Source organism: Lepidochelys olivacea, assembly GCF_965140295.1.
Source record: "Lepidochelys olivacea isolate rLepOli2 genome assembly, chromosome: 9".
Lineage (NCBI taxonomy): Eukaryota > Metazoa > Chordata > Testudines > Cheloniidae > Lepidochelys > Lepidochelys olivacea.
Genome location: NC_140419.1, coordinates 62,592,828 through 62,664,592, shown reverse-complemented (window position 1 = coordinate 62,664,592; position 71,765 = coordinate 62,592,828). Strand labels below are relative to the sequence as shown.

The window sequence follows — 71,765 nt, the reverse complement described above, 5'->3', positions numbered from 1 at the left end:
CCTGCAGGCTTTGGTCCTAGGTCCAGTTCTGTTCTACATAATTTCTGTAGATATTGATAATGGCCAGGGCCGGCTCCAGGCACCTGCGTTCCCAACAGGTGCTTGGGGCGGCACTGTGAAAGGGGCGGCACTCGTCTTTCCACGGCAGCGGCAATTCGGCGGCAGATTAACTCTGCAGGCTGCCACGGTGGCAATTTGGCGGCAGTTTTACTCTTCTGGCTGCCATGGTGGCAGTTCGGCAGCAGCTTCTGTCTTCAGACATCCTGCTGGGGCGGCAAAAACAGTAGAGCCGGCCCTGATAATGGCATAGAGAGTACACTTATAAAGTTAGCAGATGACGCCAAACTGGGAAGGGTTGCAAGTGCTTTGGAGGAGAGAATTAAATTTCAAAATGATCTGAACAAACTGGAGAAATGGTCTGAAGTAAATAGAATGAAATTCAATAAGGACAAATTCAAAGTCCTCCACTTAGGAAGGAACAGTCAGTTGCACACATACACAATGGGAAATGACTGCCTAGGAAGGAGTACTGTGGAAAGGGATCTGGGGGTTCTAGCAGATCACAAGCTAAATATGAGTCAATAGTGTAACTCTGTTGCAAACAAAGCAAACATCATTCTGGGATGTATTAGCAGGAGTGTTGTAAGCAAGACATGAGAAGTAATTCTTCCACTCTACTCTGCACGGATTGGGCTTCAGCTGAAGTATTATGTCCAGTTTTAGGCACCACATGTCAGGAAAGATGTGGACAAATTGGAGATAGTCCAGAGAAGAGCAACAACAATGTTTAAAGGTCAAGACAGCGTGACCTATGAGGAAGATTGAAAAAAATCGGGTTTGTTTAGTCTGGAGAAGAGAAGACTGAGTGTGGACATAACCGTTTTCAAGTGCATAAAAGACTGTTACAAGGAGGAGGGTGAAATATTGTTCTCGTTAACCAATGAGGTTAGGACAAGAAGCAATGGGCTTAAATTGCAGCAATGGAGGTTTAGGTTGGACATTAGGAAAAATTTCCCAACTGTCAGGGGGGTTAAGCACTGAAATAAGTTGCCTAGGGAGGCTGTGGAATCTTCGTCATTGGAGGTTTTTAAGAACAGTTTAGACAAACGCCTATCAGGGAAGATCTAGTTATTACGTAGGCCTTCCCTGAGTGCAGGGGACTAGACTAAATGACCTCTCGAGGTCCCGTCCAGTCCTACACTTCTATGATTCCCTGCCTGGATTCTGTTCTGGGCTCTTCCACCAATTCACTGTGTAACCTTGGGCAACCTCTCTTGCCTCAGTTTCCTCAAATGTGCATAATATTATAGACTAGTAGATTGTGAGGCTCAGTTCATTAATATCGACACAACTGCTTTGAGATCCTTGGATGGCAGGTATAGATGGGCCAAGAAAGAGCTGGATCTGGGTTGGGTTTAGTCTGAGGTTTGGCCCAATGTTTGGGTTTCACAGAGCTTAAACTTCAGTAGCAGTTCCTGTGAGATTTCCAGTTTTGGACTGTATCAAAACCAGGATCTGGAAAATTAGAGCCCTTTTGGGTTTGGATCCCAAACTATGTGGGGGTCTGCCTCTGGGAGCGGGGGTCAGATCAAAGCACTCTAACTTTTGTGTTTCCAGCCCATTCCAAATTATATTTTATAACCATTTTTTCATGCTTATTTTTAGAAGTTTCTTTATGTTCAGGTCTCAGATGGGAAAAGCCACTAATGCGCTCAGCCTATGGCTCTGTGTGTGTGTGTGTGTGTGTGTGTAAGAACAGCCATACTGGGTCAGACCAATGGTCCATCTAGCTCAGTATCCTGTCTTCCAACAGTGGCCAATGCCAGGTGCTTCAGAGGGAATGAACAGAACAGGCAGTCATTGAGTGATCTATCCCCTGTCATCCATGCCCAGCTTCTGGCAAACAGAGGCTAGGGATGCTCAGAGCATGGGGTTGCATGCCTGACCATCCTGGCTAATAGCCATTGATGGACCTATCCTCCATGAATTTATCTAGTTCTTTTTTGAACCCTGTTATAGTCTTGGCCTTCACAACATCTCATGGCAACAAGTTCTACAGGTTGACTGTGCATTGTGTGAAGAAATACTTCCTTTGTTTTGTTTTAAACCTGCTGCCTATTCATTTTATTGGGTGACACCTACTTCTTGTGTTATGTGATGGAGTAAATGACATTTCCTTATTCACTGTCTCCACACCAGTCAAGATTTTATAGACCACGATCATATTCCTCTCTTAGTCATCCATTTTACAATTTTAAAAGTCCCAGTCTTTTTAATCTCTCCTCATACGGAAGCTGTTCCAGACCTGTAATAATTTCTGTTGTCCTCCTCTGTTCCTTTTCCAATTGTAATGTATCTTTTTTGACATTGGGCAACCAGATTTGCATGTAGAATTGAAGAGGTGGGCGTACCATGGATTTATATAGAGTCATTATGATATTTTCTGTAGTATTATCTATCCCTTTTTTTATGATTTCCTAACATTCTGTTTGCTTTTTTGGCTGTTGCTGCACATTGAGTGGATGTTTTCAGAGAACTACCCACAATGACTCCAAGATCTTTCTTGAGTAGTAACAGCAAATTTAGACCCCATCATTTTATTTGTATAGTTGTGATAGTGTTTTCCAATGTACATTATTTTACATTTATCAACATTGAATTTCATCTGCCATTCTATTCTGTTGCTCAGTCACACAGTTTTGTGAATTCCCTTTGTAACTCTTTGCAGTCTGCTTTGGATTTAACTATCTGGAGTGGTTTTGTATCTTCTGCAAATTTTGCCACCTCACTGTTTACCCCTTCTACCAGATCATTTATGAATATGTTGAATAGAACTGGTCCCAATACAGACCCCTGGAGGATACTACTATTTCCCTCTCTCCATTCTGAAAACTGACTATTTATTCCTTCCCTTTGTTTCCTATCTTTTAATCAGTTACTAACGCATGAGAGGACCTTCCCTCTTATCCCGTGACAGCTTACTTTGCTTAAGAACCTTTGGTGAGGGACATTGTCAAAGGCTTTCTGAAAGTCTAAGTACATTCTATCCACTAGATCACCCCTTGTCCACATGTTTGTTGACGTGCCCTCTCAAAGAGTTCAAACAGATTGGTGAAGCATGATTTCCCTTTACAAACCGAGTATTGTCTCTTCCTCAACAAATCGTGTTCATCTACATGTCTGGCAATTCTGTTCTTTACTATAGTTTCAACCAATTTTCCCGGTCAGGCTTACCAGCCTGTAATTGCCGGAAATCCTTCTGGAGCCTTTTTTTAAAATTTGGTGTTAGATTAGCTATTCTCCAGTCACCTGATACAGAAGCTGATTTAAGTGATAGGTTACATACCACAGTTAGTAGCTCTGCAATTTCATATTTGAGTTCCTTCAGAACTCTTGGGTGAATACCATCTCGTCCTGGTGACTTATTACTGTTTAGTTTATCAGGGTGTTCCAAAACCTCCTCTAATGACACCTCAATCTGGGACAGTTCCTCAGATTTGTGACCTAAAAAGAATGGCTCAGGTTTGGGAATCCAGCTCACTGAAAACAAAAAATCCCCCAGCAGCGAGTCTCAGCGATCTACAGATTCTGGCTTGCATGAGGGGGCTAAGAGTAGCAGTGTAGATGTTCTCATTTGGGCTCTGAAACTGGGTGAGGGGGGAGGGTCTCAGAGCCTGGGCTCCAGCCCCAGCGGGAACTTCTCATGGCTATTTTTAGCGCCGTAGCATGAGCCTGAGTCTGCAGATCTGGGTTCTGTGACTTGTGACGGTTGGTTGGTTGGTTGTTGGGCTTTTTGTAGCGTAGACATACCCACAAGGGCACCGTTTTGGAAATGACTCCTTTGCAGAAGTTAGTAATGCCTATAACAAACACATACTAAAGTCCTGGGGATCCCTGCTATGCTCTTGTGCTGGATCTGAAGAGAAAACATGACCAAAAGTATGAAGCAGAGGGATCGGAGTCCCCTTTTAAGGCTGGGGATTTCAGTGATGCTTAAGAGAATTAGCCGCACAGACACCACTGAAATTTCAATGGGATTTAGGTGGCTAATTCCCTCAGACCCTGTTGAGAACCCCAGCCTAAGGGCAAAGTCATAGCTTTTAAGGCCAGAAAGGACACTTAGACCATCTACTCTGGCCGCCTGCATAGCACAGGTCAGAGAATTCCACCCATGGATCTCTTCCAGAAAGGCCTCCAGTCTGGATCTGAAAACTCCAAGTGATGGAGAATCCATCATTTTCCTTGGTTATCTGTTCCAGCCTTTGCTCTGGAGTCGCTCCTCACACCTCCCTAATCTGGCTGTCTGTTTCTGTCCATCAGATTTTGACAGCACCTTTAAGCATCTCTCATATATTTAATTCCTATACTATGCACAAACCTTCACCACTCCTTGCTTGCCTCCCACTGGAGTCCAGAGGAGCCGTGTTCGCTCACCCTTTGTCTCCAGTGCTGTGTGGATGATTGGCAGCTGGGAGGTGGCAAGGAGCAGTGAAAACCAAAGCAAAGCATTCGAAAAGCTCGATCTCATTTTTTGCTGGTGCGAGGTACTGTACAGTCGTTTCCCACTGTACAAATACAGCTAACATCTACAGCTTGCCAAAGGGATGCTGATTCATGCTGTGTTGGCCAGGCCCCTGGCTAACTGGGGAAGCGCTCAGTTCCTCCCCATATCTAAAAGGAACAGAGAAGACTGATTGTGGGTGGGGTAAAGGTGAATGTAATGCTTACAAAGGCGAGTGACTAAGAACAATGGCAAAAGCCAGGTGAATTTCATACTGTTGCTCAGAAAGCTTTCCCCATGTGGTTCTGCCTGTGCAACCCAGTCCCGACATGCAGTCTAACCTCCCCTGCGGTGCCAGTCCTGGGATCCCCGCACACAGCTCCGTCCTAACCTAGTGCGCCCCCTGCTACCTCAGTCCTGGATCCCATATATACCCCCGCCAGCCAATGCCTGTCAGGGCTGACCTGCAATAGAACTCTCACAGCTATGCCAGTCATGGGACACCTGCCCCCATGTGCCATGGGCAGAAATCCTTTAGAGGCCGGATTGAAATAAATGGAACATAATTTACCTGCTACTTAACCAGGGTGCCAACCAAGGCCATCAAATTGTGGATGGAATTTTGAGAAGTGCGGGGGAGGGAGAATTCCCTAATCACCCAAATTCCCCCCTCCCACCGCCAAACTACTAAGGTCTTATCTACATGGGATATGTCATGTGCCACACACATTGTGGTGTGAACATCCATATGGTCTAATTATATTGGTTTAAATTCACATCTTAGGTTAGATTAAAAAAAAATTTGCCCATGTAGTCCAGGCCTTAAGGCCTCTTCTAAACACAGGCTTTGTACTGGTAGAACTATTTCAGTTAGGGGTGTGAGGGTTTTTTACTTAATAAACCTGTCTGATTATAGTGGTACAATCACCAGTGGGTATACTTTATAGCTTAATCCCCTTCCTGTATGCGAGTAGCTAAACTGCTTTTGTATAATATAACTGTGCCCATAGTAGGGGGATTGTACCACTCGAACTATAATGGTATACTTTAAGCTGACATAACTTGTGTATAGACAAACTGAAGCAAAAATACGTAGGCAGAAGCAGAGAAAATGATGTGAAAATAGTAAGGGGGGGGGAACGCAATAGAAAATCAACACAAGTGAACATACAGATTACATCCAGGACAGGAAAAAAGAGAGGCAGATAGCAGGTAGGCTGGAGAAAGACCTGCAGGAAAAGAATGGAGACGGAGGAATGGAAGGGTGGTGACAGGATGGTTTTGCTTGCCCATTAGTGGCTGGTACCAGGTGGGTTCAGGACTGCTGTGATGAATAGGATGTCCAGCAGAGTGAAATGTCATGTAGATGTTTTGCAGCTCACTGCTTTTAAAGAATTGTTTCCATGAGAAACCAGCTGGGCGGATACACCTCACGCAGGAGGCAATAGGTGAAAGAAGTAACCAGCACATTCCGATGGCATGAGACGCTCGGAATTAACCATTCGCATGCTGGGAAATCGTTATTGTGCAACGCAGGGGTTTTGGAGGCAGCTGGATCAGTCGTTCTCATGCCTGGCTGCTGGTTTCTCCCCATTGATGCTTGCCTAGACATGTCCCTGTATTTTTCCTGTAACGCACAGGCACCCAGAATATGCCTGCTGCTTTTTGCTGTCACAGACCCAATTGTTCTTCGTGAAATGTTCAAATGTTGACCACAATTCCTCTGGCACTGACCAGAACCAGTGAGGATGTAATGTCAGAGGCTGCTGGTGGACGGACCCCATCTTAGCTGTAGAAGATCATAGCTTAGAGCAGGGGTGGGCAAACTTTTTGGCCTGAGGGCCACATTGGGGAATAGAAATTGTATGGCGGGCCATGAATGCTCACAAAATTGGATGCGGGAGGTGATGAGGGCTCTTGCTGGGGGTGCAGGCTCTGGGTTGGGGCTGGGGATGAGGAGTTTGGGGTATAGGAGGGTGCTGTGGGCTGGGACTGAGGGGTTTGGAGGGCGGGAGGGGGATCAGGGCAGGGGTGCAGGAAGGGGTGCAGGTTCTGGCTGGGAGTGCAGGCTCTTGGGTGGGGCTGGGAATGAGAGGTTTGGGGTACAGGAGGGTACTCCATGCTGGGGATGGACAGGTTTGGAGAGTAGGAGGAGGATCAGGGCAGGGCAGGGGGTTGGGGCATGGGGAGAGGCTCTAGGGTGCAGGCTCCGAGTGGTGCTTACCTCAAGTGGCTCCCGGAAGCAGTGGCATGTCCCTTCTCCTGTGTGGAGCTGCCCCCAGCCTTGCTAGTGCCAGAGTGGGCCTATGTGGCTGCTTCCGGGAGCTGCATAGTGTAGCCCCCGATCGTGCCCCGCAGAGCGGGGCCATGCTGCGGCTTCCAGGAGCTGCATGGTGCAGGCCCCAACCCGGAGCCCCGGCTGGAGTGGGTCAAGCTCCAGATCCCGCTCCCCAGTGGGAATTCGCGGGCCAGCTTAAAATGGATGTCGTTTGCCCACCCCTGACTTAAAGGTTAGAGCACATGCATGGGAGGCAGGATCCTGGATCTCCACTCTCAGCTGTAAAAAGAAAAGGAGTACTTGTGGCACCTTAGAGACGAACCAATTTATTTGAGCATGAGCTTTCGTGAGCTACAGCTCACTTCATCGGATGCATACCGTGGAAACTGCAGCAGACTTTATATACACACAGAGAATATGAAACAATACCTCCTGCCACCCCACTGTCCTGCTGGTAATAACTTATCTAAAGTGATCATCAAGTTGGGCCATCTCCAGCACAAATCCAGGTTTTCTCTCAGCTGTGCCGCTGACTGTCCAAATTATCATGGGCAAATAATTTGGAAGCTCAGGCTACTGGTTAGAGCAGGGGACCAGAGATCAGGACACCTGGGTTCTGTAACCATCACTGGCTCACTGTGAATCACTTCCTCTTTCTACACCTTTGCTTTCCCTCTCTGTACTGTGGTAATGATAATACTTATCTGTCTCAGAGGGCACTAGGAAGCTGAGGCTTAAACCTTGGTTTTCGTGGGGATTGGACATCCAGAGCTCTTAGACAGCTTTGAGAATTTCAGCCTTACCTGCTGAATCCTTGTAAAATGCATTGAGATCCTGGGCTAACGTGTGCTACCAACGGGCTGGTGGACACCCAAGCCCTTTAGCAATTGCTGTGCCATCAGTTCCTTGCGTCACTCCCAGCTACTTCCACTTGATGGTACCTCCTCTTTGAGACCCATGGGAGGTGCTGCTTCGAGGGCTACCATTTCCTCATGGCAGTAAGAGCTAACATGTGTTGGGACCGTGGGTGTCCGGAACCCACTGCCATAAAATACAGGACTGAGCACCAGCCGTGCCCTGGTCCTTGCCAGGTTGTGCATGTGGTGTCCTGTGTCTGACGCATTGAAATCAACAAGCCTGAGGTTATGTCCTAGGCTCCTGGGAGCACGTCAAACCCAAGGGCTGACTCTTGAGAACGAGGCGCATAACTGCACTTTATGGATTGTGGCAGCATAGCATGGGCATCCTCACAGCATGGACCAAAGTCCTGTCCCACCATCTTCTGGGATGAATTCTTTGGTTTCTTCTTTGCTTGTGCCGAGTTCTTGGTCAGCAACTTGGAGAGGAAAGGTCCCTGACACATCTAGAGTCCTATGGGCTTTGGCTACACACTTGCTGTTGCCTTTGATTTGACTTTCAGTGGTCCCTAGGCTCCTAAGCACCCACATCATTTTTGAAAATGGGACTAAGGTTCTTTGGCCCAGATCCCCAAATGTGCCAAATGTATTTGATTTCAGTGAGCGTTAGGTAACCAAAAACCTCGGAGGATCTGGGCCTTAAGCCATTAAGGACTTTTGAAAATTTTGCCCCAAGACCCAGTCGACTCTTTAGGAAACAGGAAATGTGGCATATAATGGGTTAAAACATAGTGAGCTGTGGTTTCGTTCCTCTCATAAGCCCCAGGCACTCATTGTCATGGGGAGCTGAGCTCTGAGCTATATACTTGCTAACAACTGTTATGTCTCCTGGATCCCAGCCACTAAGCAGAGCCCTTGCCAGTAGCTCCTGTTACAACAAAGGCTGACAATGCTACCTGTGCTAGTCAGCGTGAGGTGGTGAACCCTGCTAGCCTTAACCTACCAAGGAAGTTTGCACGGAGCTGCATGGGTTGTCTCTCAGATCATAGATTCCAAGGCCAGAAGGGGCCATTGTGATCATCTAGTCTGATCCCCTGTACAACACAGGCCAGAGACCTGCCCCAAAATAATTCCCAGAGAGAATCTTTTAGACAAACAGCCAGTCTAGATTTAAAAATGGTCAGTGACGGAGAATCCACTAGGCCCCTCGGTGAGTTGTTCTCATGGTTAATTACTCTCACTGTTTCAAAAATTAAAACTACACCATGCTACCTCCTCTTACCAGCTCTCCACCTGTCTCTCACAGCATCAGATTCCAGATTCTTGTCCACATCTTGAGGGCCTGCTACAGCTCTGCCCCTTCCTCCTCAGCCATTTTTGTCTCTTATCGCGGTGTCCCCCTGTGCTCCACCAGTGATGCTATTTCCAAATGTCTGTCTCCTTCCCTCAGGGATGTCTCTGTATCTCCATCCATGCACCAGAATCTCTTTCCTGAGCTGATCCTGACAGCCACTACCCTCGCCTCCTTCAGATCACCCACTGCGGGTGTGACCCCAACAAGTAACTGACCCGCCAACAATGGCTGGGTCTAATGGCAATCAGGGAGCCCCGATTTCAGTCAACCTGTCAATTCATAAATCATTGTTTGTTTTTATCTAACAGTACTTCTGATTCAGGATTACCCCGTCACACACACCTTCAGCCTCCTCACTCACCTCAATGTCATTTCACCATGGCCCTTTGCTTTCACTCTTACTTGCTGCCTGCATCCTGTTTCTAATTAGACTGGAAGCTTTTCAGGGCACGGGCTGTGTCTTCTTGTGTGATTATGCAGCACCAGGTGTAACAGTATGTCTGGGTGAATACTCACAGTATATTGCTCATGCTTTTGTATTACTACTACATGAATCCTGCTTCTGCTGCTTCTACTAATTCACTGTTCCCAGGATTTCACACTGTAGCCGCAAAGGCCAGCCTGTAGTTAGATACTTCACTGGTGTTCAGGGACTGGAGGGTCTTCTGTTCACTTGGGATCCAATGCTCAGCCAACACACAGCTGGGCTTAGAGTTGATTTGCATCAGTTGAGGACCTAGAAGATTGAGTTTTTGCTTGTAGACCTCTGTGCTGTCTGCAGCCCGAACTGTTCATTGGCAGGCTGCTGGCTTAGCTTCCCTTCCACTCTAACCCCTCTTGGCCCCTCAATACTGCTGCTCCTTATTGCACAAGACTGCACAGGTGTGCGGGTTTACATTCCCTCCCTGACTCTCTTTTCAAAGCGAATTCCCGGAGTGATCGGACTGGTTTGGTGACTGTAGATGTGGTGCAGAAGGGAGCTGGGGGAAGCAGTGTGCTTTTGAAGGGATCCAGAGAGGGATTTGTTAGATGCAAATTTCCCAGCGGGAAAATAAACCCAGGTGGCTTTGTACTTCTGTGACAGAGGTGGTGCTGGGGCTGGGGTCTGCTCCGTTTTGTTTTGTAAGCATTAGGAACACTTGCATTCTGGCTGTGATGAAATACAAGCTCTAGGGGTGACATTCTCCCGCTGCTGAGGGCCAATACAAGGGCCCTGAATGACTTACATCTTACAGAAGCCCAAATTCAACCTCGGAAAGACCAGGGGACTAAAGTCTGTTCTCTTTTACCCTGGTATGAATCCAGCATCACTCATCTGAGTGCCATGGATTATGGCAACTTCACCCAACAGAAGCTGGAGTTTTGTCTGCTCATATATGAGGAGTTAGGGGGCATGGGCCAGTTTGCAATCTGGATGTCCACTCTTGAGCATGGAGTCCCCAGTGTGGGTGTAGAGCACATTCCCATGTTTATGCAGTATTGTGAGACCATCATCACAAGAGATGGGCCCAAACCAGTACCTCCAGGGCATTTCGTAGACTAAAACACACACACGATATTGAGGCTGCAGCCTAGCTAAGTCGCTCAGGAAACCTATATACTGTCAAAAAGAAAAGGAGTACTTGTGGCACCTTAGAGACTAACCAATTTATTTGAGCATAAGCTGTAGCTCACGAAAGCTTATGCTCAAATAAATTGGTTAGTCTCTAAGGTGACTAAGTCTCTAAGGCCACAAGTACTCTCTTTCTTTTTGCGAATACAGGCTAACACGGCTGTTACTCTGAACAGAAGCAGATATCTGTATATCTCTGGTGAGAGTCTGACCTGTTCCCAGTAGTCCTCTGTTGTGTGCATGTGTGGGGTTTTTTTCCTTACCCAACACAAACACCATGAAGAAATCACAGGGCCAGGTTGGGTCCCAAATAACCGTGTTTACTAACTATACACAACATACGAGGCCTGGCTACGCACAAGCTGCACCTCAGACTGGTTTGTGGCTGCTTCTAACAAGTAGTACAAGATGAGCGCCACTAAAAGGCCCACAGTTTATTTAAAGGGATACTACCCTGTTCCTGTCTGCTGTTAGGAAGCTGTCACGGGAACTGGGGAAAGGGGAGTAAACTGGCTCTCCGCTGCCTTGCCCCTTGGGCTGGCCTTCACTCCTGAGCAGAGCGTTTGTAGGACATTTCCATTCTGCGCTGGAAGCAATTAATACCCATTTTGCACTCTTCACCTCATGCAAATTACTGCGAGGTGCGGGAGGAAAGAGAACCAGGCCCTTTTGGAACCTGATCAAACTCCCATTGAAGTCAATGGAAACCCTCCCAGTGACTTGGAGGACATGTTGGGGGTGGATCAGGCCCATAGAGTGCTGTGGCCTCACCTTGGAGCAGAGCACCCTGGGGTGTATGTATTCCCTAGGATAAGATGTGTGGCCACCCAGGAGTTTTAAGGCAGGGTGGGGGAAAAGCTGTCCCACACTGATCTGGGGCCCAGGAGCCCCTGTCTATGGAGGAATGATCTCAGACACTGCTGACTTGGCCCAGCATCTGAAAGGTGTTGGATGTAGGTTAAATCCTCTCTCCTATGTACAGAACAAGGCAATTATCACTCAATTGACCCCTGTCTTCCATTCCCGGCTTCTGGCAGTCAGAGGTTTCGGTTTGTCCAGAGCATGAGGTTGCATCCCTGACCATCCTGGCTAATAGCCACTGATGGACCTATCCTCCATGAACTCATCCAGTTCTTCTTTGAACCCAGTTATACATTTGTCCTTCACAACACCCCGTGGCAATGAGTTCCACAGGTTAGTCATGAATTGTCCTGCATAGCACAGGCCTGAGAACTTCACCCAGTAAATCCTGCATCTAGCCCAACAAATTGTGGTTGAGGATAGAACCCAGGAATTCTGACTCGCAATCCCGTCTGCTCTGATTCCTAGATTCCATAGCCAGCAATAAAACCCAGGAGTTCTGCCTCCCAAATTTCCCCACACCAACCACTAGACAACACTCCCTTCCTAAATGAATGTTAGAGGTGGGACTTCAGATATGGGATCTGAGTTTTGGTCCATCTCTGAATATAATTCAGGAGTCATGACAACCAGTGTCCTGATCTAAGTGCCAGGCAAATCTCGTGACCGTTTAGGTGTGGACAGGCCTCCACCATATGCACCCTTGATCTAAAAATCCTCCAGAATTTCTGAGTCAGGTTTGCACTGAAGAAGGGATTTTAACAGCACTGTGCTGTGCCAGATGAAGTACAGGAAGAAGATGTCCATAGTACAGTCCCAAGACACTGTGTTTATTTTTTGTGTTTGGTGTTAATTTTTTGTTGAGCACAGACATTGTCCTTAGTGCTGTGTGAGACACAAAGATAAAGGGCTTGCAGAACAACACCTCCACAAATCTCCTTATTCTTGGCTTAAATATATCAGTGCTTCCTTAGAGGCAATATCTGCCTTTTGCTGGAAAGGTGTTGAGCAAACCAAGTCACACAGATCATTTATAGACTCAAGGCCATTTCCTTACAAGTGGACTTGATGCAGATAAGAGCTTTGCAGATTGCTTTGTTTTAATGCTGAAATCAAAAGATCCTCCTGCTGGGAAATCATTGACAGAAATCAGTGTAGTCCTAGAATTTGACGGAATGATCGCTGCAGGGAAATGCCTGCAGGTCTTGTTGAATTCCTAGAGGGGCCCAAATATGAATGCAAGGGGGAAAAAAGCAATAAAAGATCGATTTCACTGCATAGCAGAATGTCATTTAGTCTCTAAACCCAAGGAATGATACCTTCAAATCAGAACAGTGTCCTGAGCTGTGTTATAGTAACACTTTGTATTATTAGAAATGGAAGAAATTTTGAAACTTGAATTTGCTGTAAGCTGTTCATGCAGTTTATTTGTGTGCATTTCATTTCTCATGGACAGAGGAAAGAGACTGATCACTTTCTCAGACTGGGCACTTTCACTTTCTTCCCCTTGTCAGTTTCATTGCCTTAAATTCTTATTAGGGCCCGTCAACTTTTTAAAAAAATACAAATTTTGGATGCAAGTTTTTCACAAAAAGGATCAAAAATCTGTTGTGGAAAATGTTCATTATTTTGCTACTAGCTTTACTTGTGCACAGAGCAGTTCTGGAGTTTTCAGACTAGGTCCATATTGCGTTTCCTAGGTACTCTAGCAATACAAATAATAACTGTTATTGATAACAATAATTGCAAATCCTGCAGTGGGGGGTGGGGTTGGATTAAAAATAAATGTTTTCACTGGTGTAAAAAAAAGTCCTGAAAACATTTCTGATAATAATAGGTTTTATGCAGCTTGCTGCATTTGTAAATGTTTTGATTCTTCCCAACACTGTCTCTTTAATAATAGAACTTTGACTTCTTCAACAAACTGGATTCAGAGCAGTTCTTTAAGAGCATATGAGTACGTTGCTGAGTGTACTGAAGTCCAAAGTCTTGCATCTGATATAAGCTATTTGTTTTACATATTTGTTATGTGTTCTGTTGGCGAAAGCCTGGGGCGCTAATAAAGACTGACTGATTGCTTGCATTTTTTTGGAAACATTTACTATCAGTGTTTGCATTAAAGGACTGATCTTGTGAGGTGCTGAATGCTCTCAGCTCCCACTGAAGCTTTTGCCAGCAGCACGGAAGAATTTCAGTCTGGGATCAATTTTTCATCCATATCAGATGCAAGGTAGCAAGGATTGCCTTCTTCCTTCCCTTCTAAGTCTGACCGCTGAAAACAGAGCTTTAGGGACTTGAGTCCCCTACCGAAATAACCTGGCCAGATCCTCTGCTGGTGTCAATCAGTGTAGCTCCATTGATTTCCAATGAATGATGTTGATTTACACAGTCCAAAGCACCCTGAGTGGACTGGGGAGTCTGACCCAGGGGATACAGGTAAAGCTGCCACCGATTTGTAAGTGCAATGTGGGACAATATAATCACATCATAACACTGTGCCTCTGGGTATATTTACACTGTAATTTCCATCTTGGGTAGATATACCCGGGCTAACTCTGACTGAGTTAGTGCATTAGAAATAGGAGTGTATCTATGGCTGTATGGATGGCAGGATCTAGGATTTCAAGATGGGATTATACTTGGGGTGGTTAGCCCATCCCACTACTCACGCTGCAGGAGCTGTACTGCTATTTTTAGTCCACCAGCTTCATCAGAGCTAGCGCAGGTATGTCCAGTGAAATGATCCCTCCAGTTCCAGAGTAGACAGACCCACTGTGTCATAATGCCCCACCATGGCTATTTTCCCTTCGTCTATGATGCTGGGGGACACACGTTGCAATATCGCTGGGACGTGTTGCATGATGCAATGTCAGAACACAATAGTGTGATGCAAGGCCTTATAAACCTCTAGTTTCCCAGCTTGTTGGTCAGAGCACAGAAGTGTGAAAATTGTGATCATTCCCAAACATTTTAATGGCTAGAGACAAATGAACCGCAAAGATTTGGAGAGGCGGTTCAGAGAAACCCCCAGAAATGCTTGTGATGATCCAACTTTGTGTGTCCGCAAAGCTAGAAACCTTCTGAGAACCAAGATTTCCTCTTTTCCTGTGGGAATTCGGATGCTTCCTGCTTCCACATGAGCCAGAAATAGAGGACAACCGCCTTTCCCCATGTGGTTAGTTTGGCCGTTCCTGCTTTTGCAGCTAGACACAGCAAAATAGGAAATGTTATTCAAATGAGAGACTTGGCTTCATCCTGAATTACTGTTATTATGGTAGTTCCAAGGAGACTCAGTCATGGATCAGAGCCCCATGTACAAACACAACAAAAAGACCGCTCCAATTAGCGTACAGTTGAAGTATAAGACAAGAGACAGGTGTATGCAAACAGACCGATGGCAGAGCGCAAGGAAACAGTAGTGGGTGATAGTTTCGTTCTTACTCTACCGGACCTGGTTGGCTTATGTCTGTAGTGGTGACCTTGTGAGTAGATCAGGGATGTTAGGAGCAGAACTGGTTGAAACGTTGGGTTTTCTCTATGAAAAGTTCAGAAAAAAATGAACAGTTTTAATTTTCAAGTTTTTACTTTCTTTACCCTGTTTTTTGATTTCTGAAATGAAATGTGTTGAAGCAACATAGAAAAACTCATTTTAAATGGTTTTGTTTGGAAATGTTTCCTTTTGGCTTTGGATTTTCTTTCCTTTGTCTTTCTCATTCTTTTGCTCCATTTTTCCCGTGGAAAAGTCAGAGCTCTTCCCACACTTCTCTACTGGAAAAAGTTTAAAAGTGCAAGAAAGTGTCCCCCACCCTTACTTTTACTTTTAAAACTTTTTTCCAACTTTTTCTGGTGGGGGAAAAATAAGAGAGTGTTGTTTTTCCTTCACTCTTTTTTTTAACCTTTTTCCCCCTTCCCCCCCCCCCAGTAGAAAAAACTAGGGAAAAGTAAAAAGTCCGGAAGTGGGAATTTTCTCATTATGTTAAAAATAAAACAAAAAAACAATTTTTTTGTAGGCTTTCATAGAATTTAAGGCCAGAACGGACCACCATGTTCATCTAATCTGATCTCCTCCACATTGCAGGCCACAGAACCTCACCCGCCCACTCCTGTAATAGACCCTCTAAACTCTGGCTGAGTTTCTGAAGTCCTCAGAACCTGATTTAAACCCTTCACATTACACAGAATCCACTTTTTAAATTCTTGATTTAATGAAAATTTTCAGTGAGAATTTTTTTGGAAACCAAAATATTAATTTTCACCCCCGCCAAAAAATTCCGTTTCAATGAACCCCCATTTCTTGATGAAAAAACAGTTAGTCAAAAATTGTTGACCACACTCCTAAGTTAGTAGATTACTTTCCAAGATCTGCTATATTCTGGATCTCTCTAGGGCAGGATGGTCTGGCGGTCTAGACTCTAGAGCATTGCTCTGCAGAAAGCCAAGTGCAAATCCCTGGGCTATGGTCTCAAGATCTCCAACCTGGTGGAGCATTCAGTGCCCAAGAAGGGAGCACCGTACATGGCTCCTCTACCTCTGGTCGCTCAAGAAGTGCACTTACAGGCTCCAAAATGAGTCCTGTCTTGGCTGAAAGAGCAGAGCTGTGATGCTGTACCCAGCAGTGTTTATGTGCGGGGTGTCAAACCAGTGTGAGCATCCAGGCCCTGACAGGGGACAACAGAACACAGCTACAATTGTGTCACTTAAGGTTTGTCTACACTAGAAAGGGTTTGCTGTACTGCTATAGCTATACTGGCAAATCCCCTGGTAGAGAAGCAGGTTATACTGGCAAAATAGTTTTTTTGCTGGTATAGCTTCTAGCAATTCTGTGAAATAAGCCGTACCAGTAAAAAAAGGTTTTTGCTGGAATAGCTGCATGTACTCCAGGGCTTTTTGCTGGTATAAAAATGTTGTGACAAATCACAGCCCCAACCAACATGATTATACTGGCAAAAGTTTCTCGCCTACCCTGGCCTTAGATTCTCATGCAAGTCTGTCTGTAATTTTCTCTCTCTCTCTCTCTCTCTCTCTCTCTCTCTCGGTATACCTGCTACAGGTAACATGGCTGGTGGAAAGAGTCACAGAAAGCAGGGCTCTGTACTCATTGTATCTTATGTTGCCTTAAAGAGATGTCGGCTGGCTTATTGGCCAGAGCAGTGTTAGCTCCAGTCCTGATTGGCTCAGCCGGCCTGTCACTGAAGTTTGCCAGGTTAGCGTGCCTCCTACTTCAGGACAGGTAAGACTTTTCTATAACAGATCAGACTTCTTAAGGCTACAGTGCACCTGGATTCCTAAGGATTAGCAACGGGCTTGCTTCCGAGTTCTTGAATCCCTTCCAGCTTTGTCCAAACCCCTTTTTTTTTCTTTTTAGTTTTTGGTTTGTAACACATTCAGAAGGGGGGGAAGGGGACTGTAGGAGGGATGAGCAGCAGTGGGCTGGTTCTGAGCACCCCAAATCTTGAAGAAAGTACAGTGTTTACGCAATTAAAACCAGTCAGAATGTCCGGGGAGTCTGCTGAAGACACCTCAGTCTTTGAAGACATCAAACCTGCTATAAGGATCTTGGAAAACCAACATGACCTGGCGCAGGTAAGAGAAAGCCTTAATAGCTCTCATCACACCTCAGTATCCTTATTGATGTGGAATAATGAGGTACTGGCTGTCGATTTTCAGAGGTTGGTTTTCATTATTTGCCACTTTTGTGTTGGTTTTTTTTTTTTAAAAATGTTCAGAGAAAAGCCAGATCAGAATACTTCCACTGAACACAGCCCTCCCCCAGAAATTGCAGCTTGCAAAACAAGCCTAGTCTGGGGAAACAAAAGGCCAGATCCTACGCTGGTGCAAATTGGTGTAGTTCCATTGAAGTCCACAGAACTGCCCTGATATACACCAGATGAGGATCTGGCCCATCAGTGTATAGTTATGAAAATTCCCTTTCTGTGGGTGCTAGACTGGAAAGATTTCAAAGCATGTACTTTCGACAAAGAATCCGTCGGTCACTAGATGATAAAGGTGTGGATCTGATTTTTAAAGGGAAAAAAATTGCAGCTGGATTTTGTTTTGTTTTTGCTGTTTAAATAGACTCCCCGCCCCCACCCCCCTGATTATTAAAATTTTTTGAGGGGGATTTTAGGAAGTGTTGTTTTCTGCCAGGTGTGAAACAAATGGGTAGTGAACAATCCTCTGGAACATAGTTCCAGTCATTTGTTGTATGATCGGAAGAAGCCAGTGTGGAAACATTTAAGTTCTATAGGAGTTTGATTTTCATCTTGGAGAAGCAGTAGGACAGCCCCTCTTGTAAAACAGAGAAGATCACTAAGGAAGGGCTCCAGGAATGGGTACTTTCCTGTAGTTCAGGCTCTTATTTTTCAAATCACACTAGTGGAGACAAGAATGGAATTCTCCTTGAAATTCCCCAGCGCTGCTGCTTCCCTCTGTGAACAGCAAGGCCAGAGATAAAGCAGTGGATAAGCTGCCTGGAAATCAGCCTCCAGCCCCCCTCCCGAGTCACAAGCAAAGATCCCAGACAGAGAAGATTGCTGAAAAGCTCTGGGTGCGGCAACCCCACTCGCTCAGATTGCGGGGCCGGTTGTGAAACACGGGCAGTGTCCTGCCCCACACTGGGGAACCATTTTACAACTGTCGCTGCATTGCCGCCTTGCTCTTTCGAGATGAAATGCAGGAGTCCCAGGGGCGAGCAGTTCCTTCATCTGCCTTTAAGGCAGGTTAGCATCACCCTTCTTCCCCCCATCCAATCCAAGTGGAAATGAGCGAGAGTTTTGGAAATGCCCTTCAAGGAGCTCTTGGAAAGAAGTGAAACCCAGTGGGGCAAATCTCCCCTGGTGTAACTTCCCTGATGTCAGTGGGGCTCTACCAAGGATCAAGTTGTCCCTAAAGAGTGAGCCTTCATGGGAAGGTGAAAGGAACTCTGGGATCTGAATGACTTTGGCTCATGGTTTTGAGGCTTGGATGGGCCACTTCTTGGAGCTGTGTCTCCTGTTAGTGATTTGCCGCCGTTCCCTAGAGCAGCCTGCCTGGTTGCTCCCAGAAGTGGCGCAGAAAGCGAGGAGGTTGGCGTTGCTCTGTGGTGTCTTGCTAAGTCAGAGTGCTAAGTTGGCTAATGATTAACCCTGGGTGCGCGCCTTCCCAGCGCCATCTTGTTGCAGGCGCTGGGAACTAGAATGGATCTATGTGCTCGGCTCTGGGAAGCGGGTGGCAGGAGGGGAGCAGGAAGGCTGTTCCTGGATTTGAAGGGTGATCATGGTCCTTTTAGGACAGGGCATGGTGCGCCATTGCCTTGGACCTGACTTTATATGGGCAGAGAAGGGAGAACCAACAAATAAAATAATTCTTGGTCAAGTGGTCCCCCGAGAGGTTCTGATTCTCACCTCTGGGTCGTGCCAGAATTCTGGCTGGGAATCTGCTAGCTCAGGGCTGCTGGCATTAGAAAAGAGTAAGACAGGAAGTTGCTAGGAGGAGTGGACGCCACTCATGGCCTCTTTGCTGTGACCTGGTGTTCTGGGAACTTTGTTTTTAAAGTCTAGTGAGAGGGACCATTCCCTGCAGCCTTTTCCCTGGGTGGCATGTGCCACCCACAGCCCGCTTTGTGTGTTCTGCTGCTGGCCCTTGCACTGTGCCAGTGATTCCTCTGCTGTCCAGGTGGGAGTGGCGTGCAGCCCATCCATCAGGTCTGTACTCTGCCAACCAGCCAGCAATCCAAACCCACCTCCCCTTGTCTTTAGAGCCCCTGGCAAGGGTGGGCTGGGGAAGTGTGAGAGAATTCAGTGGGCACAGGAGGGAAGGTTGGTGGTGGAAGCTCCAGCTTTCCATACCACCACTACTGCCACCAGCAGTAGAATGTGTGCCATGGCAATGGTCTAGAGGCCAGAAAGAAAAGGGTGCATTTGTGGAGCCGTTTAGACCCCAGCACAGCTGGGAACACACAGGGCAGAGGCCAGGGGTGCCAGCCATGGGGTTGATTTCCCCCTTCCCCTCCATGAGAGTTACTGATGCAATTACCTCAAAGGATTGGGTTAGGTAACAAATGGACTCAGCAATTCGCAGGCTGGCCTGCTGTCACCCTCCAGCAGCAGAATCAGGGTAGGTGCTGCTGCTCCATGTCCCCCTCCAGCAGTGGGACCAGAGGGGGACACAGCAAGCTGGTCTGATCTCCCACTCTGGCAACGGGACGGGGGGAGGGAAAGCAATCTCATCCCTCAGCAATAGGACAAGAGGGGATGTTGTGGGGTGGCCCTGTCTCCTTCTTTGGCCTGGGGATGCCATGGGCAGGCATCAGGACACTGCACAAATGTGCAGGAAGACATGGTCTAGCACTGAGATGGCAGGGGGATGCCGGGTTGGCCCCGTCTCCCGCTCCAGGAGCAGAACCACAGGAGGTGCTATCCCCATCCCTCCCCCACACCTCTGCAGCAGGCTGGGTCCCGCTGGATCCTGGGCTGCCCCTGCTCTCCCACTTGCAAACAGAACCCCTGGCTGCTCCGAGTGCTAAGTCAGCCCAGACTCTGTGATATCCCTCGGCAAACTCCTGGGGAGTTAATCTGAGGCAAGGAACACCCCTGGTGACCCTGAGAGTCCCACAGACAGCTGGAGAGTACTTCAGAGCCAACACCCTGGCTGTTTGTTACCTATGACACATGCTTTCCTCAGTGGTCTGACTGCTGAGGATTTGCACACACACCCCTCCCCCGCACATGCGTACACAGACCTCTCCCCCATCCTTCTCCCAGACACAGCGCATGCATTCACCCCCCCACCCTCCCCGCCCTCCTCCCACACAATGCACATGCACCCGAGAGCACACGCTTAGAATATGGCGGGGTCACATTCTCGTAATTCTCCCCAATCCCCCCCCTTGTTTGTTGCCCCCCACTCCCCATTCAAAGCAGACGGGATGGCTGTGCTGGGGAGAACGAATGAACCATCCTTTACCTCCCTGCAGAGTTGTAGGGAAAGTTGTGTGGTTGCTTGATTTGACTCCTGGCCCCACTGCCATCCAATGGGAGTTCTGGCATTGACTGCAATGAGAACAGGATTTCATCCGTGAAATCATAGCTTTGCACCACAACACACACAGCGATTTCTGCCTTTCTCTTCCCTGAAGAGCTTTTCTGACTTTTACAGGGACAGGCTTGGGCCATGCAGTTCAGATCCTACGGTAAATTTATCTGGTGGGGAGGTGGGTTCATGATTCAGGGCTCCAGTTTGGGGGTCTTGATAGCAATGGGCTAAGAAGTTTGGATCTTGGTTTTGTGCATGTCCCCTTCAGTCCGTGGATGGGCAGTTGGTTTAGGCTTCATTTTGGTTTAGCTCCAACTCTGATCTGTACTGTTACGTCTGATCCCGCATAGCACCAGACATAGCACATAACTTCTGGTGAACTAGAGCACCTCTAACGGGAGAGACAAGTGGGTGTAGCGTGGGGAAGCCCCTTGGATTAAACTCTGAGGCATGTTGAGACGAGGCAGGGCTGTGACTCTGCTGCCTCCGGTCAGTTTCGCCAGCTCCAAGTTCAGGAGAAGGAAGCCCCACCCTAGGTGTGAGCTCAGGAAATCCAGGCTCGGGGATGTGCGGGCGGGGGTTAGCCTTCTCCCCTCACAGCTCAGTGATGTCGGCGGGGACGTGTGCAATGTAGCAGTGCCCATTCCGAAGAGTTTCATGGATTGAGAAAAGGAAAGGCCAGGTTTGTGGGGCTCCTGGAGCAAGCTCTTGCGTTCAAGAACCAAACAAGGATGTGAAGCACAAGGCCCATCATGGTTCTGGGGCAGGTTCTCATCTCAGTCAATGTGAGGCCAGAGAGCAAGACTTTACAAAATGAGGGCCTATTTTAGGCTCCTTGATCCATAGTTGAGCACCCAGATCAGTGCTCTGATTTTCAGTTTTACTTCTCCCACTGACTTCTCTGAGGGTTTGCTGACGCTGCGAGGTCGGGGGTGATTCCAGCTCGAGGAGACATACCTACGCCAGCTCTTATCGATCTATGTTGCTATTTTTAGAATGGTAGCTGCAGTGGCGCAAACAGCATCAGGGGCTAGCTGCCCAGAGTACAGTCCTGTCCAAAAGACAAGGTACATACTCTGGGCAGTTAGCGCCTCGTGCTGCTTGCACCACCATGGCTGCACTCTATCTTTAGTGCACTAACTCAATCAGAGCTAGCGTGGGTATGTCTCCACGAGTCAGGTATCACACCCCAGCTCCAAGTGTAGACACACCCTTGGTTTCAGGAGCTGCTCCAGATCTGCACCGGCGTAAGTGCCACTTCTCCTTTTGATATGGGCTCTCTGGGCTGATTCCTTCTGGCACGATCTTCCAATGCAGAGCCTGGGAAGGAGGCAGGATATTGGCAGTAATTGATTTGCTGTAGTGGAGGAATTCAGGGAAATCTCTCTCCCACACACAGCATTCCCCTCTCATCTATCCGTTCCCTGGCACTAAACATCAGTAATGTCCCAGCCAGGGAATATATGCCCTCCTACCCTCTGTGGGCTGGACTTTGATACCTGTATACAGGACACTTTTTGGCACTTTCCTTAGTAAGGACAAAGCATGGGCTTCCTGTGATATTCATGGCATACACACAAGGAAGTTGGATAAAAACAGCAGTACTCTTGCTGGAAGATTGGAACCTAACGTGGCTTTATTTCTTAGAATTCAGAATGTTAACACAATCCCCCCTCGTCCCCCCCTCAAAAACAGCGAGAGACAAAGCAGACTGCTCCCCTAAGGCAGAGAGGCATAACTCACCTGTCCTTGCTCTGGACTGGCTGTCTGCAAAGTGCTGACTGACTCTGATCACAGACTTTCTTACAGAGCCGCCTGCCTGCAAGCAGGACCAAGAAAACCCGAGAGAATTTAAAGTGATCGATCCCAGTTTTAAGACCAGACTTCCAACACCCCACATTTCCCAGGACTCTGGGGCTTGCGTTATGGTTTGCTGACTGTAGACCTGATCCAGTGCCTGTTGAAGTCAGTGGAAAGATGCCTGTTGACTTCAGCAGGCTATGTTACAGTGCCCTAGTTACCTCCCGTGTCCATTTTGAGGGAGTGCCATCAGAGAGACCACCTCCAGTGGACCCCCAACCTGGGAAATCCGAGTCAGTCAACTTGTGAGAATGCAGCTCTGTTGGGAGTTGGGGTGCCCTGTAGTTGCAAGCCCCCAGGAGCCTCATGAATGTGCATACATGGGGCACCTTGATAGTCCTCTGCTTGCCCGCTCGGTACCCTGCAGCTCGTGAGGACAGGGATGGAGCCACCCTGATGCCACAAGCTGAACCACAGCCAGCTGGGCTAACTTAAGATTTCCCAGCCTGGCTCGCTTGCTGCCAAGAGCCAGCCAAGAGTTCATCAATTTCACTGAGCAGAAGACAGGCTGTGACTCCAGCTGCTGACTGTACCCTGTACCCCCCCCCCGCCCCTGTGGCCTTTTGTTTTCATAGGCACGCAGCCGCGGTCAGGGCAGGATCCCTAGGGGCAATAGCAGCAGTTTCATAGAGCTATAAAGACCGGGCTGATCCTGGATCCAGAAGGCATCCCAGGGGCTTTTCGGAGCCAAAAGGGGCCCTTTGCAGGAGGAGGCTCAGGTTGGCTGGAGGAGGGGAGGAATTTTGTGAGCTGGCACGTGAGCGGAGTAGCTCTGCCTGCTGTCTGTAGTGATGGCAGCTCCTGTCCAGCCTGTCTGTTATTCCAGGGGTTCCTGCATTGCACAATTGGGAGCCTCTTTCAAAGCCAGGCTGGCAAACACAGGCATCAGCCCTTGATTAGTTTGTTCTTTGATCTCAATCAAGCGAGGAGTTTGCTTCTCTCCCTCCCCACATTGCTCTTCATTAAGTGGTCATAACCCAAGCGTTAAGATGATTAGCCAGCTGGACTCAAGGTTACTAATCAAGGGAGCTACCAAGGAACCACCAAGGCAAACAGCTAGTGTGTCTCTGCTTGTTTTAAATTTAATCTTTTCACCCTCTCTCCTCAGCAGCATCTGGTATCAGCTGTGGCTGAGCAGCACAGAATGGCTGCCACATCCCCTTTCAAAACATCTTGCTCCTGGCTATTTCTGTCACTGTGGAGCTCTAACCAATCAAATCTCAGTGCTGCCAGCCATCCGGGATGCTGCAGAACAGTCTAAGTCTTGGACCATTTAGCCTATATTCCTGTCTCCACTTTAACAGGAACGTTGGATTTCCCATGCTGGGTCAGACCCCTGGGCAATCAAACCCAGTGGGTAAGTCTACACTGCAAAAAAACCGCATCTTAGAGTCCAGGTTTGTAGGTGTTCCTGTTCAGACTGGACTTCAGGCTCTGAGACCCCTTCCTCAGGTTTCAGAGCCCAATCTCCAGCCCAAATGGGAACATCTACACTGCTAATTATAGTGCCAAAGCACGAGCCCGAGTCTGTAGACCTGGGCTCTGACGCTCACTGCCATGGGTGGATTTTTTTATACCTCATGTCTCTTCCCCAATGATCCAGAGGCATGTGAGACGCAGAAAGGGTGGCCTAGTGGATATGACCCCACACTAGTATATAGAAGCTGTGGGTTCAGTTCCAGTGTGACTTTGGACTCATCACTTCAGCTCCATGGGCCTCAGTTTCCCCATCTATACAATAGGGATCATGCGTCCCTTCATCAAAGGGATGTTTTGAAGACAAAATGCATTAATGAGTGTCAGTTGCTCAGACACCATGGCCTTATGAGGGCCAGAGAAGTACTTAGATCTACAAATTCCCAGTTAACCATGCGATACTGTGTATGTGGAGAGAAGGGCCATGGGCATGAAATTCTCAGCCTAGTGATAAAGTCTTCCAGCCTCAGTATCAGGCTCTGAGATTTCCCAGGACAGGATGTCCCATGAGGCAGCCATCTGTGTGGAGAAACACTTCTGTTTATTAGTTCTAAGTGAGGAAGAGAGAGAGTTCAAAGTTGTCTCAGGGTGGTAGCTGAATAAATGGGAGTTTCGGAGATCCTTGCTTCAGGAGAAGGGGGTTTTCTGAGCTACTTGATGGGAGTTTATTAAAAAGGTTACTCCCAGTGAATGAGTCACCAGGGCAATAATAGACCCAAGATGATCGTTAAGACAGCATCTCAGAGCGTGCAAAACTAGTCTTTCCTATGGTCTTCTCTCCTGACAGGGGACAGAAGCTAGTTTTCATGTATTAGGATCTCTCTAGCTGTGGCCTGTTTTTTCCATCGGAAAGTTTTGTCCTTGAAAAGCAGCTTTTTGATCCCCGTGGAAGTTATTGCAAAAAATGTTGGAATCAGTCTACGTTTTCTGATTTTTTTTTTTTAAATCCCAACCAAAAAAAAAACTCATTTTGATTTTTATTTGAATGGAACCAAACCATTTTTGATGCTCTAATTTTGTCCCCCCAGCCCCCGTTTGCCTTTTCCCAGTTCAACAAAAAAAGGGGGAGAAAAGGGAGAAGGCGGTCAAAATATAAATGAGAAAATCTGATATTTTTCATTCCCGCTTGAATCAGACAGAATCAAAGGGGAACTCTTTTGTTTTAAATCAAATGGTCATCTGACCCAAAAAAACAAAACCGTTGGTGGAAAATTTCAAACAATGAAAATTGTTTCTTTTGTTTGAATGGTTTTGAGGGGAAGAAATGCTGGTTTCCAACCAGTTCAAGTTGTCAGCAAGGTGGCACTGAGTGATGGGCTGTGCCCAGAGCATCAGATCTGAGCTCCTGTGAACTTGGCTCAGGGTCCAGATCCCCATTCAGAACTCATGGCTTGAGCCCATCTCTAGTGACCACCCCCATCTGTACTCAGTGCAATGGAGCCTGTGGGGAAAAGAGTCAGGGAGCCCCTCTCCTACCCCCATCCAGCAACACAGCAGGCTTGTGAACTCGTGGAGAAGAGCCAGTTCTTTTGCAACCCCAGGTGTGGCCTGCGGACAGTGGGGCATGGCCATGCACAATCCCAGCAGCTGTGGTGTGCAGCCTATGCCAGCGGGGGAAGAAAGGCTCAGCAAAGCGCTCCGTGCTCTTCCCTCACCCACCAGCCATCCCTGTGCTGGCAGAACAGCTGCATTTATCTCACTTGATCAATTCCCTGCCACTGCAGGGGCCCTGAGTGCTAGGGGGCCTGGGTCCCTCCTATTCTCTGCCTGTGGCCCCAAATAATTGAGTCTCCTGGGGGCTGATACTTTGGTTTAATTTTGGCCAATGGGCTTGATATGCTTGGGTGGCATTAGTGGCCTGTTATAGACAAGTCCGACTGGATCCTCTGGAGGTCCCTCTGGCCTTAAAATCCACTGCCCCTTCCCAGCAGCTAGCACCCACAATATCTGGGCCTTTGTAATTAATAGCAAGCACTCCCCATTCCAAGTTCTCTGGGAATCCACACGTAGACAGCTCAGGTCACTCCCTTAGCAATCTGCTTTGGCTGGCCCTGCTCTTTCCTCTTCTCCTTGCTGTGGTTTACACCATAAATGACCTGCCAATGTGGATCAGATGCTTGGCAGACAATTCGGGAGACCTCTGTTTACACCCCAGGACAGGTAGATCATGACAAGCTCCCTGCTCCGCTACTCAGTGCCTCACCTCTGCCATCTCTATGTGCATCTACACTGCAATGTAAGCCCAGGCTTAGCACAACTCAAGTAGCAGACCCTGGGTTTGTTATCCTGGGGCTTGTGCATCTTAACTGATTTGTAACCACAGGTTAGGAATTGTTGAATCCTGGGTCCCAACCTGCAGCTTCAGTGTCTGTACTGCATCATGTGGGTCTGAGTCTATCCACCCATATCCCAGACTTCCTAGCGCCCTCCCAAAATGTGGCCACTCTAGCCCTTTGGTCATGATGCAATGTGGTAAAATTTGATTGTCTAGAGGACATGGAAAGTCAGCCCGTGGGATTGTGAAATACTTTTGGCAGGCTCTCAGCACCCGAGTCCAGTGGGACTGCGTCTACACTGCAAAGTGATAGGGCTTGAACCCTGGGTCCTGGCATGTCTCAGGCTCAGACCCTCCACTCCCACAAAGTCCTGGGCTAGCACAATTTGCGTGTAGATGGAAGGAGCGTTAGGCTTGAGCCTGAGTTCAAACTCTGGGCTTATACTGTAGTGCAGACATACCTTAAGAGTGAGAGGGAATGTTAGTCCCCATATTTTCTTCAGCCCTTGGTCTCCCTGCTGAGAACACAAGATGGATGGTGGTTTTGGTGATGTGACTAGAGACCGAGCCCCCAGAAATCAGCCTGAGACACAGAGTCACGTAGGTCATTGACACACCTCAGATGATACCTGCAGGTGATCTCTACCACCCTGGGCTGGGTTTGAACTGGTGGTAGGTAAGAAGCTCCATATCTCCTTGCCGATTTCCTAAGACACCCAGCCCCCTTCCTCTTCCTTTGTCCCCATTGCATGCTGGGCTTGGGCCTGATCCTGATCCTTGTCAGGAGTTTTGCCATTGCCTCGCACAGGAGCAGGGTTGAGCCCTCTGATTGTGCAAGGAGCCCCCCTTTGATTTCCTTGTGGCCTGATGTAATTCTTTGCTCCTGCCCGGATCCTGCAGTGAAATCAGCTGTGTCTGGGCCCCTGCCAAGAGGAGTGAGATCATGTGAAAAGGGCTCAGGTTTCCATGCTCAGGCAAAGCTTCTAGGAGGAAGTGAACACGTAGCCATGGGAGGTGAGGATGGAGTTTAATGCCTTCCATGCTGAACAGCAGATGGGTCCTGTGCCTCTTCCTACTCTGCCTTGACGGCTCTGATCATCTGGATGGAGGTTCTAGGGGACACCAGTGAGGGCATGAAGGGGTTAATGATCCTGGGTTAAAATGAAGTGGTTCAGATTGTACCAAGCTAGTGGCAATTACCAGTGGATTATAGGAATGATCGAGGGAATTCAATGGCTTGTGCTGGCCACTTAGCTAAAGAGCCAGATTCCACCCAGTATAAGTCCAGCGTCACTCCCCAGCCATCAGTGTCAGAGTAACTAGTGTCACTCTGGATTTACATTTATGTAAGTGATGGCAAAGGCTCAATGTCTACGTAGCAGCTGGGAGATGTAAATTCAAGCTCTGGTAGACGGATACACGCTAGCTCTGTTTGAGCCAGTGCCTAAGTATAGCAGTGTGACCGTATGCACTTGGGGGGGTTGGACGGGATTGGGCTTGGGTGGGTAGCCAGTGTCGCCACTTGTAGGCAGTAGCTTGAGTGGAACTAGTGCTTGAGCATCTACCTGCAGCAGAATTTACCTCTCAGCAGCTGTGTAGACGTACTCTAGGAGACACCCGCCTGTCTTATTAACCTCTTCCCTGCTGTTAGCCCGTGCCGCGGCATGCCTGCTGTCAGATGACGCCAGTGGGATCTGTGCCCATTTATCGCACGCTGGGAGCTTGGGGCTGCACTGTCAGAGTGAGGTCCATGGGTGTATGGTACCCAGGGCGCTGATCATGACTGAATGGGGCAGTAGGAGACCAGAGGTTGGTGTGACGGGTTGGGTCACAGAAACCCCTTGGGGACTGCCCCCTGATGTGTTGAGACTACCCCGGAGCCTGTTTTCCCTGGCAGCTTGGGACTTCAGTGCCCTGCCTGGTTGTGCCAGACACGCTAGCCTGCAACAAACACAGACCCAGGTCTGAACCTGGTCCCCCAAAAGCTGCAGGCTTAATTGAAAACAGCTTAAGAAATGCTCCTGTCTTCAGCATTCAGATACCCAGCTCCCAATGGGATCCAAACCCCAAATAAATCCGTTTTACCCTGTATAAAGCTTATACAGGGTAAACGCATAAATTGTTTGCCCTCTATAACACCGATAGAGAGAGATGCACAGCTCTTTGCCCCACCCCAGGTATTAATACATACTCTGGGTTAATTAATAAGTAAAAAGTGATTTTATTAAATACAGAAAGCAGGATTTAAGTGATTCCAAGTAACAACAGACAGAACAAAGTGAATTGCCAAGAAAAATAAAATAAAACATGCAAGTGTAAGCCTAATTCAGTAAGAAAGCTGAATATAGATAAAATCTCACCCTCAGAGATGTTTCAGTAAGCTTCTATCACAGACTGGACCCCTTCCTAGTCTGGGCACAGTCCTTTCCCTGGTACATTCCTTGTTCCAGCTCAGGTGGTAGCTAGGGGATTTCTCATGACTGCAGCCCCCTTTGTTCTGTTTCACCGCCTTCTATATCTTTTGCACAAGGTGGGAATCCTTTGTCCCTCTCTGGGTTCCCATCCCTCCTTCTAAATGGAAAAGCACCAGGTTAAAGATGGATTCCAGTTCAGGTGACATGATCACATAGCATGGTAAGACTTCATTACCCACTTGGCAGCAGCCTCTGTAGTCAATTGTCCTGGGTACTGGGAGCCATCAAGATTCCAAACCACCATTAATGGCCCACGCTTTGCATAATTACAATAGGCCCTCAGAGTTATATTTCATATTTCTAGTTTCAGATACAAGAATGATACATACATACAAATAGGATGACCACACTTAGTAGATTATAAGCTTTGCAATGATACCTTACAAGAGACCTTTTGCATGAAGCATATTCCAGTTAAATTATATTCACACTCATTAGCATATTTTTATAAAATCATATAGAGTGCAACGTCACAGTTGGGTTTGATGATCTCCCTCGGTAGTCATTTCTCCAGAGCTAGAAATACATGCAGTGAAATGTATAGCACCAAACAACAGCAGTAGGGTAACAGCAAGCCCCTGATGTGTTGAGGTGTGGTTGGGTGCTTCACTCAGGCTGACTGTGCTATGGAGGGACCATTCTCACTCTCAAGGGGAAGTCAGCACCTCTGTTTGCTCTGCAGTCATGCATGGATGGCCTTGAGCAGCTCTCTGGCACCTGATCTGACCCACGTTGAAGTAAATGGAAAGGGCCCCATGCCCTGTGTGAGGGAAGGACTCTGTGACAGGGTACAAAGGGGACTAAAGGAGAAAGCCCTCAGTGCTCTGAGATATCCCCTAGTGACTCCATGGGAAATAAGGCTGAGCAAGTGATGGAATTTTTGGTTCAGGGGCTGAAATGAAAAGAAACAATTGGAAACCTGATTCAGTTGGAAGAAAAAAATTTCAATGTTTTTGGTCAAATTAAAAAAATTCCATTTTGAATTGAGTGAAATGTTTCAAGTAGCCCCAAGAGAAAATTTCTTCAAGTTTTCCACTTTGTTTTGGATGTTGTATGCCTTTTTTTCCCTTTAAAACCAGCCAAATTTAAAATCAAAACAGCATTCTGAGTTGAAAAGTCAATACAAAATGGTTTGACTCTTCTGCGATTTTTTTTTCCCCAACCAAAACTATTTGTGGAATTTGACCTGAATTCAGCAAATAGTTTTGGACTCCAGAAAATTCATTTTTTGGTTTAAAATCCCCAATTTGTTGAAAAAAATACATCCAGCTCTAGTGGGAAGCTTGCTCCTGAATTCTGTCCAGTCCATCTGATGCTCCAAGCTCCCTCAGTGTGGCCCCTATGACTGCAGTGCTTGGAGCTCCCTTTGGCCCCACCTAAGCTGATCTGAGCTCCCCTTGTCTGATCCATTCTGAGTCTCGCTTCCCCTGCTGCTTGGAGCGTGCCCCTTTCACTCCACAAGGAGGTCTGGGGTTGTGAAATGTGGGTCAGAAAGGAGCAGATGCGGTAGCAGGAAGGAGTTCAAGGAAATGAAATGGCGCTGGAACAAGATGTTCTCAGGTTGTTTCCTTGGCTGCCGGGCTGAGCCATTATTGGCACTCCAGATCAAGGCACCTGATAACGGGCTTTCCCAGGACCTTTTCACAAAAGCCGTGTGCAAGGTGTCACTGATCAGCCGATGACTTCAGCGCACAAGGAGCTGGCTGGTCCTTCACCACTGTAAATAATGAGGCAAGTTTGGCCTCAACCACTTGATCCTGTCCCAGCTTTCACAAACCATTTTGTAGTCTTTCCCCACCAGTATCTACATTAAGTGTGCTGGGCACTGCTGGCTGTTCATGGGGTTTGACAGCTCCAGCTGCCTCTGCCCTCAGGGGATGGTTCACGGGACTGTATTTTAGTAAGGAATAGATTGCAGGCTTTCTGGGATAAGGACCAATTTCTTTTGTCCTGGGTTTGTACGGGTCCCATCGGTGCTATGGTAATACAAAATAATCTCTATAAATGAATGCACGTTATACAGAATGTTATGCCACCACACACTGTACCGGGCAGTTGGATGAGGCTGTGGATGAAATTAATTAATGGGACAGCCCCATTTTCAAGGTTCTGTCTGGCTTGAAGGGCAGTTGAAGAGTCACCGGTGTAGTTCAGAGGTCTTGACGCCTCAGCGTTGCATCAATTAGTGATACCATTGCATTGCCACATCCTGACATAACGTGGCCATTTGCTGAGGCAATGGAAAATTAGATTTACACTCATTAGCTAGATAAACTAGTGATTCATAATGATTTGTAAGGGCCAAATGCTGCCTTTAGTTACACCTAAGTACTCCACTAGTGCTGGGTGGTTTGCTTAGCCCCAGCATTCCCATTGGAATCACAGATTTGCACCTGTGTAAATAGGAGCAGAATTTGGCCAGTGGGAGTCATTTCCACAGAATCGCTGTCTCAGTCATTTATTTGTAAATACCATTTAATCTGCTAAAGTACTTGGCACTATTGATCAAAATATGTGTGACTCTGTGTGTGCTCACTGGCTGAGAAAGCAGGGATGTAGGTCGCACAAGGCCTGACACCGTGCTGTAGAAACATGCATGCGTCTGAGATCGGCGTGTGCATAGTGTTACCATGATATGCCATAGATGGGTAAATTTCATACGTCGTGTGGTGCTGGAAGCTTTTGTGAGATGTTGCATTTCCCATATGTGCTGGAGCAGATCCTGACTGTGCAGAGATGGGAACAAAGACCTGGGAAGGGATGGAAGAACCAGGCTGCCTGTTATCTGCCAACGCAAATTGAGACTTGCGTTTTATTTTGCTGTACTGGGCAAATGTTTATGGGCCTTATTCTCCTCTCATGCTGGTGTAGATCAGGAACAAAGGTTGGCAGAAAATGTTTTTCCCATCCTGTGAATGTTTTCAGGTTTTTGGAAACATTTCCCGTGGAAGGAAAAGTCAAAAGTTTGAAAGTTTTTATGAACTGAAAAATCTTAGAAAAAATTGGTTCAGGTCAAGTGAAGTGTTTCATTCTGATCATTTCAAAATGTTTCATTTTGCTTCCAATCATTTAATGTTTTTTGTTACTATTCTTAGCTAAAATTTCAAAGTGAAGTCATTTTGCACTGGAAAAGTGAAAAGATTTGTTTAGAAAATGGCAAAACAGCAAATTTTGACAAATTTGAAACTTTTCAAGTGGAAGCGTTAGTCAGAACTGACCCTTTCCTGCAAAATGGTTCAGTTTCCACAAATTGGGACGTTGTTTTTTTTAATGAAAAACTGTTTTGTCGGAAATGCCCAGCCAGCTGTAATTAGGCGTAAATCCTGTAAAAGGGATGGATTTAAACAGAAGGAGAATCAGGCCCAGGAGTTCAGATCTGAGCCAGCCCTTATAAGAAGGAGGAGAGTGGGTATGATTTCCATGGGGAAAGAATTGAGATCCTGTTCATTCAGCACAATGAATGTAGTCTATTCATATTCAAATATCACCAAGCCATATACACTTGTGCAATTGGTATGTGGCAAACCTGGCTCTCTTTCTGTAAATATGGACAGCCCCATGCACAGAGGGGCTGGTGCAGTTCTGCTGTGTCCCACCTCAAGGGCTCCCAGTGCCACAGGAAAAGCATGGAGAGTCCGAGAAGTTCCTGAAAGCTCCAGCATCCGCTTCATAAGAAAAGCCATGAACTCCTGCTCCATCCTAGCATTCCCCTTGCAACAATGCTTCATAGGAAACTGCTGCCTTTCCCTGCAGGCTGGCTACAGCGCTGCAGGAGCACGTGACAGGAGGATGAACTACACTGCATTAAGGCTCTTACCGTAGTTCACTACAGGCCTGGATCCAACGCTTACTGAAGTCCGCGGGAGCCTTTCTGTTGATTTCAATGGACTTTGGATCAAGCTGTAGCTGGGGGTTGACGGGAGGAAGCAGAAGAAGGCTTGAGATGTGGCAGTTTTAAACCCCCTCTCCCCTCCCCTTCCATCGCCCCAGGAACCTTCCCTTTCTGGCCCCTTTCAGGCCACCTTTCCAATGCAAATACTAGTCAGCAGCTATGGAATTTTGTTTGTACTCCCAGTTTGCAAAGTTGGAGCTGGCAGAGGCTGTTGGGTCACTAATCATGCCTGAAAAAGGCAACCAGGCTCATGGGGAGGAGGAGACAAGGGGCCGTTGGAGCTTAGCTACCTGGAAGAGCTAAAGGAGGAGGAAAGTTCAGACAGAAAAGGCAGTGCAGTATATATGGTGACAGCTGTCGAGAAGCGGCAGGGGCAGATTCTGGTCTCAGTTACACCAGTGTGAATCCAGGGAAGAATCCATATTTGGCCTGAGATCAGAATCTGGCCTCCCCGTGAGCTTCCCCCACCTACTGTTTATATCAGATTAATCCCTCCACCAAGAACTACTTTTCAGAGTGGAAGGACATGCTACATGACTCCCACCGAAAACCTGCCTTTCAAAACAGGTGTTAAAAAAGTAAATACTTTTCCAACGAGGCAGCCCTACCGGAGCAGAGGCAGTGCAGTCTAGTGGGCAGGCCACTGGCTGGGATGTCAGGAGACATTCTGGGGTTCTGTTCTGGACTGTGCTCGTGGGAAAGTTTCTGTATGTTTTGGTTCTCTGCCCAGCCTGGGTCTGTCTGTTTAGACTAAGTTCTTGGGGGCAGGAGCTATCTGTCACAGTGTGCGCGTACAGCCCCCAACATGATGGGGCCCTGGTCTTGGTGCGGGCTGAAAAATAACTAATAACAGGAGCGTGGTAGGCTCCAGCTGGCTGCAGTGCTTTAGCAGTCCCTGTCGCAGGTAGTTGAAGGCATCGAAGGCTTTGACCTCATGCATCTCAGTGCATCTGCACCAATGCTCTGCTAATATGTGCTCTACCAGGGCTTGGGGCAGAGAAGATGCCAGCTGACTTGGGTGGGCCAGGGATCAGGCTCTTAATGACCTATACTAGCTAACAAATTACAAGAGCCTGAATTTACATTGGAAACGATTCCTTTGGAAAGTCTGAGCTGTGATTTCCTGCCTTCCCAAATGCAGGCCTCCTGGGGATCCAAGTATTGACCCAGGTTAACGCTATGGTTCCTCCTGAGAGGCTTAGCCTGGGGAGCGATAAATTCTGAGACTGCTTCACTGCCTGTCTGCCAACTCCCTCAGCTGTCTATTCTGCACAAGAAGTATTGTTTGTTAGCTCTGGAGGACCAGCGCAGAAGCATTTGCAGTTGTGCTGTGTGTGTCAGGAGAGATATCTTCCACAGTGAGATGAGAGAAGATACTGTAGATCAGGGCAATAACAGATCTGGAGCAGGGTTGCTGCTAAGAAAGGGCCCAAATAACCAGACCTGGAGTTGTCCAGGAATCATAAGGGTGGGGAAAAAAGGTTGCTTAACAAACCCTGCATTAAAAGATTGCTCTAGTTCCAGCAGGAGTTAATTTAGGGGAGCCCCAGGGCCTGTGCTACACAAGAGGTCAGAGTAGATTGTCACAGAAGTCCCTTTTGGCCTTATAATCTATGAATAATGTTGGACAGGTAGGGAGTCCTCTTCAACTTGGGGATAGCAGAGTCTGCAGTTGCACTAATGTCTGATGGGGGTGCCCCTCAGTCCGGTCACTTATCTGGAATATTTCATTCAGAAGACTAGGTTGTTTTCCATAGATACAGACTCCATCAATGGCAACAGCTCAGGTTCAGTACAGCTATGCGTAACACAGAACAAGAGCTCGATCCAAGGCCAGGGCCTGTAGTGCTGCTAAGGGAGGTCTTACCATGACAGTTATGGATTCACGGTTGTTTCTGCTCCCTTTCCCAAAGCCCCAGTCAAATGTGTCCTCTCATTTTCTGTTTGGTAGACGCTGGAGCTTGGACCTAGGGTTTAGAGCTTGGATTTAGATTGGGTCTTCTCTGTGCACCAGCCTCAGCGAAGCGAGCAGCGGATTTCTGAAAAATAGTGTTGATTAGGAAATTTCCCCCATCCTGCCTGCAAAAGCTGAACACCTCTGCCCAACTTCAGGCTTTTGAGGGGTTTTCTCAGGCTCTCCGGGTTTGCATGCACGAGTTTTCTACCATCGCCAACTAAATCAGGGGAGCCAATGCCTTTGCAGACACTCCATAAACTTTGTTGCAGGACATAAATGTGTGCGGTTTACCCTGAAACTTTGACCCAGATCTTCAAAGATATTTAGGCTCCTAACTCCCAAACCTGGAACAAACCTATATAAGGTGCCCATCCTAGGGATTACAACCATGTTATCTACCTCCAGTTAAGTGGCAATCCATTAACTCAAGGTAGAAAGCTGTAGTGTGGTCATAACCCCAGGGGCCTTGTGTACGCTAGGGAACAATGTGATTTTTTTATATTGAGTTAGCAACCCTGAGGTAGGTAACCCCACTGGAATCCCCACTTAGCACATAGTGCAGACACAGTTTAACACCTGTAAAGTTGTGCTAGCTGGCTGGGGTTGATACTAAGTGGAGGCTGTAGTGGAGAGACACCGATTTATGCCAGCTGAGAATTTGACCCATTAACTTCAATGGAACTGTGGCCAGTTTGCACCAGCTGGGGATCTGGGTGCATTGATTGCCTTGGAGCTATGATGATACACACTGGCTGAGTATTTGGCCCTCTGTTTGTGTGTGTGTGGAGTTGCTTGAAAGGAATCTCAGACTTTTCTCCTAGTAGGCCGGGCTGCCTGTGCTATCACTAATTCTTATACTCAGAGAGTTCTAGAACAAATGAGGCAACAAACAGAAACTGACTTCAGTTGAGGTCAATATCAAGACTGAATGATCAGAGATGCAAATATTTGTACAGGTCAATATTTAACTAAAGGGACAATAAATGCTGATACGGAACCAAATCTGTATATAAATACATTCTATTTATAACACACATTTTTAAAGGGATGCTGCCAAGAACTTGTCATGACTTCTGATTGATGTCTTTCCTTCCTATTGTTGGTAATTCCTTTTTAGGAGCTTGGAAACTGTGTTCCTAGCAGGTGTGTGTGTGTGTGCGAGGGGAAAGTGGTTGCACTGTAACAGATCCATGCCTGCAGACAACAGACTTGGGTCCAGAGCCACAAGGTGTTTAGGCTCCTAACTGCTGCTGATATCCATGGACGTTAGGAGCTTACGTACCTTTGTGGATTTGGATCTGGGTTCCTGCCACACACTTGAAGAGGTGGGATTAGAATCCTAGTCCTTCAGCTTCAAAACAACAAGTCTCTCCTATTGGAACTAAAGAAGAGCTGCTTTTGCTGAGTTTTGTATGTGGCCTAGCTACTAGCGGGAAGCCCCACTCATACACATGGAAGTCCAGAACCTGTATCGCTGTAGCACCTGTGTAACTTTATTCACATCAGTAGTCTCACTGGCTTTTGTGGGTCTACTCAGGTGAGTAAAGCGACACCCATGCTTAAGGGCCTTGTCTGCTATTTCCTTTCCCCTGCCCTTTGTCTTCCTTATCTGTTGAGACTGAAAGCTCTTTGAGGCCGGGTCTGTATTTGTACAGTGATTAGCATAGCATAATGGACCTCTTGTCCATCAGCCCCTAGGCACTACCAAAATAAACCATCATCATCATCATCATAAAGGGTCCTGAATGAAAGACTTAGAGACTAACCAATTTATTTGAGCATAAGCTTTCGTGAGCTACAGCTCACTTCATCGGATGCATCCGATGAAGTGAGCTGTAGCTCACGAAAGCTTATGCTCAAATAGATTGGTTAGTCTCTAAGGTGCCACAAGTACTCCTTTTCTTTTTGCGAATACAGACTAACAAGGCTGTTACTCTGAAACCTGAATGAAAGACTGTTGACGACGTCCCATTCACTTCACCAGGCTCTGAACCAGGTCCTACCTGTTTGCAGGAGCAGGTTCAAAGCTGGTATCACGGCAAGCACCCGATGGCAAATACGTTGGGTTGGAGTGGTCAGAAATCAAAATCCTGGAGGAATGCTGAATGGCTTTTTCCCCCCACTACCAATGTAATGATCCTTTTCTGTTTTTAGCAGACATTGATTCCCTGCTTGGGTGCTGAAAACACCTGATGTTGCTATGGTTGTTTGTTAGTTAATAGCTTTAGCTTATACAGCACCTAATCATTAAACCAGCAGCCTGAACTGATCAGCACAGTTCTAGGTACTGTGATCATTGCCTGCTGTTGCTGCTGAAACGGCAGGGGGCGCATAAGCCATTGTTTTGTCTGTCCCCCCAGATTAGTTAGTTTTTAAAACATGAGTTTTCATGATGAAAGGATGCTTTAAATTTTCTTTTCTAAAAGGGACTAAATTGGACTGACTGGATGGCCCTGGAGAAAGGATGTGATCTTGGTTTTATGGAACGTTCTACCTCTAGGGCATTGGTTTGAATCCAGACTGAGACAGCAGCACCAAATTGTTCCTGTTTGGTGGCCATCCTGGATTGAATTGGTGGATTTCAGCCCAGGTCATAGTGGATAGCCATTCTGGTCACTGCTTCCCTTGTTGGCTGTCTCTTTGGAGAGGCTAAGGATCCCGTGGCATCATCTGTGTGACTCGTAAATGACATTTTAATTTTTGTGAAAATTTTCAAAAGAAATGAAATGGTATGGTATGGTTTTGTACAAAACTGTTCAGGGATTTTTTTGATGATAAAATTGGAAATGAAAATTTTATTTTCTTAAGTGTTTTTCCCTTCTCCCTTTTTTTTTGGCTGGGTGGGGTAGGGCACACTACAGTCTGGTGGCCAAAGCCCAGTACTTTTGGATTCTGCTCCTGCCTCTACAACTGACCTGCTGTCTAGTCTAGGACAAGTCAGTTCACCTCTCTGAGCCTCAGTTTCCTCTGGAAAAATGGTTCTGATACCCAGGGCCGGATTAACCTTTTGTGGGCCCGGTGCCAAACATATTTGTGGGTCCCCATGGAGGCAATGGAGCATGGCATGGGAGGTCAGTCCCTGGAGCCGGGGGCCAGCCAGAGGCAATGGGGCATGGCATGGAAGGGGCGGCCCTGCTCCACCCAATGCGAGGGCACTATTTACAAACCAGCAGTTGCCAGACATACAGTGGCCTGCCCGGCCCTGTGCTGCCAGCGTGCCCCTTCCCCTCGGGGGACAGGCCCATGCCACGCCACACAGCCCCCCCCCCTGTGCCCAATACCCCCCAACTCTCTATGGTCAGAGACCCCAGGGCCCACTATGCCCAGCGCCCCACGAGTCCCACCCACAAATGCACAGCGCCCTGCACAACACCACCCCTGCCCACAGCCCCACCACAACTGCCCAGCACCCCCTACACAGAACCCCCACGCACTAGTACCCCAACACACACAGATCTTCTCTGCCCCTTCGCAGCCCAGCACCGCCCCAGACTCCCCACGGACCCATTCCCCCAAGCCCTGTCTCCTGGCCGCACTCACCAGCCCTGCTGGGAGGTGACTGTGTCTGCTGGGCTGGTCCCAGGGCGGCGAATCACTCTGGACCCTCGGGAGTGGCGCAATAACCCAGGCCAGGACCTGCCCAGCCAAGCCCTCCACACTGTCTCCCACCCTCCCGCCCCACGTCCCCACACACCTGGCTGAGGCTGGCCAGGCTTCTGCACCAGTCCCAGGTGGCTCAGCTCTGGGGAGACAAGTGGGGCCCATAGGTGGTGGGAAGCAGCGACTGCCCAGAGCCGGAGGTGCACTGGGGTCTGGCCAGGGGGCTGAGAGGAGCAGGGGGTGGGGCCAGGGGGCGGAGAGGAACAAGTAGTGGGCAGGGGGAGGAGCGGGGTCTCGGGGCTCAGTGCAAGCGGAGCAGGCCAGAGCTCCTTCTAGGCATGGGCCTGGCTCCAGGGAGCCACGGGAGCCATTGTAAACCTGGCACTGCTGATACCTACTCACTTGGAGTTGAGAGGATGAATTCATTTGTAAAAAGCTTGGTGATTCCCTGCTAGAAAGTACTAAAGGCTTTCAGTATAATCATTTCTGGAGTGTGTCTCCCTGCAGTATCTAGACATCCCAAGTATTTTTTCTCCTGCTGATCTTAATTAATTAGCCTCTTACAGTTTGTATGGCAACTTCCACCTTCTCTGTATGTGTATATATATATCTTCTTACTATATGTTAACAGAATCATAGAATATCAGGGTTGGAAGGGACCTCAGGAGGTCATCTAGTCCAACCCCTTGCTCAAAGCAGGACCAATCCCCAACTAATACCATTCTATGCATCCGATAACGTGGGCTGTAGCTCACGAAAGCTTATGCTCTAATAAATTTGTTAGTCTCTAAGGTGCCGCAAGTCCTCCTTTTCTTTTTGCGGATACAGACTAACACGGCTGCTACTCTAAACATCCCAAGTATTGTTACTGCCCATAACCTCATCCCAAGCTAGGTACTTGTCAGTGAGCCAGGGAAAGGGTTAAATCCTTTTTCTCTTTGTGGCAGGCATAGAGGAAATGATTGACATTAAAGCACCAGCTCATTGACTTTTCATGTAATTGAGGAGAACCTAATAGGTGACTAGGTTAGCACATCACTGAGTCCTCACCTGCACTTTCCTCAGTCAGCCCAGGGACAAGCATAGCAATTGTGCATGCAAACAGCTAGAGCGGGTCCAAAAATGGTTTTTCATCCCACAAAAAAATTCCAGATGTTACATTTTTTTCATCCCAATTTGGGAAAGGCCAAAATTATGATTTTTTTTTGCAAAACAAAATTCTGAAGAAAAAAAAAAAGCCATTTGGGATCAGTGAAAACATTTTGTTTTGATTTTGACCCTTACTTAATTGCATTTTATTGTTTAAAATATGTCAGCTATCGCCATTTGAAAATGAAAAACCGGAAGTTTTTTGTTCTGGAAATATCAAAAGGGGAAGTTCCAACACTTTAAAAAAAAAAAAAGGCTTTTCGTATTTTTATTCTTCAAAATGCAGTTTCGTCACAATCTGTACGAGGTTGTGAAATATTTTGGTGTAGTGGAAACAGCATTTTCCAAGGGAAAAGTGGGTCTGATGCATATTTTCCAACCTGTGCTAGTAACAGCCTCTTTAGTGAGGGAGCGAAGTTGTTTGAAGATCTCAATGGGCAGCGTTACAAGTGAGCGGGCTGCTCCTGTGCTTGCAGGCAAGCTGGGGAAGCGGCAGCAGAGCACTGCGTACTCCCCTCTGTGGGAAGGCTTGGCTAATGACCACTTCTAGGAGAGAGCCCTTCTAGGAGCATTCTGCTTTCAAGTGGCTTTTGTCACACTCACACCTGTGGGTATGTCCACACATGAGCTGAAGGTGTAATTGTCAGTGTGGGTGGACATATGCTCGCTAGCTGTGACTGAGCTAGCTTGCTAAAACTAGCAATGCAGCTGTGACGGTGTGGGAAGCGGGATGGGCTAGGCCAGGCTAGATTCCCAGTCCATGACTAGAGTCTCAGATGGGATACTGCTGGGGGGGGGTGTAGCTCACCCCTCCTCCCATGCCACCATGGCGACACTGCTCTGTCTAGCATGCTAGCTCAGTCACAGCTAGCATGTTTACTTCTACCTCAGTTGGAAGCGATCACCTCATCTCCAGTGTAGATATACCCACAAAGCTGGGCTCCAGATAGTGTGGTAAAAAAAGCAGTGTGGATGTTGCGGCTCCGGTGCACACTCTGGGTAGCCCCCTGATCTCAACTACAACGTCCACACGGCTATTTTTAACGTGCTAGGTCAAGCCCTGCTAGCACGAGTCTGTCTGTCTGGGCTGGGAGGCTGGCTCCCCCCTGCAGTATGGGCGTACCCTAGAGAACAATAACAGTTAAGCCACAAGCCGAAAGATCCCATTCCTTACAGTGTGCTGCTGTGACCAGGACTCTGCTCTCACCATTCCAGTGCCATGGGAACAGAGAGCCTAATTCAGCTCTCGCTTATTCCACCGGGCTCAGTTACTCTAGAATTGGAGCGGAACGGGGCTCAGAGATATTACTGGAGGAGAGAAGATTCCTGAAATGTATAGTGCATTTTGGGGGTGGGAGGGGTTCTTGTTGGAAAGAAGCAGAGAAGAAAGAAAGAAAGAAAGAAAGAAAGAAAGAAAGAAAGAAAGAAAGAAAGAAAGAAAGAAAGAATCATAGGGTGACAAAAAAAATGTCTCCTTCTTGTGGGACTAGCTCAGAAGAGGCAGCCTGTTCTCCAGAGGAGGGGATAGAGGACACCAACTGGTTGACTTCCGATCCAGCATCACAGCAAGGAATTGTTTCCAGGAGGTCTAAAAACCCAGTCTGGATCTTCTGCCTCCTTATTGCAAGAGGAGTGGGAGTGAGAGGGTCTTTGTCCTCGCACTACCCACCCCCGCCCTGCCTCTCTTACCAGTACAGACCCGGTTATCTCACACTTTCAGGTTTGTGGAAATTCGTTGCCTCTGAATGTGCAGAACTGAAGCGGGCCAATGCTTATGCAACTTGCTGAGCCTGAGCATCCTGGCCTGGCTGATGGAGTGGGTTTGGGTGAGGTGCATTATCTCAAAGATCTTCCAGTTCTGGCCAGAAAGCATTCGAGCCAAAACATCATCAGTAGTCCCTGAGCCCTTGATCCTCGGAGGTGCTGAGATCAGGACCACTGACGAATTGGGCCCGATGACACTGGCATGTGCTGTGCATCTAATTCCCGACCAATGGAGCACCAAGCATAAGGAAATGAATGGAAGAGGTTTTCAGATGACTCTGTTTTGCTGTTCTGATAGATAGGTCATAGAGTGTTGGGTTCGGATAGGCAGTTACTCTAGGAAAGGCTCATGCTGCATCTTCCCTTTGTCTTTAATAGAAGCCATTATCCGTGTCACTCATTGACCCAGCAGCAGAGACAATTTCTTGTTTGCCTTCCAATCCCTTGACTGAATAGCCCAGGAAGAGGAAGCAGAAACCAAACTATGGTGTGCATCAGTCATGGGATTTCTGCTGCATGCATATGGTGGGATTCATGTTGCACGCCTGTGATGGGTTGGTGATGCATACTCATCGTGGGGTTTGTGTTGCACGCCTGTGATGTGCTGGTGATGGACGCTCATCATGTGGTCCATGTTGCATGCCTGTGAAGGATGGGCAATGCACACTCATTGTGGGATTTGTGTTGCATGCATGTCATGAGATTTGCTTTTTCATTTTCGCAATGGGGATGTTTTGTGCTTTTAGGTTATTTGACACTCTTACCTGGTGTGTTTGTCACTTAACAAGGTCAGTCAATATGCCTGCTTCCTCTGACCTGTAGCTCCCTCGAGCTAGTGCTAATTAATCTGAGGAGTCACAGGAAATGGCATGGATGGGCTAGAAGGAGACCAAAGGACTAGCTCCATCCACTGAAATCTGTCACAGGGCACCTCCTCCTCTGTAGGGCTGATTTGTTTAGAAGCCCAGGGATATGTTTGTACCTAAAGGCCTTACACTGGTGGCACAGTTCTGAGGTAACTGCATCTCTGATCCCCTCCGGGAGGGCCCCCCAGTTAGGTCACAGGCCTCGAGCTGTCACCGGTCTTGGATCAGAATCACACAACTCTCTACCTCTGGATTTCGGATGCGGTTCCTCCTGCAATCCACTGTGGGTCTGACTTTAGTCCTCTTGTCTTAGGGGCAATGACAGGGTTAACCAGTGGCCTGCCAGCCTGTATTTGCCTGCCAGCAAAGTACTGTTTATTCAGAACAAAAGCGTTCCAGGGAAAACCTATCATAAAAACAACAAACAGCTTCGATGCAGGCTGAGCTTACCGGGGAGGCACTCATCTTCCCCCTGGAGATCCTTGCAAGTTTCAAAGTATGTCAAGCCTTCTCACAGGGTCTGGTCACAAGCAAGTTGGATGCCTGGCTGCTGTCCCTTTCCATTAGTGCTTTGGTGGAGCTGTGGCAGGTCTGCACATTATGGACCAGACGTAAAACTTTTAACTGCTCTTGCCTACCACCCTCCCGGCCCTGGACTCAGTCGGCCATTCTGGCTAAGCCACGCTTTGCTTTTTCCAGAGCGCTAACAAAGGTCTGAATTTGCTATGTTCATCTGTTCAGACTGCTTCCTTGAAAGGGCAGGGCTGGCTAGTGGAGCTGAGGGCTTGAAGGACTCCTGTCTTCATAGGCAGCATTGCTTAGTGGAGCTGACAGCTGGAGAGCATGAGTCCCTGATCTAACACTTATTTGCTGGGTGGCCATGGGCAAGTCACTTCTCTCCTGTTTCCTCCCATCTCACAAACAGACAATGTTACTGCCTGACCTCACAGGGGTTATGAGGATTTGGGAATAGCTTCTATGGGCCTCACACTGCGATTCTTGTCTTCGCTCATTCCCCACAAGTCTTGTTCCTTTCATAATGTCTGTGTTTCCAGCCTGTTTATTCCCAAATAGAAGGTGATCCGTTTCTGTCTGGGAAGTCAGGGGTCACCAAGCTCCGCGGGGTTTGGCATGGTAGCTTTCCCCATCGACCTGAAGAATGTCCGCCCTGGCAGCAGACCCACCCAGCGACCCCAGGAAATCCCTCTTTGTCCCTCAGGGAGGATTAGGCCTCTTAAGAGAAGTGAGATCCGAGGTCCGCTGAGCAGGCCGAGAACCAGCTCCCAACTCATCTGACTGGTTGGTTTATACCCCGGACATGCATTGTCCACAAGGAAAGCAAGAAAAGTGCTGAAAGTGGCAGATCGGGGCAAAGCAGCATAATTCCATACCCTGCTCCCACTCTCCAAACCCAAGGATAATGGGTTCCCCACATTCTATAAGGAAGAAATAGGATTTACTGCTGAGCTTAGAAACGAGGGGCATTGATGCCCTCAGATCATAGGGTGGGGCGGACAGCAATAGTAACCACTTACATAATGATTTTCAGACATCAGCTTATCCTCATAACCCTCATCTGCCTGGAAGGGAGGTAAATAGTATCACCCCACATTTAACATGTAGAAAAACTGAGGCAGGAGGGATGCTGAGTGACTCGTCCACAGGCTCAGCCATAAAAACTCATGGATCAAAGGAGCTGGTGTTCTCTTTTGTTCCATTCTGAGCCCATGATCTACCTGGTGTTAGCTCTGGGGTTTGAATGTATCTCCTTGGCTCGCAGTTCTGTGCTCAGAGCACCAGGCCACAGCTCTGAACACAGAGCACTAACTTATTCCTCAAAACTTGAGGGCATGGGCTCTCAACTGGAGGGTCATGATCACTGCATTCCCAATTTTACTAAAGGCTGCATGGGCAGGGGATTCGGGAGTGCTGGTATGGAAAAAGAGGTTGTGTTATGGAAAAGGACCATTGATCTAGGATTCCTGACCACAGTCTAAAACCATGAAACCTCCCCCATGACTTTATTGTTTTATTTTGAATTTTTGGATGTATCCTGCAGCAAAATGTGTAAATGTGTTCCGTAGGTAATTTTGCCACAGGAATAAATGTAGGGACATTTGTGATATTGTCACAAGGTAGAATTTTGTTGCAGAATTTCCCCCACACAAATTCACAATTTCTTGCAAACAAACCCACCCTTTTCTAGAACAGTTTCCATTTTGTGTGCAGATTTGCAAAGATTTGCAGCTCTGCCAGAAACATTAGGGAAAACAAATGTAAATTGATTCCAAATGTATTCAAACAGTTCGCTGTTTGGAGTGGAGTTTCAAAGCAATAGGCATTAAAAAACAGACCATGCAAATTACAAAGGAGGCTTTTTTCCCTAATTAAACTAGTCTTGGGGTCCGTTGCGTTCTGCTGGGTTTGGCTGGCCCACGGTGGGGCCCCGCTGGCCTTGGCAGGCTTGTTGGCTTCCCCCAAGGTGATGCCTATGTAGTTGCACCGCCTGTGCTGGTGGGGTGCTGTTGCTATGGATGCCCTCTTGGGGATGCTGGCAGAAAGAATGGTTAGCCCTGTGTTTCCTAGCAACTATCACCAAGCAACAGTGGAAAGTAGACCCCTATCCTCTGGGAGATGAAGGCAGCTGCTGTGGGGGGACGGACTGGGGGGAACCTGCTGACAGCAGCTGGGACCAGATGGAGTCACAGGTAGCAGCCATCGGGGTTATTAAGCAGAGGGAGCAGCAGCTCTCTAGCTCACTGGCTCTCATGTGTGCGTGTTTGGTCCTTCTGATCGGCCAGTGGTACTAACGACATTGGGAGAGGGCTGCTGAGGTGCAGCTAGGCATGGAAGGACAGTCCCCGGTGCACATGCAAAATGGCAGCCAGCATTAAGAAAGCCCCAGCCAACCGGCTAGCAAAGCACACATTGCTCTGCAGGGCCCTTGTGCGGAGTGTTTCTCTCCAACAGCCAGGCCCCTGGCGCGTCCGAGTCATTCATACCCTGAGCTTCCATGGCAACATGGCTGCTCAGCAGGGCCACTGGGTTTGGTACAGTGTGATAAGTGTTAATGGAGACGCGCGTGTCCGCGCGCACGCCTTGGCCTGTCTGGGGGTAAAGTTCCATAGGATGCTGAGTCTCGTGTTTACTATGAACTGCATCACGACTGCCCAGTAACGGGCTGTGTTTATTCCACAGCTTACTGCACTGAGGATGGAGCAGCGAATGCCGCTTACTATGGAGGTGAAGGTTTTTATTATTCTACATATGCGTATTTCTGCCACCCGTAAAGCTCACTCGGGGTAGCGGGTGCCTTCGTGAAATGCAGCTGGTTTCTCCTTTGCAGATGTATCCCCGGTGTTCACTAAGAACCCAATTCAGGGCCAAGAAACTGTAAATAGAGCGTGCTGAATTCTCCGCTCCCGGTCCCTCTCCCCACCACACTGGATGCAGTACACGCTGTAGATGAGCTGTACTGCTGATTGGAAGGGGAGTCTTGTGGTCAAAGCTCTGGCTTGGGGCTTAGGAGATCTGGTTCCGTTCCTGGCTCTATCACGCTCCATACGTGACTACAGGCAAGACCCTGAATCTCTCCACACCTCTATGCTACAGCTGTAAAATGGGTTCCACCTTCTTCCTTCTCCCTCCCTCCGTATTGTCTGCTAGGTGTTCTCGGGACAAATTTTTGGGTGGCCTTAGAGCAGCCACCAACTCTTGCTGGTGGCCACTTTCAAACTTTTTCCTAAAATACTTAATTAGCTTTAGGAAAACCAAATAAATAGGCACATACACACATCCAAATCACTGTAATTGATTGATAGCTAGCTAGCCAGTCTGTTGTGAAAAGTGATATTAACAAACATAAAGTATCACTTTTCACAGCAGCCTTACTCAGTCTTGGACAAGTTAAGCCCGGGATGGAGGGTCGAGGGAGGCAGCAGGGGCCAGTGGCGATGGGAGTGGTTGGGGAGGCAATGGGGGGCTGGAGCCTGAAGCCCCGTAGCCGGAGCCCGAAGCTCTGCGGCCGGAGGATGGGGCCAAGGGATGGAGCCCGAAGCGTGCCGCTGGAGACTGTAGCTGAAGCCTGAAGCCCAAAGCCCACCGCCCCTGGGAAGGTGGGGATCTCACCAGCTGTTTATTCCCCCAGCGCTGTGCCCCAGGTGTCTCCAGAGGTGGGCAGAGCCCAACCCCTGCTGGCGGCCCCAGCAACCAACACTAGGGCAGTGAATCCAGGAGCACCGGGGAAGGTCCACTACTTTGCCCTCCCTCCTGCCCAATCACAGCCCAAGAGGCTGTGGCTGCAAGAAAAGCCCCTAGGTTTTGTTTGTTTGTTTGTTTTGGCATGATGCGGCCATGGTGGCCGCCTTTGAGAAGTGCTGGGGGCAGGGAGTGTCTCTTATGATGTTCTTGTAAAGTGCCTGGCACAACGCAGGCGTAGTCATACAACAGTAAAAACACTCTTCCCTGGGACCCAGGATAGAGCCAGTGTCCAATTACCGTGTTATGGGTGCGCTTTGATGCCAGGGGGATTGCCTTTCAGATGACACACAAAGGGGTGTCCTGGCAACTACTCCAGGTTCCACTGCACTTACCTGGGCTAGCCCCTGCACTGTAATCCTGCTTGTATCTGGGCTCAGGTCATCCCCTTCTGCTGGCCTATAAATGGTGCTCCAGCTGAGCCTGGGTACAGTATTCTTCACTTCCTGTTCCACACAATGGGCTTGTGAGGTGCTGCTAATCAGCTGCCCCATCCCATCCCTGAGCTGGCTGCATTTCAGTAATGGGAGAGGTAGATTCAGTTTGCTGAGTCTCCTTTGGGGGCAGCAGATGCAATATGGTGTAATTTATTATTATTGGTGGTTCAGTGAAGTTTGCAGAGGTGAGGTGGGGGTTAAGGAGTCCCGGTCTGAGAATTCACAGGATTAAATAGAGCAGCATGGAATTCATGCACAAAGACCCAGTGGACCAGATCCTCAAAGCTATTTAGGTGCCTAACTCCCATTGATTTCAGTGCAAGTTAGGTGCCTAAATACCTTGGAGGATCTGGGCATCCTTATGGAAACCTCTTAGAAAAACTCCTTTCCTGTAAAGTGAAGGCAAGAAATCAAAATACCAGAGATAAGGGAACCTTAGAAGTAAAATATGTGTGACACCCACACTTCCCTCCTCCATCTCCCTGGCGAGTGGGTCATTTCATTGCTCAGGTATGTGCGGCATTCAGAGGCGGAGGGAGAGCCCCTGGTACTGCCTAGCAGTGATCTGATTCCTGCCTCTAAAAATAACAGGCTGGAGTGGCACGAGTGCAGAAAAACCAGGTGAAAGCAGGCGGAGCTCCAAGGGCTCTGTGCAGTCCTCACGCAGGGATGAGTCCAAATAAGAACCACGGATACTAATGCTGTGGAAAGTGGGATTCAGATCCAAACTGCAGCGTGGGCGTGTCCCTAGAATGAGCCCAGCCCCAATACCTGAGTGCAAACATCTCTGAAACGTTGGAAAAGTTCAGAGTTTGATCTGATTCTAGGTTTGCACTTTGTGGCTCTGGTCCATATTGTCTGTCACTGTGACACAGGGGTGGTCCCAGATCAAAGGAGAGTGTTTGAACCTATAGCACCTAGGGGAATAGGTCAGACATTTAACACAAGCTGAACTTATTGGGGCATCAAACTATCCCTCACCCCCCTGCTTTGACAATGTCCCCTCTAGTGATAGCTGGGAGCTTTCCAGCACATCTGGCTTGACGAGGATGATATGCTAATAACACCAGACAGGTGGGTAGAACACTTCTTGCTAGTCTAGGTGCAGCCAACAGCAGCCTAAGGTCCCCGTGCAGCCTGTACTGTTCTGCAGCAGCAGCCTGTTGGAGATTTCACGTCCCAGCCAAACTGCTCTGATCAAGATGGAGCATTGCATGCTGGGACATGTAGTGTCAGGGAGCTGCCTCCATTTTAAAGAGCAGGGCGGCTGCAATACTTGCTCCATTAAATACAAATTAGGCGTGGTTCTCGCTTCCTGGCGCATTGCCAGTATGGCTCTCGATTGGGCAAAGTCTGGGAATCTTTTGAAGGAGATATAGACATGTCTTGTGCCATATAATGTGAAGGGTGAGTAAAACACCTTGGGCCCAATTAGTCTCCATTGATGGCAGTCAGGTTGCACCAGGGAAGACGTTGGCGCATAGCGATGCTGTTCATTGCTGCAAAGCCTTCTGGCAGAATGCGCAGTGGGCGGTGAAGAGATGAGCGTGGTTTCTTGCAGTATTCAGTGGGCTCAGCCAGCCTGTATCTGCAGGGCCCAGGGAAACTGGACTGTTTTGCCAGCTCTGTTACATATGAGTGAGTATATGAGGTCTATGTAATAAGAATGACACATGGGTAACCACATAATTAAAGGCTGCAGCTCCATTAAGGAGTATTATTGGTAGTATCGTTAACCACAGAGCACAGTTTGAGTCGTCAGATGCTAGGGGTTGAATTTCTTAGTACGCTGCTGCCCTTAGACTGTTGAATCAATGGGAGCATGTCCAGAAGATGCTCTGTCAGATAGGAATCATGAAGGAATCTGGAGTTTGATGATATTCGTAAACATACATACGAATTCATAGGACTAAAAACTCTGCTCTGTTGTATTACAGATGTGAATGTTTCATAGGGAGAATGAAAATAGATCCGTTTCCCTTTTGTTCTAGTCTGTTTCAGATCTAGGATCTCATGTGTTAGTACGAGGCCAACGTGTTCCCAGGGCTGTGGGCGACAGTTAAAACCCAGCCTCATCCTTTTATTTTCAAAGCACTACGAAGGAACAATGAACCAATTGAGTTTTATATAGTTTAAAGGAGAGTTGGGCCTGAACCTCAAAGTTCAGATCCAGATCCTAACTCCCCCAAGGTTTGAGGGCACTTGGATCTGGTGCTCGGACTTAGGCTCATCAGCTTTAATTTTAAGTTCTCCCCCTCTTATTATTTATATAGAAAATCTAAATCCTGGCCCTTCTTTATTTGACTGCATCCCTTTCGCTGTTGTTGTGTTCTCTCCCTAACTACTTATGCATCCCTCATCACTGCAGTATCCAAGCACCTAACAGCCATTTTATCCTCACAACAGCTAGGGAAGGATTATGCCCATTTCACAGAGCGGGGAATGGGGGCACAGACTTGAGTAAGTGCTTTGCCTTAGGTCACACAGGGTGTCAGTGGCTGAGCTGCACTCCTGCATCCGAATCCATTGTCCTTTCGTGCCCTTTAGCCACACTCCTATCTTAGATGTTTGTAGCACACCCATCACCATAGCGTCTGAATGCTTTACTCAAGAACTCTTTCTTTTGTTCTCCCCGTAGGCACGTTCTGAAATGGACAAGTACCTCTCCAGTCAGCTGCTGCCAGTTCCAATGGTGCCAGACAAAAAGTACCGCAGGGAGAGCGCCTCTGTGGTAGATGAGTTCTTCTCGACAGAGAAGCCCTCCTCCACGCCATACAGCGTGAACATCAATGTGATACTGCCTGACACCACGCACCTGCGAACCGGGCTCTACCGGCCAGCCAAACCCCTCACCCCCTTCCCACAGATCAAAACAGAGCCTGGCACCAGCTTCACCCAGCCCTGCTCGTCCGCAGCAGGCTCGACGCAGACGCTGCCAGATTTCACCAGTGTCTTCAGCATGCCGCAGTCGGTGGCAGTGAACAATATCTTCATCAAGCAGGAAATGCCCTCGGAGATCCCTTTGTCTGGCAGCCTACAGCAGGCCCAGCTTTACCAGATGCCCATTGGCAATGGTGATGCTGATGTCACCACAATGGTGCCCTCTACTGGCAGCACCACAGCCATCAACACCATCAGTGGTGTCACCATGTCCACGGGCAGCGCCATGCTCCCCAGACCCATCCAGCCCAGCGGACAAGTGAAGCACTTCCAAAATGTCTCCCAAGGTCAGGGGAACTTCAACGTCACCGGGCATTTCTACCCTGTCCCAGGACTGAACCTGCCCCCTTCACCTCCAAACTCACAGCCTGGCAGCCCTGAGAATCAACCCGAGCTCATCAACACCATCTCGCCCCCGCCCTCCTATGAAGCCACATTTGGACTGAAGCTGGTACAGTCGTCCCAGATCCCCACACTCCCAAACGGTCTCGGGACCCTCTCCCAGGGGCATATTATCATGCCAACCCCCAAATACAACAGACGCAACAACCCAGAGCTGGAGAAAAGGAGGATCCATCACTGTGATTACCCAGGTATAGCCACAGCGGCTGTGTTGGTTTGGTGTCGGAATTCTTTCGTGATGGGCGTAGCTCTAGCCTGTCTGAAATTTGCCATGCATTTGTCCAAAATGTCCCCTCCTCCCAAAGTTGTTCTATGTAGCTGACTGACACCCTCCACCAGAGGTGGATCCATTGTAGTGGTGAGCTATGCAGCGATATCTATGTGCATACTATATGGAAGGTGCACTGTAGTATCTGTGAGAGGCATATCACCACTAATACTATGTTGGCTCCAGTCCACATGACAGACAGCTCATCTCTGCAATGGCCATCAAAGAAGCAGTTTCAGACTCTGGAGCCAACATTCTCCTTTTGATGCAGCTGGCTAATAAGCTTGCATATGAGCTATTCTTTCCCATGTGGTAGATTGTATGTTGAAGAAGAGGGGACATGATAAAGGTATAAAGAATAATGGATTCTCCAGAGGAGGTAGATCAAGTCTTGCTATTTACCCTTTGTCTTAATAAATGTGTTTGTAAATTGGAGAGGGTTCAGAGAAGAGCTACGAGAAGGAGTAAAGGAGTAGACAAAATGCCTTCTAGTGATGGACTCAAGGAGCTCAATCTATTTAGCTTAACAAAGAGAAGGTTAAGGGGTGACTTGATTACAGTCTGTAAGTATCTGTTGGGGAACAAATATTTAATAATGGACTTTTCAATCCAGCAGAGAAAGGTCTAGCCAGACAAATTCAGACTGGAAATAAGGTGTAAATTTTTAACAGTGAGAGTAATTAACCAGTGAAACAACTCATCATTGGAACGTTCTCACCATTGCCAATTTTTAAATCAGGATTAGATCTTTTTCTAAAAGATCTGCTCTAGGAATTGTTTTGGGAAAGTTCTCTGGCCCGTGTTATACAGAAGGTCAGACTACATGATCACAATTGTCCCTTCTGTCCTTGGAATCTATGAATAATACAAGAACATGGAGGCATTCAAGGAAACTGACAGGCAAAGCATTGAAAACTGATAGAAGGAAATGGTTGTATTAACAGAACACACAAATAGCGTGTGGAACTCATTGCCACCAGATATCACTCAGGCCAAGATGTTAGCAAGGTTCAAAAAAGGATACGGGTGATGAGAATATCCAGAATTACAATAGCTATGGTTCAGAAACAACCAAGAGTTTTACGAGTGGCCTTGTTTAGGACACACCAAAGTTAGGGGATGTTCAGAGCCAACATTTTGGTTTAGCCCATCATAGAGGGGTCTTTAGTAAAATTCAGTTATAATTCCAGTTTCTCTCTAAGTTGAAGTGTGTTTAGATCTGGTCCCATCTCTAACTGGTGGAGACCAAAGGAGACCTGGTTTGAACCTCAGCTGCAAAGGTGGCTTATGTAAACGTCACTACAAGTTCCAGCTATGAGGTGTGGGGGACACCCCTAATTAGCTGCATTTCCTTGGGGCATCTGAGTACCAGACTGGTAGATGCAACACTGCAATCTCTCAGTGACATTGGTTTATGTATGGTAAACTTCAAACAAAGAAGAATCAATCTGATCTTGGTAAAACAGATTCCTAGCAGAGGAAAAATAGCCCTTAAATTTTAGGGAAGCTGAGGTCTGAACTCCAGAGAGAGCATAAAAGAGCTGTGAGCTGGGAAAGCTAGTGAGGTGCCAAACTCAAAGAATTTGGAGTATGGCTTCAGTTCCGATGAGCACCAAATGTCTGGATGAATCTGATGTTTAGCTGAACTATCTGTATGTTGTGAATAGAGCTAATTGGAAAGCAGAATTTCCATCCCATGGGAGAGTCTAGCATTTCAACATTTGTTTTTCTTCTGATTCAGAAAAGTTGAATTTCAAAATTTTTCATGGAATCAAAATTCCAAAAGGTTTTTGGTACAGAAACATCAATATGTTTTGTTTCAATTATGTTGAAATAAGGTAAAGACATTTTGTTTTGATAATGTCAAAACACTATAATATATTAATGATGCAATATATAAATATAATGCAATACTAAAATGATTCTTATATTATAAAAGTTGAAATGAAACGAAATGAAACACTAAATAAAAGTGAAAGCTTTTTATCTCCTAGAAGGAAAACCTTTAGCAATTATAGAAAAGAAATGAGAGAGTCGAAATCATAAATTTTGGCACTTGTCCTCAAAAGTATCATTGAAATTGACACATTTCTCCGAAATACGTTGATTTAGATGAACCTGCATTTTCTGATTGCAAACTCTGCCTCCGAACATTTTTCAGTCTGCTCTGCTCTTGAATATTGAAAACTGGGCCAGTACTTCACACATTTGCCAGTTCTTTGCACTTTCTCATACATCATCGTCTTCTGCTGGAGCTGGAAATACCACAAAAAAAGAGCCTTTCTTGCAGTCTTTTGGCAGTGGTTCTAGAATCCAGAAAGTCAGAGGCAACGCAAAACTGTCAAATAATAATGCAGAAGTTAACATTTTTATGCTATCTACGTACAAGGTTCAGATTGAGCGTGGGATGGTATCTTGCGTCTGATAGATTTGATCTTAGTCAAACTGATTCTCCCATCCCCAGTCAAGACACGTACATGTGAGAATTGATTGTACTAAGGAATAACACATGGGGGTCCTATTAGAAAGTTTGGATGCTCCTTTGCATGCCTGATTTGCCATTGTTGTGCACTCCTTGCTGCAAAAAGCTCTCAACTTACGGGTGAAAAAACTCCTCCTCCCCCACTGACAAATGCAGTCTTCAGTCTGAACAAGCTTCCTTGTTTAGCTGCTGTAGAAACAAGCCTTACACATGTACTAATTTGCAAACGATTACCCACAGTTCTTTTCAATCCTCTTTCCTTCTGGCAACTTAGATTTGCTGCAGCTCACCATAACCGTGGTGTGTGTATTTTAAATCTTCATTAGAATGAAACATTTTTTACCCTAAGGGGTTTCTGTTTTGTTTTTACAGGTTGCACGAAAGTTTACACCAAGAGTTCCCACTTGAAGGCACATCAGAGAACTCACACAGGTAAGTGTACACCTGAGTATGCCATAATACTTAGGATCTCTCTAGCCATGGTATTTTTATACCATACCCATCATTGGGGTGGTAGCTGTTGATTTCAGTGGTATTACTCCAAGTGCAATCTGATCGCAAACACAGTGAATGCAGTTAGATAAACAGATCTAGTGGTGTTTGTGGAGGAACCAATCACAGAGGTCTAATGGTGTTTGAGAACAAAAGACATACTAGTTGATGCGCGACACGTTGGTGTGCTTTAGAAATCGCACCTGCACATTACCCCACTATGTAGACATGCCCTGAGTTACCTTTAGAGACCTCCTGCACTTGGCTAGGGTATTGGTTCAATACAGACTTGGGGAGGAGTCCCGCCCATTTCATTCTGTGCCCTCTGCATTTTCCCTGGAGGTCTCCCATCTAAATACTAACCAGGCCTTGCACTGTTTAGCCAATGGGATTGCAGCCTGAAGTGATTTGGCTGCATATACACAGCGTATGAGGAGAATACAGAAGGGGAAGGGCCATCCCCTTGGTGAATTGTTTCCCCTTTGAGCCAAGGGGAGAGCCCCAGCGTTCAATACTCTGGGCCCTGAACAATTAATTAAAACAAAAAATATCCAACAGTGCCCCAGCGTTTCCTGCATAAACCCAGCTCCCTGGCCCCTCTCAGCACAGGCAGGCGGAGGGCTCCTCCGAGGACAGCCTGAGCCCTTATCAGATCCTTGGCCAGTCCCAGAACCAGAGCTTCTCTCATAAATCTCTTTTATAGAAGTGTTGATCTTTACTGGGTGCAATTAAGCTGTCCCTGGGGTCACTTTTCTTTTTTTATGAGCAACGAACAAATCACAAAGCAAGTCTCAAGCCTGGGAATCATTTCTCCCACCTGGCTCTGCTCCTATTTCATCTTATCAGGCTCCGGAACGAGGCATGAGGTGCAGTATTTTCTCAGGCGTGCACCGTAGAGACGTATGCCGTAGAATGCCTCAGGAGGAGATGGGAGGAAAGAAGGCCAAGGGCTGTGTCCAAGCTACTACGGGCAGACAGTAGTAAGGAAGGGCACTGAGTTCCCAGAGAAGGAGCTTCAGGATGGGGAGATGGTAACAACCGTCCCCTCTTTACTAATAAAGAGCTCTTCTGCTGACCCCAACCAGGGCCCTGCCCTTGCCCGTTAGCCCTTCCCATGAGAGATGTGTAGCTCTCAAAAGTTGCCTGAGCCATTGTACAGTGACCCGATGAGGCAAACCCCAGCCTCTCTGTGGAGCCATTTGTTGGCCCTGCTGGGACCTGAGTTTGACGTGAGACCACTTCCTTCCACCACCTGCCTCAAGATGCCCTCTTCCTGGGGCAGAGGGACGAAAGAGGATGTGCCTTGAACTGGCAGGAGTATTGGTGGAAATAGATAGGGGGAAATCCAGAATGGTGGAGAGGAAGCCATTGATGAGTCAACTATATTGGGAGGTTATGTAGCAGGCAAGTGTTCCCCATGCATAAGCTCAAGGCCACCATATTCAGCCTAATGAGTACCCAGAAATCTAGAGTGGAAAGGCCAGAGTATTAACCCGCATGGTACCTTAGCATCCCACAAGTAGCTGCACTCTGGCAGTGACTTCGCTCAGTCACTTGAAGGGTTAATAAAGCTATTTGGGATAACCCACCCAATGGGATCTAGCCTGGGAAGTCTATCAGGCCCAATCACGATCACCTTCCCCTGTGGTTTGCCTGTTGCTATGGTCTAGGCCATATCAATCTCCAGGGGACACCATTCATTGCCCTGGCGCCATTGTGCGATTAAATATATAACCCACTGGCCGCTCACCCACCTCCCGGGGGATCGGAATGCCAATTGGGCCCATTGTTCCAGCCTGTCCTGCCATGCTGTCCTGGGGGAAGGAGCCAGCTTGCAGGACAATGGAAAGCATTTTGTTTCCATCCTGGAGATCAACCTGTTATTGTTTGAAAGTAAAAGGCCTTGGTGTGGCTGACCCAGCCAGATGACCTGGCTGGGACAATGGCTGAGTCTGAGCGGGGCAAACCTCGCCTTTGTCTTTCAGCTTAGAAAACTAATAAAGACGCCCACAAACCCATGTGATCCTGAGTGTGCCATAAAATTTCCCAAGTGCTGCTTGTAAATTGAGCTTAAATTCTTATTGACCCGAGCTATAAAGATATTTCTCACGCCTGGCAGAAAGCTAAGGTGCTTTGCATTTCTTCACATTCTGTTTGCTGCTGGGTTCACACCTCATTCTGTGTGCGTGCACGCGTGCATGGGAACGTTTGTGTGGGGGCATGCAAGTGTACACGTATGCTTGTACACAGAAGCTTTCTGTGCGTGAAAACAGGCATGTTCCTGAGTCTGTATCATATGTGCCCAGAGATGCATGTCTCTGCGTTAGCATGCACAGGTTTGTGTGTGCATGCATCATGTGAGAACTTGGGGGGGGGGGGGGTGTGAGAGTTCATGTTTGTGTCTATGCACAGGTATGTTTATGCTCAAATATGTATGCCTGTGTCTGTGGGCACATCTGACGCGCACCCATCCCGGGGCGTGCACATGCATGTTGCCTGTGTACGTGCACTTGAGCTGTTGTTAAGTTCTCCATAATTGGCCGATGAAATGGTAAATATTTGAGGTCGGGAAAGTCAGCACATTCCATGAACTCTGCCTGCTTGCTCAGGCTGTTAAAGAGCGAGGACTAATATTTGAGGGGACCACGCCCTGCCAAAGCGTGGGCTGCGGCACTCAGTCCAGAGTTCAGTTCAGCTTCCTGGGCTGCAACCGCTGCAGGGTGCGGCCAGCCTGTCTGGATTTGGAGAGGAGCTGGGTGAGGCTGGCAGTGGCTTTTCCACATGAGCTCCTGGCTGGCAGAGACACTTCCCCATTTGATCTGCAGGATAAACAGGGAGGTGGGGACACTGAGGCACAAAAACACACTGAAAAGTTCCTGCAGGAGCTCTTCTGCGCACCAAAATGTCACAGTGTGAAGAGCCAATATAGAGCTGGTTGGAGTGTGAGGTGGGGGCAGAGTTCCAGGGAAAATTTAGCGGGAAAACAAAAATCTTTGGACTCTTCCATGGAAAATTTTGATGTTTCATCAAAAGTCAAAGCTGAAACACCCAGGGACTTTGTACAAAGCACTGAAGCCTAACCTGACTGAGCCTGACTCAGCTGCCCTCATCTCGGAGGGGAAGCTCACGGTCTGGAGAGTGACCGTTCAGATACAGCTGAGCAAGAAGAGTTAGGGATCACCCAGTGACTGACTGCACATGTCATAGGAGAACACACCTACGTACCAGAATAATTAGCTAGCTATATATGTCCGGGGATGGATGGTTGGACAGAGGGGTGCGTAGGGGGATGGATGGATGGATGGATAGAAAGATACATGTTTGGGAGGCAGGATGGATGAATAGAGGGGGAAAGATGGATAGATAAAGGAGCGAGTACAGGGATGGATAGCGAGAGGGGTATGTGTAGGGATGGGTGGATGGTGGTTAGATAGAAGGATATGTGTTTGGGAGGAGGGATGGATGGATGTATGGATAGATACAGGAGTATGTGTAGGGATTGGTGGATAGATAGAGAGTGGAGTATGTGTGCAGGGAAGGGATGGATGGATAGAAGGGAAGGGATGGATGGATGGATAGAAGGATATGTGTTTAGGGGGAGGGTTGGATGGATAGATAGAGGAATGCGTATGGAGATGGATAGCTAGAGGGGTATGTGTAGGGATGAGAGGATGGTTGGATAGATAGAGGGGTATGTGCTTGGGAGGAGGAATGGATGGATGGATAGATAGAGGGGAGGGATGGATAGTTAGAGGAGTATGCGTAGGCATGGATGGATGGTGGATAGATAGAGAGTGGGGTATGTGTGTGAGGGAAGGGATGGATGCATGGAGAGCTAGAAGAGAAGGGAGCGATGGATGGATAGCTAGAAGATGAGGGAGGGAGGGATAACTTGAAGAGAGGGGATGGATGAATGGATAGCTAGAAGAGAAGGGAAGGAAAGATGGATGGATAGCTAGAAGAAAAGGGAAGGAGGGATTGATGGATAGCTAGAACAGAAGAGAAGGGATTGATGGATAGCTAGAAGAGAAGGGAGGGATGGATAGCTAGAACAGAATGGATGGATGGAGAGCTAGAAGGGAAGGGATAGATGGATGGATAGCTAGAAGGGAAGGGATGGATGGATGGAGACTGACAGATGGATGCCTAGACAGGTAAGTACTGGACACTGGTATGCTGCTCTGGTGCACACCGTAACCTCTGGCCTGTTGCCCCCTGCAGGAGAGAAGCCATACAAATGCACCTGGGAAGGCTGCGACTGGCGCTTTGCCCGCTCCGACGAGCTCACCCGGCACTACCGCAAGCACACGGGTGCCAAGCCCTTCAAGTGCCTAGCCTGCGGGCGCTGTTTCTCCCGCTCCGACCACCTGGCTCTGCACATGAAGAGACACCAGAACTAGTGGTAGAGCTCCTGCCCTGCTCTTGCCTCCCTTCCAGGAGCAGCTGGGACTCCTTCCTCTCCTCTTGGACGGATGACTCGTCTTGTACATAGGAACAAAACCATGCTGTGATCAAATGGCAGCGTGTGAGCTCTGTGCACGCTCCCTCCTTGTGCCCTGTCACCAAGGTACTCTGAGTTAAAGGATGATTAAAACTATATCTGTGTCCTGGCCAGGATCCCACTTCCTGACCAGGAGATGTTCCTTGGACTCCAGGACTCTCCCTTCCAGTGAATTTGCTATTTATTTTTCACTCTGAAGCAATTTTCCCTTTTGTCTCAAACTCTTTGGAGCCTTTCCTTCCCTTTTGGGGTCTGCCTCTGGTTGGGAATGAGCAGAAATATGTTGGGCAGATGGGCCGCTGGGCTATGGGAAGCCTTTATCAAGTTCTTTGTGGAGCCTTCTTGGACTGAGCTATTCCATAACCAAGTTGCCACCACAGGTGTAGCACACAGGACATTCAGGCCATGCAGGAATAGCAGTGAGTGTTCATGGCTTGTTTGGAAAGTCAGGTCTTTAGTCTTCACCCCTGTGGTTGCAAGAAACAAGGGCAGGAAAACCTATCCCCAAGAAGTGCTGCCACGGCTGGGACAGATCCAAAGCAGACGACAAAGCCGTTGTTCATGCTTTACTGAGACCACCTGATGTTTCCCTCAAGAGAGGCGGCTTTGGGTCATGAATTCCTATGTTTCTTTGCCAGGCATGTCCAACATCGGGCCCTTAGCATTTCTGTTTGGAGGATGGTTTTGGCTTCTGCTCTCTCTGTTGTGAGAACTAGGTTGGCTTTCCGAGGTGGGAAGTGGCCAATCCCCATGAAGAAAAAAAAAAAAAGATGACACACTGGTTTCCCAGAATGCATTGTGCCTTTGATTTCCAAGGATACATTGAGTGGGGCCCCCCTCAGGCCTCGAACACAAGAGACTGGTCATTACAAACCACTTTTTCCTGTTGCCATTTGTGTATTTTACCACGTCCAGAAAAGCAGCTTTGAAAACAAACTTGTGCAAACTGACATCATGTTACCTACCTCACAGGTTCATGGCCCCACGCTCTGCAAGGAGCCTTCACTTGTCTTCCGCAGAATGCCTCGATGTGCAGCGTACAGGGGAGGCCCCTGAAGCACACGAAAAATTAAACATGGGCAGAGTAAGAATAGGTTATACCCACTGAAACTGCAGCAACGTAGTAGATAAGAAGCAAATCAGGACACGGAATCAGCCTAGCATGTTCAACAGTACTTCGATTTTTCCTGGCTAACAAATGTAAGTAATGTACAGACAGTGACGTGTGATAAAAAATCAACCAAAAGGCAAAACCACACAGGCTGTGGAGATTCTGGAAACTTTATCCCACATGCAGCCTACAAGTCAAATGTGGCCCATCTCTGCTTTGAAGGAAGCCAATCAAACTTCTGGTGAACATAGCCAGTCCTGTATGTCTGTCCAAGAAGATACAAGGGAAGGCAGATGTCAGGGCTTGTACACGCTCGTTAGTTACTGGGTTAGATTTACACATGCATTACTGTAGGTGTGGCCCTGGGATACCTGGCAAGCTACCCACAAAGTCTCAATGTTTGGGCTGTCCCTGATTCAGTGCTTTCTAAGCAGTTTCTCTCTCCAGTCCAGGGGGCACGTTAGACCATGTCAATTACCCAACTGCAGTGATTCATTGGGATTAAACTTTAGTGACCTCCAGATGTGCAGGCAGAGCTGGGAGCAGAGAAGTCCCTGCAGAGCTTGGCCCTGGATCTGTGAACAGGGACATGGCTCATGTCTTGGCTTGTTGAGCTGCTTTCCCTGGGCTTACCGGCTCTGACTTGATTCTGCTCTTCAGACTTGCCGGCTCACCTGAGTTCCTTGCCAAATGCTTCGGGAAGCTCTGGTGGCTGTGGTACTCCAGCATGCTCCCTGCCTGCCTGCCCCGTCTTTCCTGTTTTGACCCTGACAAATGGCAGACGCCCAGTCAGGGCCTCCAAAGCCAGGCTTGAAAAGCAGTCAGAGGATAATCATAACTGGAGCCAAAATAAACGAGGAAGGGAGCCTGAGGGTGTGACTCTGAATTGCACCCACCCCTTTCTAGGGTATTTTGGAGACTCCTCTATGCATCGCCGTCAGGGGGCTGCATTTCTTTAATGGAAGGCCCTTGTTATAATACAAAGACCCCTGGGGAATTGATATGTGCCATATGTTCATTGCTGTAACGGATGCATTATTTTATCGTGTACCTTGTCAAATAGGTATGTACGTGCGCATATATATAAGTGTGTGTGTGTGTATATATATATATAGGGTGTGTGTGCGTGTGTAGGGCAGCATCTGCTTCATTGGCACAGATTCTGGTATGCAAAGGAACATGGCAATGAGGTGGTGGTCCTAATTCTCCAGTGCTCAGTGTATAGGGTGGAGTTGGTGGCCTCTGATATACAAGAGATCAGATTAGATGATCTAGGATTTCTGGTCTTCAACTCTCTGATGCTACGGTTCTCTGTGTACATGGCTTGTTCCCTTTTCGTTCATGACTTGCTTTAAAGCAAGCTTCGTAGTAAGCATCTAAACCTGAGCTGGGACCAATGCTATGCCAACAAACACCATGTCACACCAGAGCACAGCCAATCCCAGGCGTGCCATTTTCTGGGCTCGGTGTGCCACGTATCCATCAACGAGATGCCTCCCACTGAATCTGTACGCCGCCGGTTGTGCCAGCATGCATCCGTTTGTAGAGAGGGGTTCTTGTGTGGATTCTACTGTATGATGGCAGGGTGGAGAAGTTCTCTGTGCCCTGAGAAAGGTCTTGTTGTTGAGAATGTTCAGGCCTTCAGCACCCATGCGCACACACACAGAGAGTCTCTGTCATTCGGGATTATCTAAGCTGAAAGGCCTTTCATTGTAAGACAGCTACACATGTTTAACCAGTCACATCTCCTGGCTCCTGGAAGTTAGGGCTGGGTGGATGGATTGGGTGGGAACCCAAACTAACCATGTTGGAGCCTGTCAAGCCCAACCCAGTGTTGGCTTGGTTTCAGCTGACATAGCATTGTGATATATTGCAAATCCCACCATCCCTGTTGCTCATGAAACTCCCCCACCCACATGCACACACCCCAAATATCCGCAACACAGGATCCTAATGATTAGCAGCCTGGCTACAACAGTTCCATAGAATAGGGCAGCTGGAGAATGCAACATTAGCAAATCAGAGTTCTGACTCTCACGGTTGGGCTATGTGTTGACCATATTCCACCATCTAGCTGTGTGGGCAGCCCTCCTGGACACGTTGAGAAGAGCCACATTCTGTTTGTGGATTTGGGGGAGTACGGAGCCCACAGTGTGAAAGGCTGGTGGTGGGAGAGCCTCTGATAAAGTACCACATCAGCTGCACTGTGACAGCGCAATGAGGGAGTGATGTCTTTACCTGCAGAGGGCTTTGCTGTAGCATGTGTAAGACTGGACTTTGCATGGTATCCTGTGTGCTTTTGGTGTTTGTTTTTACATGCTAAGCTTCAACAGAATCAAAGGAAAATTTCCCTGCAAAAGAGATGAACGGCAGGTTAAAATGTGAAATATTTTATACCTTGGATCTCCTGGCTTTAGAGCTGAGTAAGAACCAAACTCCCTCTCTTCCTCCCTGTTAAATCTCTCACACCCACGCAGTGTCATGCTGGCAGTGGAGGACTAATGGGCATTACCTATTCACTGGAGCGGGTAAAAACCAGCCATTTGATTTGTTTGGCGGGAAATGTCAAGGTTTTCAAAATTTCCTGATGGCCCTTTCTGGGGCAAAAAAGGTTTTGTTTTTGAAAAATGGTTTTTGGTAAAATGGTTAGTTCAAAACAAAAATTTAAAAATTAGTTTTTCGAAAATCAAATTATTCCCTCAGAGCTGAACCAAACCCCATTGTTTTTTGAACTGAATGTTTTTGATTGAAAACTGAACTAGTTTACTGAAAAATATCTGGATTTTATTATTACTTTTATTTTTGGGAAAGAAAAGAGAAAATATCGATTATTTTAAAAATTTTGGTCCAAGAGCCATTTTTTCATCAAAACAACACTCTGCTCTTCAGCTTTACCTGATCCCCAAGAGAGACATGCTGGATCTTTGGATGGGGCTTGATAGCATTTGAGGAAGCCACATACTCCAGAGTGGTTTTTGGATAGTGCCTCCTTGCTAGGTTGAACATCATTATAGAAGGTCTTTGGCTCTCACAGCCAACTGGCATGTCTATTATTATTCCCAAAAGAAACATAATAAGCCCAGACCAACATATGGCCATGTCATGGGGCGCTGAGAAGAGTGGACCATCAGAAAGTTTGGGAAGAGCACTGGGGGCTATTTCTATGTTTGAAACACCTCAGGACACAGGACCCACTCACTGGATTTCCCAAGCTTCCTTCAGAACAAAATGTTGGGGCGTAAATGTCCTTTTTTCATTGTCATTTGTGCTTCTGAGCGTGTAACACACAAGCAGGATTTCTGTAAATAGTAGGGAATGCTGTACAGATTTTTTGTATGTGGATTTGAAGCAATTGTTTATTGTATAATATGAACACACACCAAATCGGGACCTGGAAAACTGTGGTGGAAGGTTTCTTTTCTGGATATGTTTTTGTTTGTTACTTTAAAAAAATACATTAATTCATCTGCTATTTTGTAATAAAATTATCCTGCAGGGAGGGATATGTTCATTCTTCTGTCCCCACTCCAAACACCATCCCAGCACCCAGCTCTTGCTTCTTGCTACCTGCCTTAAATACCATAACCAAGCTGCTAGCACATCTCACTGTGGACAGATTCCTGAGAGCGAGAGACAGCTGTTTTAAGGCTTGTAGTAACTTCATTGCTCTCTGCAAGTGGGTCGGAGGTGGGCTGTTCCACTCAAGTTGGTGAAAAATAGCAAAAAGGCATGGAAGGAGGCGCTGTTTCCTCATACCATTGAGCTATCTAATCCTGCCTGGAGCTGATGCTTTAGAGGAAAGTGGAACTGCCTTCTTCCTCCAATGCACACGACTGACTGTGCAACAATGTGTAGGGAAAAGCAAAGGAGAGAATTCCTCCCAGCCCTTCTCAGGTGATCATCATCCAACCTGAAGCATGATCCTTGATCACCCTTATCCTATGTTGTGTAGCGACAAGTATTGTTAGGTTTTGTTAGAACGTGCAGCATGGAAAGGCAGCTAAAGGGTTAATCAGCATTTCACTCTTCTCACCCTTCCCCCCAGACTTGGGCCCCTTCGTGCCCTGAAATGAGCGCACACTCAGTGAGGCTAGCGGTCCCTCATGGAGCCCTCTAAAAGACCCGCCGCCCTGGCCAAAAAAAGCATGTTTGCTAACAGTGACCTCCAAGGCATACACCTCCCCTAGCTCCTAGAATCCCATAGGTGACTTTGCAGGAGCAGTCTCCCCAGCGGCTCTCTTTACTGGGGGATTTTGAGGGGGAGGAGGGCGGAGGGAATAAAACCCCTCCCTTGAGTTTAAAAAAAAAAAAAGAGAGAGAACACAAGCGTGAGCTGATGGGTGTATGATGTAACGGGTGTCCAGGATGTTAAACTCAACGTGTACATTATTATTATTTTTTTTTACAAAAAGGAATGAAATAAACAAATCTTTATAAACCATGCCCCCATGAGTGTCACCTTCCTTCTCCTGCTGCTGTTTTGGGATGGCTTTCTCCAGCTGGAATATGGCATCCCTCTCTGTACCTCTCCTCGTCAATTTCCCAAAGGCATGGTGCACTACACCTCAGGGCGCCGGGTAAATGCCCAGATAACAGACATGCCGGGTAAATGCCCAGATAACAGACATGCTCGGGCTGTCGGTGCTGCTTGCACAACAGAGCCACTGGGTATGTCTATACTGAAAGCACAGGGTTCTGGGTGGGTTTGTCCGGCCCATGCTGAAGTGTCTTCACTGCTCTGGCCCCCGAGTTACCTAGCTAAAAGCCTTGCTTGGGTATGTCTACTCAAGTGGTAATCACACCCTTTGATGGCATAATAGACGCACCCATGGACTCAAGCTTGTAGGAATGGTTTCCATGTCGTCTTTTTCATTTCTGAACAAGCATAGGGGGTAAATCACACCCAATGTTCCTGCCATTTCTTTACTGCCTTTAAAGGGCAGACGAAGTGTTGCATTAAGAGCACCGGCAGAGAGGAAAGATGGACTTAAGGTTAAGGTCCTAGATTGGGACTCGAGACCTATTATAGCCCTTTGCTGTAGATGTCGAGCATGACCTTGGGCAAGACATTTAAACCTGTGGTGGCTCAGGTCCAAAAATAGAGGCCCTCTGAAATAATGTTTTTGAAAATTTTAGTTTTCATTGCCTCGGTTTCCCCATCTATAAAATGGGGATAATGACACAACACTCTCTCACAGTGGCATTAGGATGCAAAATCCATTAGTGTTTGTGACATGCTTGGATACGACAGAGGTGGGGGCCATAGAGAGGACTTTAACATGCCAGACGCTCACTGTCTCCTGAAGGAGTCAAATCCTGGCTCACTCTGTATCTGACTGCCTATGGGAGGAGAGCTGCTGTCTATGCACAGACACCTACCTAGGAGCCATCCTCTGCTGAGGGGACTGCTCAGTCAGGCACCAATACTCTGAGTCTGTGTAACTGGGAGCAGGAGGACACTAAATGACAGAGTTTGTGTCCCACCCTAGGATGCTGGCCCCTGGGTTGAATATATCAAGGTATCAGCCAGCAAAGCTGATTTTTATCAGGAGTTGTATTGTGGTGCTCCTCAGAAGAACAAGGATCACCAAAAGCATTCAAAGCACAGCACGGCTCCCTCCTCCCCAGCTGGTGACTGTGTTTGACTTCAGTGAGAGGCCAGCGTGGAGAATAGATCTCCATGCGCAGACTCCTGGATCATTCTTCTAGCTCTGCCATTGATTCTCTGAGATATGGTGCTGAGATCCCAATGTGAGAGGCCTCATTGACAGACCAACAGATAGATGGATTGATGAGATGAATGATCTGGTGGTAAACAGCTTTTATTATTCATTGGCCTTTATGTTTTCATTTTCCCAGCGATGTTATGAACAACGCTGGGTGAATCTTCCATGAAGCCCAAAACCATGAGGCGCTCATCATCTTTGAACATGGATAGAAACCTGGCTGTGTTTAATACAAACCTTTCATTGACACTCAGTGGGAACCTTGCTTTGTCTCTGCAGAGGGACAGTCATTCAGAGGCTGGGTTTCTCTTGGGTCTGATGACAAAGTTAGTGACAGATGGTAGGGCTTCAAGGTCAGCCAAAGCTCTTGAAAACCTTGCTGATGCCACCTGCAATGAACCAAACCCATTTGCTTTGTGTTTTCCCTTTGCCAGAGCAGATACAAAAGAATCTAAACTTAAAGCAAAACTCAAATCTACCGCTATTGCCTTCAGAGAAGCTAAACTGATTTACTCTCTGCATTAGAGCTTGGCAAGAAATGCCATCACAAGAATTGTCAAGAGTTTTTTTCTTGTCCCAAATTGGGATGTCAAAATCTCAAAAATTTTCATGAACCAAAAATACCAAAATGTTTTGGATCAGCTTGAGCAAAAGATTTCTTTTTGAGAATTTTGAAATTTTTTAAGCTCGGTGTGAATTTCGGTGTGACACCGAAGGCCCATTTTCTTAGGCCCATTTTCGTAGCATCTAGGAGTAGAACTTTTTCACAAACTTTTTCGAGCAAAATACTTTTTCAGCAAAAAAAAATCCCCAATGCCGATTCTGTGACACCGAAGCCTTACACAAACGTGTGTTGATTTCGCCAAACAGATTTGGTCGTTGGGGGGGGAGGTGGGGGGGGGGGAGGAAAAACCCTCGAAAAAGTGACGCCTTTCAATTTTTCACTTTGAAACAACTTTTGATTTCAAACTGTTCATTAATTATATTTTTAAAAAACCCATCAAAATTATTAACGAATGGTTGAAATTGACATGCAACATTTCAGTTTTGTCAAAATGAACCATTTTGTTTCATCCCCCCTGCATTTGAAGAAATTTTCATTTTTGCTTCAACCTGAAACTTTTTTCACCCCAGCTCTAGTGAGTAGTCCTGTCACCCAATGGGGGCAGGGGGGGCATGCCTAAACAGAAGTCACCAGGCCCCAGCGATGGCCACCCAGTGCCATTCTCCATAGTAAAGCCATGTTCCTCTCGTTAGTCCTGCTACTCCAGGGCTGGAATTGTCAAAGGAGTCGTAGACACCCACATCCCACTGCATTTCAGTGCATTGGGTGCATAGTGCCTGTGGAAAGCCCAGCCCAGGCCCTTCAAGAGCATTTGACCATCACAGCTGCCATTTTCAGTGCCTCCCTCGCGACTCCAATTCTGCCTGCAGTCACCTTTGTATGTTGGGGCACATGGGCTCACATTTGCTGTTGGTATTGAGGCCTCGGGTGTTTCCGCACGGGGGTAGGGGGAAGTGGCCCCATCTCCTTCTTCAGGCTGAACAGAGCAATAGATTGACGGCCTGGGGCACAAAAGTGCTTGTGTCGATGCAAAGTGCGGTGCACCACAGGTCAGTATGCCCGGCTGGAGCACGTTTAGTGTGTGGAGCCGGCGTGGGCAGTTGCACACAACAAGGGAGAGCTGCTACATGTGCTCACCAAGCTGGGCAATCAGGAAAAAATACTTCAAAAATACCTGAGGGTTTTTTAAGGGTTGGGAGAGTATGGGCATAGTTTGGGGGGACAGGATGCATTACCCGCCCCAAAAAAGAGGTGAGGCGGGGGGAGGGGGGCAAACAAGGGGTCATGTGCTGTCCGGGGCTTTCTCTGCTCGGCCTGCCGGGGATGGGAAAGAGAACTCTGTCATTCCCACGCTGCGCCTCCCCCCAGCCATTTTCCAGCTCGCTTGGCCCCTCTCCTAGCAAGCTGGAGGGAGCAGAAGGGGCGGCATGGAGTGGCTTTTCCTGCAAGGTGCTTACTGCCTCATCAGCTGGACGCTGCCTCCTGAGAACTAGCTCTAGTCATCTTCCCCTTCGATGTGTGCTGGGTGCCCTGCATGGCCACCGTCCTGTTTTCTGTACAATGGTGAGTACCTGCAGTGGGGTAGAGCAAGGGGGCGGGGTAGGGCTGTGGGGCAGGAGGAAAAGGCAGTGGGGAAGGAAGGGGGATAGGGTAGGGAAGGGGGAAGAGAAGGAGATAGGGGAATGGGGGAGGGGACAGGAGGGAGAGGAAAGAGGATGGGGTGGGGAGAGGAAAGGGGAGAGGATGAAACAGTGGGGAAGGGGAAGGGGTGGAAAAGAAAAGGGGATAGGGGAATGGCAGGGGGAAGCCCGGTATGCAGTATCCCCTCAGCAGCAGCTGGGGATCCCCATTAAGCTGGCCCATCCCCCACCCCCAGCACTAGCAGCCCAGGGACCACTCCTGGCAGGGGGAGGGAGCCAGTGAGCCAGGGGAACTGGCTTCAGCTGACACGTGTGTGCGCCACCTCCCTCCCCCAATAGACCAGTCAACCTACGCCTATGTGGGGGAGGCTTCCTGGGCTGTGGAGTGCATGACTGTGACCAGCGCAGTCACAGTGGGGCATTGTTGGACGGCTGCTGGAGGACTGTGATGGCCCACCACAGCTCACAATGTCTACACTTGCAATGCAGTGACCGTGGCTCAATGCCATTGGAGCAGGTGGGCAGGCTGCACCAGAGATAATTTTGAACAGAGACACGTGCAGATAGGTTGACACAAGGCGCGTTACTTCAGCCTAGTTAGTTTGGTAGCATAGAGGAAGCCTGAGGCCTTTTGTCTGCTCCTTGGTTTCTCTCAGAAGTCAGATCCACCCCCTTCTGTATCTCTCTTCACCATCTCTCCCACCCCACCCCCCATATTTCTATGTTCCCTCTCCCCACAGGTCAAACCATTTCATTTGTAAAGCTACCCCCATGCCCAGAAGCAGGTCAGACTGTGTTCTGCCCTGGGATCGCTATCGTCTTGGGCTCTGACATCTGGAGCTTTGCCAACATTCTGTCACCACAGCTGCCTCCTTTTGATCCTCCCCCATCCAAACAAAAGAACCTGATATTTTCCTTTGTTCATGAAATAAAAATCCTGAGAATGTGAAAAAAAAAAAAAAAAAAAAACCAACCTTCCTCTACAGTGCTGGACAAAGGGGAAACTTTTACAGTGAGGATCCTCTCCTGATGCCATGGCAGAGAAGCAGTTGTCATTGATGTAAGCATTATAGCAGAAGAAAATTCACATGTGCTCCAAAAAGGGAGCTCTCATTCCTATCCCTCCTGAGATCATAGAATATCAGGGTTGGAAGGGACCTCAGGAGATCACCTAGTCCAACCCCCTGCTCAAAGCAGGACCAATCCCCAATTTTTGCCCCAGATCCCTAAATGGCCCCCCCCAAGGATTGAACTCCCAACCCTGGGTTTAGCAGGCCAATACTCAAACCACTGAGCTATCCCTCCCCCCCAAGATAGTGTGACCCCGGAGGAAAGGCATCTCTCCCGAGAGTGGGGACACCGGCAAAAATGCCCAGCGAAGGCTGGTCATTTTTTGGTGCTGTAAACGTCCTCCTTTGATTGGATTCGAGGGTTCCCTGGGCGCTCCAGGAGCTGACAGCAATCCCAAACTCTTAGGGACAGACTTTCAAAAGAGCTCAGCACCCAGCAGAATCTGTTCCAACAGTGGCAGCAGAGCTGGGTGGGAAAGGGTTTTCTCGTCCTGTGAAAAAATTTGCGATATTGAACAAATTTCCCATCCCAAATCCCAAAGTCAAAAATGTTAGCAAACTGAAAATCTGGAAAAAAAAAATTTAATTCAGGTCAATCAAATGTTTCATTTAGATTTCGACCTATTTGGTGGGGCGGGGTGAAGGTTAAACCGTTTTTAGTTGTAATTTGCTTAATTTTCAAAACACAACGTCATTTCGAAGTGGCAAACTGGAGTTTTGAATTGGGAAAATGTCTGTGCAAAATGTTTGAAAACTTTCTTCCAACCATTTTTGTGAGTCAAAACTTTGTCAAAAACTGACCTTTTCCCATGCACCATTTGGATTTCAATAAATCTGTATTTTCCAGTGAAAAAACATTGTGTCAAAAAATTCCCAACCTGTTGTAAATTGGCAGCTCAGCCACCATTTAGGCACCAAAACCCATGGCTAGACTTTTGGAAGAGCTCAGTCAATTGAGTGCAAGTTGGGTACTGAGCTATTTTGAAGTCCTGACCCCTATTAACTAGTACCCTTTACTTCGTACATGCTCATATAGCTTACCCGAGTGAGCACTGCTGTAGACATGCATAGATAGATAAAGCTAGTTTCCTTTACAATACCCAAAGCCACTTGCTGCTGGTTCTCAAATAAATTTGAACCTTAACCCAGGTGTATTGAAGGAGGTCATTAAGGTTCACGAACCTGTCAAGCACATCCGGGGGATGAGTTTCAGTGTACAACAAACCTATTATTGTTTGGTGTCATGAACCTTGTGGAAGAGGCAGTTTCACATTTCTTTGATCTCAAACCAGGCAAAATTGGGCATTTGTGACTGACTTTTCCTTTGAATTTTGGGATGGGTTCAAACCCGAGAATCCTCAGGTGAAACACTCCTGAACGCTGAGGGAAATCAGCTGCAGTTCTTAGCTTTGCAGCTGGTCGCTAGTGGCTAGATTTTCTAAAGTCCTAGGCATTCAGCAGCTCCCATTGGTTTCAATAGGAGGTGGCAGGGCAGGAGGGGGAAATTCTCCATCGTTCTCAAAAGGAACTGCTGGATACTTTTGAAAATCTATCTTTCTCCTCAGTCATTGAAGTCAATGGGAGTTTTGCTGTTGATTTCAATGGGTGTGGTTCTGATCATTCCACTCCCATTACCCCTTGTGTACACACACCAGCATGAATGGGAGTACTGGAGGAGGGAAGCAGTTCTCAACTTGTGTAAGGGTATCCAAATGTGGCCCAATAGGAGCAGGAGCAGGAGAAGGCCCTAGCTCAGCAATTGGACACCCAATCCAAATGCATACACCAATACTCTGGGGCAGTTTGGATCCTTTCCATCCATTGCAAGATGGACCTATTCCAAGTCCCTAGCAAACCAATCAAGAGCCAGAGGCATACAAAACACGCTTGTCTCCCATGTGAATGCACTTCCAGGTTTTCCAGGACGCTCTTCAGAGGAAGGAGCGAGTCAATTTCACATGTTATATATTTCACCCTCTAGACTTTCTTTGGGTCACTTCAGATCTTCCAGTTGTTCACTGGCCCTTGCGAGCTTGTCAGGAACAGCGGGGGTTTATAGCCAGCATAAAGCCAGCAGAAGTAGCTGATAAGCAAATGATGTGCTGCAGTAACCGTCAGCCCGAAAGGGAGGTTTGATGCAGTGCTCAGGTGTATGGGCATGTGATTACCTCTTGCTGTGTGGATCAGGCATGTAGGAATATGAGACACGCTCAGTTCATACCAGCGGCGCTGGGAGATCATGTCATAACTCGTCTCTGCAAATGCCCGTAGAGAAGGAGACTGGAGACCACGTCAAAAAATCAGTTAAACTGAGCAATAGCACCTCTTGCTATGCTCTGCTAATGCATCTCCGTTCAGCACCCCCTCCCCTGCTGCTCCAGTCCTGGTTTCCCCTAAGCAGAGTTTGTCAACTGTGCAGCCGGGGGAGGGGGGCGCGGGGGGGGGGGGCGGCGGTTCAGGAATTGTATAAATGAGGCCACCAGACTCAGTGTTACCAGTTCATTCCCCAGTCTTCAGCGGTGAAGGGTATGGCACCCTGCCCTATCTGTTGGCATCCCTGACTCTGAGCACAGACAGACGCTCTTTCCCACCTTTGCTTTCTTCTAGTTTTTCAGGTTGCCTGTGGAATCGCAGGGGTTAGCAGTTCAAAACCTCAGCATGACCCAGTGCTCAGCTGAGAGGTCTGCCCCAGCCACAGTCTAGCCACAGGCAGTCCATGCAATCAAAGGGCACTGCAGGCAAACCTCAGCTCAGCGGATAGCCTCCAGCTGCACTCTGGTGATGACTTGGCTGTTACTTTGGGAACTCCAGGGCACGTAGGAAAAGCAGGCTAGGAAACATCATTATAGATAAGAGATACAGTCAGAAAGAGAAGAACTTTGATCGTGGAGGATTTTGATTACTCAGATTCAGACAGTGATAACACTAGGGCACAGATTCCCATGAAGGGACCTTGCCTCTGGAGGGAACTCCCATGTTTCTTTTCTATACACTCTGCTGAACAGCTCTAGTCCTCCCGTACCAGCAAAATGAGAGGCTGTATCTCTGCTGCCGCAATGCAGCCAATTAAGCACAAGCAGAGCTGCTTGTCTGGGAGCTCCAGTGAATCCCCTTTCACCCACCAGAAGTACTCAGTTCCTGAGACGCAGCCTTGAAACCTACCAGGAGTGGAGCTCCTGAGTTGAACAGAATGCTCCTTCTCCTGCCCTTCAACCCAGCTTCTTTGTAAGCGGTCTGGCCTGATGTCGTACCATTGCATGGTCTCTTACCATCAGCTTTTCATGTCTTAGCCAATCATCCCAGTTCATATTACATTTCGCATCTATCTCCTCTAGGTATCTAAGCAGCCATCACCAAGGGACCTAAGCACCATATAAGTCAGAGCCATAACTCATTCTTTACAAAATAAACAGTAGGATGTAGTCTCTCCATCCCACCCTCATTTTCACTGCTATCTTGAGTGAGAATATTTAGTATTCATCCACCTAGACCCACAGGCCATTTTCAAGAGAAGAGGCTAAGGCTCTTGCACCATCTCCTAAATGTCGCGTCACAATTCCCCACCATTCACATGATCATAATGAGGACAACATAACAGAGCAGAACCTAAATCATGAGTTTTATTCACTCTGAGATGCTCACACAGGCAGGGGTAGAAACACAACAAGAGGATTTTTGGCTCGTCTCCTTAAAGGTATTTAGGCACATAATTCCTATTGAGTTCAAGGGAAGTTAGGAGCCTAAATAACTTTAAGGATCTGGCCCTTTCTGATTCTAGGAAACTGACTATGAGTGACTTGCTTAGTTCCCCTGCCTGCCTTGGATTTCAAGAGACTCCCTTAATCTTTCTTGCAGCTCTCTTTCCTTGAGTCACTCTGCAAGTCACTAGTCAACCTGGAAATGGCAGCGGAAAGAGAAAGACTAGAAGAAAAATAAGGCAGCAGAAGACTGTAAAGGAGACTATAAAAACCAGAAGTGAAGACTCTAAAAAATTTCAGCGAGCTTAAAATTTTTTAAGGCTTCGGTGTCACAGAATCGGCATTGGGGATTTTTTTTTGCTGAAAAAGTATTTTACTCGAAAAAGTT

General features: G+C 47.6%; 1 protein-coding gene across 2 annotated transcripts; it reads left to right on the top strand.

Moving 5' to 3' along the window:
* Positions 1–16,878: 16,878 nt before the first annotated feature.
* On the top strand, positions 16,879–63,119 carry LOC311526743 (Krueppel-like factor 5; the record flags this gene model as incomplete). Of its 2 annotated transcripts, XM_084640088.1 has the most annotated exons (5): positions 16,879–17,046; positions 44,987–45,031; positions 49,121–50,015; positions 52,947–53,006; positions 57,288–63,119. In XM_084640088.1, the coding sequence occupies 5 exons, from the start codon at positions 16,879–16,881 to the stop codon at positions 57,464–57,466; spliced, it is 1,347 nt and encodes a 448-aa protein (XP_084496214.1). In that variant the 3' UTR covers positions 57,467–63,119. The 2 variants fall into 2 exon arrangements, with proteins under 2 accessions (XP_084496214.1, XP_084496215.1); XM_084640089.1 differs by lacking the exon at positions 44,987–45,031.
* Between the last annotated feature and the right edge of the window lie 8,646 nt (positions 63,120–71,765).